This window comes from Labrus bergylta, chromosome 8, assembly GCF_963930695.1.
Source record: "Labrus bergylta chromosome 8, fLabBer1.1, whole genome shotgun sequence".
Lineage (NCBI taxonomy): Eukaryota > Metazoa > Chordata > Actinopteri > Labriformes > Labridae > Labrus > Labrus bergylta.
Window position 1 is genome coordinate 22,497,696 of NC_089202.1, and position 72,089 is coordinate 22,569,784.

The following is a 72,089-nucleotide window of genomic DNA, read 5'->3' on the forward strand; positions in this document are numbered from 1 at the left end:
GGCTGGGCCAATTGGTGCACTGACTTGGGCCTGAAGTTTGTGTGCACACAGCTGAATGAAGAGCATTCCTTTACCCCTCCTGTCTGCACTAAATGCATCAACTTTTAATTAACACAAGATAATATCAACATATACATCTTCTTACTTGAATTATTCAAGGACTCAAAACAATATGTATCTCCAAGTCACAATTTAAAGTATTGTAAATTGTTAACAAACATCTTCATACAGAAATGAGCTATGAATATGAGCCGCCTGTTGCAACACAGCCTGAAGAGAGGATCTCAACACCTCAGGAATGGCAAATAGACAATAATAGTAAAGGATTATTGTAGATACTGTAAAAACTCTCCACCTCATGTAAGTTAACCCATCTGTTACATAATGACATATTTTATCATCATGTTTATCCCTCAGCATCTTTGCACTATCCACCACTGTACTATTGTCTCATTTCACTAACAAAGACAACACCAAGAAAATATTGATTTAGAAGATTTTCTTATAATATGCATATCGGAGATCGAAACGATGAGCGAGGTTGGATGATCAGAAGATTGAGGGTGGATGAATGAAGGGGATGAAGGGATGAAGGTTAGGGTGGAGGGAAGGAGGGATGAAGGTATGTGGGGTAAGAGTTGAGGGATGAAGAGATGTGGGTAAGGGTCAAGGGATGTGGGATGTGGGATGAAGGTAAGGGTCGAGGGATGGAGGTAGGGGGGGTAAGAGTTGAGGGACAAAGAGATGGAGGTCAGGGTGAAGATATGTGGGATGAGGGATTAGGGTAAAGGTAGAGGGATGAATGGATAAATGTAAGAGGCGGGAAGTAAGTTGAAGGATAATGGACTTGTAGGTACAACGTGAGGAAGCCAGAGGGGTCGAGACTCTAGGTGGTGAAGCCTTCTCTTCGTTGCTGTCTGTATGGACACTGTGGTTCCTTTATTTAGATGAAGAGAGAAGTGAAAAATCACAGAGGGGTTTGGGGGGAGGGATGTGAAATCAGCGACATAGGAATGGAAGTAATTAAGGCGTGCTCAAATACATATGAAACAGAAATGGGTTGTGTTGGAGGCGTGGTCTTTGTTACTGAACCAAATTTAAAAAATCTATATTTAGTCTTGATCATATTAGTCTTTGCTTATGTTGTGTTTATTGTTTATATTTAATGTTGTACTTTTTGAAGATAGAGAGCACAGTTCACACAAGTCAAATTACTTGTGTGTGTGAGCATACCTGCCAATAAAGCTGATTCTGAATATAAGTTGTGACCTCATTGCTAACCCTGAGCAATGTTTCCTGATCTCTACTCACTGTCTGGTCAGTGGGTCAAGGATCTGTTGCAGGACACCTTCGTAAAGCTTGAGGAGAAACCCAGCATCTAAAATACAGAGTTTAACTTCTGAAACACTGCAGCGTGGTGTCTGTAACACCAAGATTGTCTGCAGACTTCTTTCTAAGCCAATTGTTCTACAAATTATTATAACCTTTATTTAAAACAGACAAAATATCTAATGATCATATATATGCTCTCTGTCATTATTTCCCAGGACTTTGCATTTCCTCAAGCAAAGTCCTTCATCAGTTCCATTACATCGATCTAAAGTTGAACTGGTTGGATGCTCAGCATTATTGCAGAGAGAAATACAACGACCTGGCTACCATCCAAAGCATGGAGGACATAATCCAGCTGAAAAACCAAGTTCAAGTTTCGGGATTCACATGGATCGGACTTAGAGATCACCCAAATTCTTGGTTCAAAGTCATGGGCATTGACGCCAATTCCTGGAGATGGTCGGTAACCGGTGAAACGAGCCAAAATGGTTACCAAAACTGGTTTTCCACAGCACCAGATAATGTGTATTTGGAGTACTGCATTGTGATAGATGGTGCCGCAACATGGAATGATGTGAACTGTGACACGTTGCTGAGTTTCGTATGTTATACTGGTAAGAAAATGTGTTTTGTTTTTTAGTTACTCTGACCCTCTGACCTTACCAATCAATTAATCAGGTAGTCCATTTACAAGGATATTAAATAGTGAGGCACTCTTAAAAAGCATCATCCAAATAATATCTGTAGAAATACTCGCTTGTTATTTTCAACGTTAAAGATCCCATATCTAATTTCAATTTCACCCTACATGTCATCAGTCTGTGAAACCTATAGAGAAGCTTTGCATGATTTGCAGCTCAAAATAAAGGCTTTATTTATCTAATACTGGTGCCAGTAAAAACCCTCATTTTAGCCTTTGCCTGAAACAGTTTGTTTCAGCCGATGTCTCTTTAAGACGCCCCTCCCATGCAACCTCCATACAGAAAAGACACGACGACCGTGCAGTACTGATTAAAGTTGATCCGCCTCAATTAATGCAACTTTCTGTCCAAATTAATGAAATATTGAACCTTATAATAGGCTAAGCCAGTGCAGGCATATCTTTGTTACCAGGGTGACAACTTTTGCTCTGTAAGCCCGTCACCTTGATGGCCCAATGGCCTTTTTGAAATTTCAGATATTTTGAACTGGGAGCACTTAAATGCTTTGTATCCTTAATAGTGTCAGAGTGGAGCTTTTCATTAAACATACCTGTCAAGAAGTGGATTGCATTCAATTAATTTATTATTTGTAACACTTGCTTCACTTTATTGCAGAGACGGGAGGATTGAAAACCTACGTGCACATCTCAACCCCGCTATCATGGCCCGATGCTCGTGACTACTGCAGAGAAAACTACAAGGACCTGGCTCTGATTGAGAGCGAAGATGAAAACACAAATGCTTACCAAGCAAAAAACTCCTCACCTACTGCTTGGATTGGTCTGTACAGAGTGCCATGGGCTTGGTCTGATAACAGCAGCAGCTCATTCACAAATTGGAATAATGGAGAACCAAATGGTAGATATGAATACTGTGTGGCTGAGATTCCTGGACATCTGTGGGCAGATGTTACCTGTGCAGCTAACCTCTCTTTCATCTGCCAAGAAGGTAATAGTTCAATACATCACAAATTAGGCAATATACTTCGACAGAGAGAGATGCAGAACTTGATATCAGCTTTGACTTAGTTGTATGCAAGACCACAGGTTGAGTGCCAAATATAATCAGAGCAAGCTTAAATTCAGGGCAACATTACAACTGGAGTAGGACATTGCTTTCAGAAGCATGAGTCTCGCTGGCTGTGTTGTCCGAGCTGTATAAACATGGACGGGACAGCCGGCTCCTCCCCTGGGGTATTAAAGCTGTTTTAGTCAAGGACTAAGGAGAAAAGAGAGGATAACAAAGCCTACTCACTGCTTATTTGTCACATGCGTGTAAGTGAGGGGCGTGGCTTTTGAGGGAGCACAGAGGGGAGGGGGGGGTGTGTAGACGGGGCACTGAGGGAATGCTACTTTCAAAATCATGCTAGTTTTTCGAAAATTGGCAACCCATCCTTTAATAGATGTTGTATAGCTCATTTTAATGGTTTTTATCTAAATGTGCTTCTCTTTGATTTGTCATTATATGTTTGTTGATTGTCCAGATCCAGAAGTTAAGTCTGTGATAAGGATGGAATTAAGGACTGGCGCTGACATGACGGATCCAGCTATCAACGCAAAGCTTCTGGCTCAGGTGAACCTCCCTTTTAGTTTCTCCAGTTTCTCTACAGTGGGTTCATCACCAGGGTTATGAAACTTCCAAATTGTCACGCTTCAATTCAATTCCTGGGTTCACGATTCAGTTCAAAATTGACTTTCACTTCAAACTGATTCCAGATTCACAATACAGTCCTTATTTGTTACAAAGGGGTTCTTATTTTAGGGTCGACTTCAGTCTGCTGTGCACTTTATTATTTGAGAGTCACATTATTATTTCAACATAAGAAGCTCAATAAAATGTGCTCAAGATATTTCAGCTATTATATCTGTTACGTTTTTATCGGCTGAACACACAGAGGAGAGCCTAAAACAAAGATAAAAAAAATGTATTTGTCACTTGCAGAATATGAATACAATCTGTGGGCTTTACACAGCTAATTAAATATCTTAAGCTTGCCAGTGACATAGTGATATTGTTGATGGCGCTACTCGAAGCTTGCTTTCAATGAAAACAGGATGGACCGAATGCCCTGCTGCTCCATACTAAGTAGAGGCACTATGTTAGTATGACAAACAAAGCCATACATTACAGACGCTGAGAACTAGTTAATGTCAACAGCTCAACTGTCTAGCCAGGACCGAAACACCTCCTGCTGCATCAGTGTACCAAGGAACGTGGAGAGGGTGCACGGAGGGAAATGCTAGCAGGCGCGTTTGTTGTGCTCAAACTGGCTTATGCTGAAAACATACTTGGGACAAGCATGTTTCTGAATTTTGTTTGTTCTTCCTCAGCTGGATGTGGAATTGAAAAGGTATGGACTGCCTCAGACCAAACTGAGATGGAAGATTCAGCCCAAAAAACAGAAAAACAACAACAACAAAAAAGAACTTCAGTGCATTGGGGGTTCTTAATTTCTTTTCCCAGCCAAACACAAAGTCAGACCAAGGCCGCCCATAAGGAGGGAAAGAGGGGAAAGTTTTCTGGGGCCCAGTTACAGACTGCATACTAAGTAAAGGCAGCAGGATTTTAAAAAGTGAATAGCAAAAGAGTTTCTAAATCAAGTCAAACTTCCAAAACCATAATAACTCATAAAGAGTGCTTACATTTGAATTCAAGACGTTTCCAACATCAAAAGGTTACCTCTTCTCGATACCACATTTTCATATGGAAATAGAAGCCTTAAAGAAACATCTAGATGTTGTGCTTAGTTGGTTGTTATTGTTGTTGGGTGTCTACATTTGGGCTTTGGTCTCTGTGTAGTAACGATGGTGTCTTGTAAGCCTGTTTGGGGCTGGACACATTGTTTATGAATGACACAATAATCAAATCAAATTAGAAGCTTTCCAAAAGTGAACCTGCAGATGTGATTTGTTTCCAGCATTGGGCAATGGCTGGTGATAACCATTAATAACAGAGAAATATGCAGTTTTGTTGTTTTGATTAACAATAAAATCAATCTGGTAGAGTTCACATTTACTCTTATTAAAGTTAGGAGCCCCAACTCAGAAATTTCTTCTTTTGTGGTACTTTAGATAAGTGTTTTGTCCCCTTACCCATTCCCCTGTTGGGTAGGTTTCCTTTGGATGATCAGTTAGATCCTAATACATCCCATTTTTTTCTGTACATATTCCTTGATGTAATTGTTTTTATTCCAATCAATGTTTTAATTCCTTCCTAAACTTGTCAAGATGTCAATGACCTATCACTTACAAATAGTTGTTTTTGAGAGTGATATCTACTATTAGCCTAAAGTAAGCACAAGCTTAGGTATTCATATATATTTAGGTTTTTTTGGGCCTTTTTGCCTGTATTGAATAGGACAGCTGAATAGAGACAGGAAATGTTGGGACGCGAGGGTACGGGATGATATGCAGCAACAGGCTGAGGCCAGATTCAAACCCATGGCGTCTGCGATAAGGACTACAGCCTCATAAGCGGCCGGCGTCAAAAGCTGCTAGGCTATCGGTGATTCAGATTGGGGACTTTGTAATGTATAATTATTTTGGTGTAGGATCTGGTGGTGGCAATATAATTAACAGGGATTTTAAGTTTTAATGTTATTATTATATTAGATTTGCATAGCTGAATGTATAGTTTGATTTGTCAAGACCGCCCTCCTTAGTTACTGTTACTAGGTTAGACAAAATCTCTTGTCACCGGGCTCCTTCCCCTTTAAAGCGATTGAAAATACCTCAAGATTTGACCGACTCTTAATTGTTTGAAATTGATTTGATTATTTTAATCATTATAAACTTGTCCTCAGCGAAAGAATAAGGACAGAGATACATTAGGGTGTATAAGGATAACTCAAATTCTCTAAACACTTAAAAAATTATTTAAAATGTGATCAATGTCTGATGCTAGTGATGCCAGCTAACGTTTGCTGCCCATGGCTGCTAGCTATATCTCACCTCTACTGACTTACCTCTGGACTCCATCAGGGACCATTTCTGGAGCAAGGGGTCTGAAATATCCTCTATATACAGCAGCATCACTTGGTGTTAAATGCTACAGATCCATGCAGAAAAAGACAAAAGCCTCATTTTGTGTCTCTGGAAGTGTCTGCCAATGGAGCTGTCACCAGGCAGAACTGCTCATGTACTGCAGGGTAGATAACTGAATAAAGCAAACAAAATTGTTCATTATTACAGATTGTAGCTGGACATACTTTATTTTTTTAAATATCTGTCATATAACCAATGACAAAAACAAAAATCCTTCAGGTCTAGGGGGAAAAATACTCTTGCAGACACACAGAGCACCTTTTAAAAATGTTTATTAACTGAATTAAGGTCACAATTTCACTGCATCGAAAAAGAAAAGACTCGGCCCAGTCAAAAGTTTGTCAAACCAGAAGTAGCCCAGCAACAGTTGCTATGAGAGGGAGCTCTCTGATTGGTGGTCAGCGGACCAATCAGAGAGCCGACAAAGGGTAAATTCTGTGATTGATGTTTTGCCGCAATTTGTGCTTTTGTTTGATTTCCTTTGTAGGAAGGATCTGGAGCAATCAGTACAATAAGATAATAGTTCTGTTTGCTATATATTTATCGTGTTACCTTGCTGTATTTAGTTAATGTTTTGCCAAAGTTGAATTTGTGTAGAAATAAAGCATTAAGTTGTTTTGATGTGTGTTAAACAAAATAAATAATGGTCATACAAGAAGACAATCACTTGTTTCTTTTTTTCATTAGGTGCAATAGTGTGACAAACTGGTGACATATAGATGACAAATGAATCAAAATAAAAAACAATTTAAAAAATACTAAGACATCAACGGGCACACATCTGACAACAACCAGCAGAGACATTACAAAACTATACGAAATACCTAAAAAAAAAAAAAAAAAAGGATACAAGAAGTGAAAGAAACAATAGAGAGAAAGGGGGACGGGGAAGGAGAGATGGTGCTTTGTAAGGGGGGCTTGAGAGGGAGAACAGAGTTGAGTAGAGTGTATGGTATGTGTTGAATATGTTGATGTTTGATCAATGTTGTGGTGTGAGAGGTGAGAGTTTGTGTAATGATTGTGTTTTAGGGGTAATTGACGGCAGCCAGAGTTTTGGGTTTGATTTGATTTGAGGGGAGGTTGGAGGGAGAGACAAAGTTATTATTTTTCTTTTCTTTGGTCGGGTCCTGCAGCAGCAGCACCCAGACCCTCAGGAGGGGACTTGTCACTGGCAGGACCCGACCTGTTCAAGAGGGTAGGGGAGGGAAGAGCCACCAATCACTTGTTTCAGCGTCTTTCTCTTCCATGACTGTCTCTAATGAGGGAGAAGCTCAAGTCATGCTGCCTCTTAAAGGCTGTTTTTTTTTTTGTTTTTTTTTTGCCACTGTAACTTTCCCAAATGTAGCTTAGTGTTCATCATGGATTAATGTTGGGTCTTAGATGATAATAATATCATAATGTTTAATATGATATAACAAAGACTACAGTCTAGATCTGCTCTTTTTGTCAAGTGTCACGAGATAACATGTTTTGAATTGGTGATTAAAACAGAAAAAAACATTTTGACTGAAAATTCTCAACGTACAAAACAAGTTAAAAAAAACCCAATTTGAATAGGAGTTTTCTATCTCAGGAATAAAACTGACACATTTTATTTATGAAGCTCAAGATCTATTCTGACAGATATGAGCTTGCTTCTTTGAGAGGGGTCTTGGGGGGAAAATCTAGCTATTCTAACATTCAAATAAGGCTTTTTGGAGCAATTTGAGATTAGATAATGATAAATGAGGACCTTGTTTTGATACTAAATAAGAAGCCTACTCTGTTGTTAACTTTTAGCAGCCTAAAGTATAAATAACACAGAATTACCCTCAAACAAGTTACAGAAGTTAGAGTACAAACATATCAGACTTTAGTCTGGAGTAACAAATGAAAAACAGTTACTTTGCAAAAATTTACCTTTTACAGAATATTATTATTATTATTTTTAATGAATTAATGTGTTCCTCATTTTGTTGTCATTGCTAGAGTTGGAGTTAATCCTACTTGAGTTATTTAGACACATATAAGTGGATACCTGGTGAATTCCCAGGGCATATAATAAAGATATTTTGACAAATAGTGTATTCATCCTATTTTGCATTATAAATCTGAATCTGAGAAGTAACTAGCAAACAAATTTAAGAATTTCTATAAATTCAGTGGATTAAGAAGTATATTTTTAAGGACAAGAAGGCTTTTTTATTTTTTTTACATTTGGACAGAACTTATGCAAGTATGTATTTTATAACTTTCACCCACTCAGTCGTTAAAAGTAAACTAGTGCCAGATTGTTAAGCTAATATAACATGTAAGAATTGTGTCATCAAACGGTCCAGTTAACAGGTGATTCATGTCGCGCGGTGCTCTGTGTTGGTAATGTGCTGTATCACCTGTTGTTTACGCGCGTTCCTAAAGGAGGTTGTCCGGTAGCGGAGCACTCGGCGGCTGTCTGCTCTGCCAGCACGTAATAAAACTTTAACGGTATACTCCGTCATGTTACGGATTGTTATTTCCCTGGTATTTTTTTCTTTGGTCGGGTAAATAAATTACACACCGGAGCCTAAAAAAAAGTGACTGGCAGTGCACGCTGATGCTCGCTACCAGAATAAAAGCCTCCTACACAGAGCGGACTTCACGTGTAAGCTTCAGTGTTTAGCCAGCTCTGCATCGGTCTGTAAACCTTTCTGCCTTCTAACCTCTCTCCATTTTTCAAAAACATCTCCAACATTGATCCTAGTTTGAGCACGTTTCTGCTCGTGGAGCTTATTAGAAACATGCAGAGGCTTTTTAGGTCGGGTACAATCACTTCTATCTGAACCAGTTCTCTTGTTCACTTCCATCGCTGCAACACCTGTTGGTTTGACTTTTTCCAACGACTCCTCCATTGTTGGGTGCATCACTGATGACGACGAGAAGGAGTACAGAGGACTGTTAGAGAGCTGTCTGCTCCCTATTCCTGTTCCCGCAGAGCGCTGTCTGCCACCAGTTCCGGCAGGGCGTCGTCTGCTCCCTATTCCTGTTCCAGCAGAGTGCTGTCTGCCCCCCGTTCCTGTTCCAGCAGAGCGCTGTCTGCCCCCCGTTCCAGCAGAGCGCTGTCTGCCCCCCGTTCTGGCCCAGCGCCGTCTGCCCCCTGTTGCGGCAGAGCACCGTCTGACTCCTGTGTCTGTGTGGGAGGTTCTGCCCACTCCCCTGTCTCTGTGGGAGGCCCTGCCCACTCCTGCTTCCTGGTTGGAGGTCCTGCCAGCCCCGCCCACTCCTGTGTCTCTGTGGGAGGCCCTGCCAACTCCTGCTTCCTTGTTGGAGGCCCTGCCAACTCCTGCTTCCTCGTTGGAGGTCCTGCCCACTTCTGTGTCTTCGTCAGAGGCCCTGGCCACTCCTGCACCCTCGTCAGAGGCCCTGGCCACTCCTGCAACCTCGTCAGAGGCCCTGCCGACTCCTGCCCCCTCGTCTGAGGCCCTGACGACTCCTGCGCTCTCATCTGAGGCCCTGGTGACTCCTGCGCCCTCGTCGCCGTCGTCTGAGGTCCAGCTGACTCCTGCGCCCACGTCAGAGGTTCTGCTGACTCCTGCGCCCTCGTCAGAGATCCTACTAACTCTGCCCACACCTGTGTCCTCATCCGAGGTCCCTGTGGCCTGTCGGAGTCCAGAATGAAACCTCCGGCCTCCCCCCTGAACTAGTCTGCCCGTTCGGTCGGCCTCCCGGCCGTCCACCAGAGCTGTTCTGAGTTTGGTCGGCCTCCTGGCCGTCCACCTGAACTTTCCAGGCTATGTGCCCTGCCTCCCGCCTGACGGTCCGGAGGCAGATGGTCCGGTTTTCCCTTGTGTGTTTCCTAGTTTAGTCTTCAGTGTTTCCTGTGTTATTTTGTAATTTCAAATCCTTGTGACCCTCTCTGTTCTAGTGTGTCTTGATGTTTAACAGTGTCTTCAGCGTTTCATGTATTTGTCACAGTTGTCCTCAGTGTTTCTTGTCCTGCCTCTGTGTTTCCCTCCAGTGTTGATTGCCCTCATTGTCTTCACCTGTGTCGTTAGTCTCACCTGTGTCTGATTACCCCATGTCTATTTAGTCTCTGTGTTTCTTGCCCTCTGTCAGCTCATTGTCGTTTGTCGGTGTTGTTTCGAGTTATGTCAGATGTTAGTTTTCCTTGTGCTCCCAGTGATTCCTCGTGGCTACCTTTTATTGCATTTCGTCTTTTCAAGAAAGTAAATTTTTGTTTAAATAAATATTTTTATTTATTCATTCTGCACTTGGGTCCATTTCCTGATTTTCCACACCCGTGACAGAACTAGTACTCTTGCCCGCTTCCATCGCTGCAACACCTGTTGGTTTGACTTGATAACTGGTCTCATATATGGCACACAGATCATTCAGGACCAGAATCTAAACTCAGAAGGAGGACATACTGGCTGCTGCATTGTTGTCAGAGAAGCCAGCACTTCAACATAGCATGTTTCTTTAACCCTCCTACAACCCTAGGATTTGTGTCACACCTTTCAACCTAACATCCCAGAGAAATGCTTGAATAAAGACTGCCATAGCAATATTATCTAGTGATGCATAATTCCAATTTTTATGGATACTATTATTAACTGCAGTCCTCATCATGCATAGCAAATATTCATTGTGTTTCTGAAAGTTAACCCCATAAATGCAAGTTTTTGATTTTAAAGTAAGACTTAAATGAGTCAGAAAACAGTGCGTAAGAATCACAGAGTGCAGAGGATCAAAAGGTCCGCTCCAGCAGAGGTTGAAGCAACACCAGCTGGTGATGAGAGGGGGGAAGATCTGGTCTGTCCAATGGGGAACAACCTGGGAGTGGAAGGCAACACGCCCAGTGCATTCTGGATGTTGAAGTATTTAAACTCTTTGGGCAGAAGGGAATTACATAACCCTTTTCTGGAATTTCTCCAGAAAAAGGCTATGCAAAACGGAAATCAACAACTTATAGTGTGAGCTGATAAAGAATGTAGCTGTTCCGAACAAAGTGCTTTTTGAACCAGACTGTAAACATGTTAACATGTTTGGCCAAAGAACTGCAGAGTTTTGCACTTCCACATTGGCTTCTTTCTTCAACACCGGAGGCTGCTTCTCAGCTTAGCTGCTTTGATAAAATGGGTAATTTGGTAATATGATTTGCATATGGAAAAAGCCTTTTGCCATTCTCCCGCTAACACACCCACACTCAATATCAGCAGTGTGAATCTGAACACATTAGCTCTCATCTATTTAGAGGATTTACAGCCAAGAGTTTAGACGTGATAATCAACAGCCTGGTTTTAAAGCTGTAAGTATCTTGACTTTATGACGGCCAGGGAAGACATGAGATGCAGTTTAATGATTCATGATTCATGATTTTTTATTTTTTGTCAAGACCAGGGAAAGAGGGCAAGCTTTAAATGCAAACTTTCAAAAATCCAGTCAAATGTTTTTTGTCCTAGATTGACTTAAGTGTTGACATCGAAATGTATTTTCTATTATAAAAAAAATACTCCCAGTTTGGATTCATTCATGGAATCATTTTACATTTCTAAAAACAAAAAAGACCATTTATATATGTTTTTCAGTATTTTATGTCTTACATTTACAAACTTCTATACAAGGGTGACATGTTTTATGTCTCTACCTGAAGAATACTGAGGATCATTCACTGTTTCTTTAACAGAAATCAGTGCAATCTTAACAATCAATACTAAACTGTAAAGGTAACTGACAAATGGTCTGCATGTTGAGTGCAAATTACAAATGTTAGAGCTGCATTTTGGACAAGAATGAGACATGGGGCAGTTCCTTGAATTAAGAGGTATATTGAGAGTTGCAGTTGACCAGAGGAAATGAAAGAAAGTCATGAATCACCTCCTAATCAGCAAGGCACAGAAGTATTTTGCAATTTTCAGAAAGATTCTTGTGCTGAAGAAAACAGGACCTCACAACTTTCTGCCCGTCAAAGGGAAAGGTCACTGTCGAATCCTAAATTTCTGTCTGTTGGCAAGACATTTGCTGATCTATTCTTGTTTTTTTTTACTGCCCAAAGATGACAAAAACAGTCTTGCTTCCCTTTATCAGAAGTGTGTTTTGGTTGTATCTACCAATTTTATAAACTTGAGGCAGTCTCTGAGAGAATCAAGGCGTTCAGGAGTATTGTGTGTTAGTGGAGGTTAAAACTGTGTTTTCCGCATAGCGAAGAAAAGAGACACACCCTGGACGGATTAAACTACCAAGTGGAAGCATTTGACGAGGGGTTCAAGAACTGCGTCTAGGGGTAACCCACAGGTAATGACAATGATTTTACCAATGGTGACTGATGTAGTTTAATTAGATAAATACATTTTTTTTTTACTTGCAAAAGAACAAGCCCATGATAACTCTGAACCATTGATAGTTCCCAGAGAACAAAAGCAAACCATCTTAAGTCTTTAGACACTGCTTGTTTTTAGTTTGATATGGTTTCTGTTGCCATTTCTATTCAGCACACGCAGCTTCAATTGTTCATGATTCATGATGTACCCACAGCTTGTGAAAAAACTAACTAAAAGTCAAAGGTACAGCTTTTCGGCAGCAATACTTAAATAACAATTTTCGCAGCATCTACCGCTTTCTGCTGCCAGTGATCATCAGCTGTTATTGAAATTGGGTATATGTTGCACTGGGCTCATCAGCATGGAAAAATGTTAATATTAAATGTAAATTGTTCTCGATTTAAATTCATGCAAACTGCACAAGATCCCTTAGACATAATTTGCTATGCAGAGCAGTTTAGGGGAGCAATAAACCATTTACATGTTCTCTGACGATGAGCAGGGCTTTTGTTATTTGTTTAGGTGTTATTTACTCACGTTGAGCAGCCATAAATGCTTTGTCATACCTGGCAACTTAGAATAACTAAAACCATTTTTTGATATACTGTACACATTGACCATACCAGTTATCTCCTTTTTCAGAAGTAAAGATGGATCGTTTCATGTCATTGATCTTCCTCTTCTTCGGTAAGTTCAGGGGCTTTATTTACCTAATCTAATTGTTCAGAGTAACTGATTGGTTTATTGATTTTAGATTGTCCACATATCAGCACCATGATGTCCTGTTACTTCTCAGCCAACAAGTACATCAGACTTTTGTTCAATATTACGATCAAATTTATCAATCAATTTTAATATAGCTCCAATCCATAACAAATGTTATCTCAAGACACTCAAGACATAAAAGAGCAGGTAAAAGATGCTACTCTACTCTTATATTATCTAAAAAGACCAACAACAGCCTGCTTTCGTTGGATGCTTTTAAGAGGATGTCACGTATATTGGGAAACAAGTAACTGGAACCCAATTGCAGAAAAGAAAAATACTTTTTAAAGAGGTTAATCTTTAAAATCATTAATAAAGGTTGAATAAATTAATAATTTAAAGTAGACTCCAAGTAAATTTGAGATTCTTTACATCAGGGGCGTGTCCAGACTTTTTGGACTGGGCTGGGCCAATTGGTGCACTGACTTGGGCCTGAAGTTTGTGCACACAGCTGAATGAAGAGCATTCCTTTACCCCTCCTGTCTGCACTAAATGCATCGACTTTTAAGTAACACAAGATAATATCAACATATACATCTTCTTACCTTAATTCTTCAAGGACTCAAAACAATATGTATCTCCAAGTCACAATTTAAAGTATTGTAAATTGTTAACAAACATCTGCATACAGAAATGAGCTATGAATATGAGCCGCCTGTTGCAACACAGCCTGAAGAGAGGATCTCAACACCTCAGGAATGGCAAATAGACAATAATAGTAAAGGATTATTGTAGATACTGTAAAAACTCTCCACCTCATGTAAGTTAACCCATCTGTTACATAATGACATATTTTATCATCATGTTTATCCCTCAGCATCTTTGCACTATCCACCACTGTACTATTGTTTCATTTCACTAACAAAGACCACACCAAGAAAATATTGATTTAGAAGATTTTCTTACAATATGCATGATCGAAACGATGAGCGAGGTTGGATGATCAGAAGATTGAGGGTGGATGAATGAAGGGGATGAAGGTTAGGGTGGAGGGAAGAAGGGATGAAGGTAATGGTCGAAGGGATGGAGGTAGGTGGGGTAAGAGTTGAGGGACAAAGAGATGGAGGTCAGGGTGAAGATATGTGGGATGAGGGATTAGGGTAAAGGTAGAGGGATGAATGGATAAATGTAAGAGGCGGGAAGTAAGTTGAAGGATAATGGACTTGTAGGTACGACGTGAGGAAGCCAGAGGGGTCGAGACTCTAGGTGGTGAAGCCTTCTCTTCATTGCTGTCTGTATGGACACTGTGGTTCCTTTATTTAGATGAAGAGAGAAGTGAAAAATCACAGAGGGGTTTGGGGGGAGGGATGTGAAATCAGCGACATAGGAATGGAAGTAATTAAGGCGTGCTCAAATACGTTTGAAACAGAAATGGGTTGTGTTGGAGGCGTGGTCTTTGTTGCTGAACCAAATTTAAAAAATCTATATTTAGTCTTGAACATATTACGGGCCATCCGTACCGTGCCAAAGCACACTTCAACCCTAAAGTCCAGTTCGTTTGGTCAATGTGACCGCTCCGTGTACATTTCCTTGGCTTTGACACACTTCAGAGAGGTGCGCTTCGGCACGGTACACTTCATGCACGAGCACAAGCACGCGGGTACACAACGCTGATAGCCTTCAGTATGGAGAAATCCGGAGTTTCATGGCTGTATCTGACTAAAATGACTTAACATAAGCTACAATGTAGCTGTCATGTTCTCTGAGTTGTTCTCCGATGTGCGTGCTTCCTCTCTCTCTCTCTCTCCCTCTCGTCTGCTCTCTCATCTGCCTGTTTGTTAACTGAGCACACTTCATAATAATATGAAGCATGCATGCGTTGTATAACAACATTATGTACAAGAGGTAATCGTGCTTAAGCACGGATAGTCCTGTGTAGTGAAACCGCAGGCTGTGCCGACCAGTGTGGAAAGGTACAGATGGACAGTATGACCGCGCCCTTAGTCTTTGCTTATTTTGTGTTTATTGTTGATATTTAATGTGTTACTTTTTGTAAAAAATGTTGTACAGAGCACAGTTCACACAAGTCAAATTACTTGTGTGTGTGAGCATACGTGCGAATAAAGCTGATTGTGAATATAAGTTGTGACCTCTTAGCAATGCTTCCTGATCTCTACTCACTGTCTGGTCAGTGGGTCAAGGATCTGTTGCAGGACACCTTCGTAAAGCTTGAGGAGAAACCCAGCATCTAAAATACATAGTTTAACTTCTGAAGCACTGCAGCGTGGTGTCTGGAACACCAAGACTGTATGCAGACTTGTTTCTAAGCCAATTGTTCTACAAATTATTATAACCTTTCTTTAAAATGGACAAAATATCTAATGATCATATATATGCTCTCTGTCATTATTTCCCAGGACTTTGCATTTCCTCAAGCAAAGTCCTTCGTCAGTTCCATTACATCGATCTAAAGTTGAACTGGTTGGATGCTCAGCATTATTGCAGAGAGAAATACGACGACCTGGCTACCATCCAAAGCATGGAGGACATAATCCAGCTGAAAAACCAAGTTCGAGTTTCGGGAAACGCATGGATCGGACTTAGAGATGACCCAAATTCTTGGTTCAAAGTCATGGGCATTGACGCCAATTCCTGGAGATGGTCGGTAACCGGTGAAACGAGCCAAAATGGTTACCAAAACTGGCATTCCAAAGAACCAAATAATGTGTATTTCGAGTACTGCATTGAGATAGATGGTGCCGCAACATGGAATGATGTGAACTGTGACACGTTGCTGAGTTTCGTATGTTATACTGGTAAGAAAATGTGTTTTGTTTTTTAGTTACTCTGACCCTCTGACCTTACCAATCAATTAATCAGGTAGTCCATTTACAAGGATATTAAATAGTGATGCACTCTTAAAAAGCTTCATCCAAATAATATCTGTAGAAATACTCACTTGTTATATTTAACGTTAAAGATCCCATATCTAATTTCAATTTCACCCTTCATGTCGTCAGTCTGTGAAACCTATAGAGAAGCTTTGCATGATTTGCAGCTCAAAATAAAGGCTTTATTTATCTAATACTGGTGCCAGTAAAAACCCTCATTTTAGCCTTTGCCTGAAACAGTTTGTTTCAGCCGATGTCTCTTTAAGACGCCCCTCCCATGCAACCTCCACACAGAAAAGACACGACGACCGTGCAGTACTGATTAAAGTTGATCCGCCTCAATTAATGCAACTTTCTGTCCAAATTAATGAATTATTGAACCTTATAATAGGCTAAGCCAGTGCAGGCATATCTTGGTTACCAGGGTGACAACTTTTGCTCTGTAAGCCCGTCACCTTGATGGCCCAATGGCCTTTTTGAAATTTCAGATATTTTGAACTGGGAGCACTTAAATGCTTTGTGTCCTTAATAGTATCACAGTGGAGCTTTTCATTAAACATACCTGTCAAGAAGTGGATTGCATTCAATTAAATTATTTTTATGTAACACTTGCTTCACTTTATTGCAGAGACGGGAGGATTGAAAACCTACGTGCACATCTCAACCCCGCTATCATGGCCCGATGCTCGTGACTACTGCAGAGAAAACTACAAGGACCTGGCTCTGATTGAGAGCGAAGATGAAAACACAAATGCTTACCAAGCAAAAAACTCCTCATCTACTGCTTGGATTGGTCTGTACAGAGTGCCATGGGCTTGGTCTGATAACAGCAGCAGCTCATTCACAAATTGGAGAAGTGGAGAACCAAATGGTCTAAATGAATACTGTGTGGTTGAGATTCCTGGACATCTGTGGGTAGATGTTACCTGTGCTTCTGAGCTCTCTTTCATCTGCCAAGAAGGTAATAGTTCAATATATCACAAATTAGGCAATATACCTCGACAGAGAGAGATGCAGAACTTGATATCAGCTTTGACTTAGTTGTATGCAAGACCACAGGTTGAGAGCCAAATATAATCAGAGCAAGCTTAAATTCAGGGCAACATTACAACTGGAGTAGGACATTGCTTTCAGAAGCATGAGTCTCGCTGGCTGTGTTGTCCGAGCTGTATAAACATGGACGGGACAGCCGGCTCCTCCCCTGGGGTATTAAAGCTGTTTTAGTCAAGGACTAAGGAGAAAAGAGAGGATAACAAAGCCTACTCACTGCTGATTTGTCACGTAAGAGTTTTTAGATCACAGTCATTCTGTGTAAATGTACAAGCAATGTGAAGCTACGAGCTAACAAAAATGTGCGAGCACAAGCCTGCTAACACAAACATGAAATTTTGTTCCAGCAGCTTGTGCTTGTGTGTTGCATTTGATATCAGTGTTTCCAACACAATAGACGATACCTGGGCGGGCCGCCAAAGTATATTTCTGGCCACCCAAGTATATTGGCGACCTTTTTTTATTTCATTTTTCATTTATTCATAAAATTGCTGCATGAATGATAGCGCGAGAACGGGGGAGAAATAGAGAGTGCAGGAGCTTGCAATTTGCCTCACGGCTCCGAGCAACAAAACTCCTGTTAAAAAGCAAAATCACAAGAGCAGAATCCCATCACCTTCAAAGAAAGAGAGAGAGAGAGAGAGAGAGAGAGAAGGCCGACTGTCCGTACACCCTTCTTGTAAATGCAGCGATTGCTTTGCTCTGATGAAACTGTTGCATCTCATGGCTTTGTTTTAAAAATGTTAATGTACTGCTACTTGCTGCTGATGCTTGTAAATTACGGAATATCGAGTGGAACTTTTCAAAACGCGAGGCGAACTCTGATATAAATACAAACCTAAAATTAAAATATACCCTAAGAGTAGAGTAAAAAAACTAAAATATGTTGATTATGTGAGGGATGGTAATTTCCTCCAGATACACTTTTTAAGATTTTGGTTGAAATTGTCTTTTGGTTCTGACAGAAATGAATAATTAAGCTGCCCTGAAAAAAACAAAGAAAATCTGTCATCTGTAGCAATTGGAAGTCTCTAAAAATTTCGACCATTGTCTGACAAGAGGTACCAATCTGATGAACCAATCACACGCCTTCCTGTCTCCCTGCTCGTTCTCTACCCATTGCGTGCACTATCCCACACTCAAAAGGTGTCACCGATGACGGCGTTTATACTGTGAGTTAACTTACCGCAGAATGATACATGAGATGATTTAGTTTCTGCACAATGCAAACAATAAGCTGAGGTCCACTTCTGGAGCAAGGTCGGCGCTCATGCGTGTAAGTGAGGGGCGTGGCTTTTGAGGGAGCACAGAGGGGAGGGGGTGTGTGTAGACGGAGCACTGAGGGAAATTAACAACCCTTCCTTTAATAGATTTTGTATAGCTCATTTTATTGGTTTTTATCTAAATGTGCTTCTCTTTGATTTGTCATTATATGTTTGTTGATTGTCCAGATCCAGAATTTAAGTCTGTGATAAGGATGGAATTAAGGACTGCCGCTGACTTGACGGATCCAGCTATCAACGCAAAGCTTCTGGCTCAGGTGAACCTCCCTTTTAGTTTCTCCAGTTTCTCTACAGTGGGTTCATCACCAGGGTTATGAAACTTCCAAATTGTCACGCTTCAATTCAATTCCTGGGTTCCCGATTCAGTTCAGAATTGACTTTCACTTCAAACTGATTCCAGATTCACAATACAGTCCCTATTTGTGACAAAGGGGTTCTTATTTTAGGGTCGACTTCAGTCTGCTGTGCACTTTATTATTTGAGAGTCACATTATTATTTCAACATAAGAAGCTCAATAAAATGTGCTCAAGATATTTCAGCTATTATATCTGTTACGTTTTTATCGGCTGAACACACAGATGAGAGCCTAAAAGAAAGATTAAAAAAATGTATTTGTCACTTGCAGAATATGAATACAATCTGTGGGCTTTACACAGCTAATTAAATATCTTAAGCTTGCCAGTGACATAGTGATATTGTTGATGGCGCTACTCGAAGCTTGCTTTCAATGAAAACAGGATGGACCGAATGCCCTGCTGCTCCATACTAAGTAGAGGCACTATGTTAGTATGACAAACAAAGCCATACATTACAGACGCTGAGAACTAGTTAATGTCAACAGCTCAACTGTCTAGCCAGGACCGAAACACCTCCTGCTGCATCAGTGTACCAAGGAACGTGGAGAGGGTGCACGGAGGGAAATGCTAGCAGGCGCGTTTGTTGTGCTCAAACTGGCTTATGCTGAAAACATACTTGGGACAAGCATGTTTCTGAATTTTGTTTGTTCTTCCTCAGCTGGATGTGGAATTGAAAAGGTATGGACTGCCTCAGACCAAACTGAGATGGAAGATTCAGGCCAAAAAACAGAAAAACAACAACAACAAAAAAGAACTTTAGAGCATTGGGGGTTCTTAATTTCTTTTCCCAGCCAAACACAAAGTCAGACCAAGGCCGCCCATAAGGAGGGAAAGAGGGGAAAGTTTTCTGGGGCCCAGTTACAGACTGCATACTAAGTAAAGGCAGCAGGATTTAAAAAAGTGAATAGCAAAAGAGTTTCTAAGTGAAGTCAAACTTCCAAAACCATAATAACTCATAAAGAGTGCTTACATTTGAATTCAAGACGTTTCCAACATCAAAAGGTTACCTCTTCTCGATACCACATTTTCATATGGAAATAGAAGCCTTAAAGAAACATCTAGATGTTGTGCTTAGTTGGTTGTTATTGTTGTTGGGTGTCTACATTTGGACTTTGGTATCTGTGTAGTAACGATGGTGTCTTGTAAGCCTGTTTGGGGCTGGACACATTGTTTATGAATGACACAATAATCAAATCAAATTAGAAGCTTTCCAAAAGTGAACCTGCAGATGTGATTTGTTTCCAGCATTGGGCAATGGCTGGTGATAACCATTAATAACAGAGAAATATGCAGTTTTGTTGTTTTGATTAACAATAAAATCAATCTGGTAGAGTTCACATTTACTCTTATTAAAGTTAGGAGCCCCAACTCAGAAATTTCTTCTTTTGTGGTACTTTAGATACGTTTTTGTCCCCTTACCCATTCCCCTGTCGGGTAGGTTTCCTTTGGATGATCAGTTAGATCCTAATACATCCCATTTTTTTCTGTACATATTCCTTGATGTAATTGTTTTTATTCCAATCAATGTTTTAATTCCTTCCTAAACTTGTCAAGATGTCAATGACCTATCACTTACAAATAGTTGTTTTTGAGAGTGATATCTACTATTAGCCTAAAGTAAGCACAAGCTTAGGTATTCATATATATTTAGTTTTTTTTGGGCCTTTTTGCCTGTATTGAATAGGACAGCTGAATAGAGACAGGAAATGTTGGGACGCGAGTGTACGGGATGATATGCAGCAACAGGCTGAGGCCAGATTCAAACCCATGGCGTCTGCGATAAGGACTACAGCCTCATAAGCGGCCGGCATCAAAAGCTGCTAGGCTATCGGTGATTCAGATTGGGGACTTTGTAATGTACAATTATTTTGGTGTAGGATCTGGTGGTGGCAATATAATTAACAGGGATTTTAAGTTTTAATGTTATTATTATATCAGATTTGCATAGCTGAATGTATAGTTTGATTTGTCAAGACCGCCCTCCTTAGTTACTGTTACTAGGTTAGACAAAATCTCTTGTCACCGGGCTCCTTCCCCTTTAAAGCGATTGAAAATACCTCAAGATTTGACCGACTCTTAATTGTTTGTAATTGATTTGATTATTTTAATCATTATAAACTTGTCCTCAGTGAAAGAATAAGGACAGAGATACATTAGGGTGTATAAGGATAACTCAAATTCTCTAAACACTTAAAAGATTATTTAAAATGTGATCAATGTCTGATGCTAGTGATGCCAGCTAACGTTTGCTGCCCATGGCTGCTAGCTATATCTCACCTCTACTGACTTACCTCTGGACTCCATCAGGGACCATTTCTGGAGCAAGGGGTCTGAAATATCCTCTATATACAGCAGCATCACTTGGTGTTAAATGCTACAGATCCATGCAGAAAAAGACAAAAGCCTCATTTTGTGTCTCTGGAAGTGTCTGCCAATGGAGCTGTCACCGGGCAGAACTGCTCATGTACTGCAGGGTAGATAACTGAATAAAGCAAACAAAATTGTTCATTATTACAGACTGTAGCTGGACATACTTTATTTTTTTAAATATCTGTCATATAACCAATGACAAAAACAAAAATCCTTCAGGTCTAGGGGGAAAAATACTCTTGCAGACACACAGAGCACCTTTTAAAAATGTTTATTAACTGAATTAAGGTCACAATTTCACTGCATCGAAAAAGAAAAGACTCGGCCCAGTCAAAAGTTTGTCAAACCAGAAGTAGCCCAGCAACAGTTGCTATGAGAGGGAGCTCTCTGATTGGTGGTCAGCGGACCAATCAGAGAGCCGACAAAGGGTAAATTCTGTGATTGATGTTTTGCCGCAGTTTGTGCTTTTGTTTGATTTCCTTTGTAGGAAGGATCTGGAGCAATCAGTACAATAAGATAATAGTTCTGTTTGCTATATATTTATCGTGTTACCTTGCTGTATTTAGTTAATGTTTTGCCAAAGTTGAATTTGTGTAGAAATAAAGCATTAAGTTGTTTTGATGTGTGTTAAACAAAATAAATAATGGTCATACAAGAAGACAATCACTTGTTTCTTTTTTTCATTAGGTGCAATAGTGTGACAAACTGGTGACATATAGATGACAAATGAATCAAAATAAAAAACAATTTAAAAAATACTAAGACATCAACGGGCACACATCTGACAACAACCAGCAGAGACATTACAAAACTATACGAAATACCTAAAAAAAAAAAAAAAAAGGATACAAGAAGTGAAAGAAACAATAGAGAGAAAGGGGGACGGGGAAGGAGAGATGGTGCTTTGTAAGGGGGGCTTGAGAGGGAGAACAGAGGGTTTGATTTGATTTGAGGGGAGGTTGGAGGGAGAGACAAAGTTATTATTTTTCTTTTCTTTGGTCGGGTCCTGCAGCAGCAGCACCCAGACCCTCAGGAGGGGACTTGTCACTGGCAGGACCCGACCTGTTCAAGAGGGTAGGGGAGGGAAGAGCCACCAATCACTTGTTTCAGCGTCTTTCTCTTCCATGACTGTCTCTAATGAGGGAGAAGCTCAAGTCATGCTGCCTCTTAAAGGCTGTTTTTTTTTTGTTTTGTTTTTTGCCACTGTAACTTTCCCAAATGTAGCTTAGTGTTCATCATGGATTAATGTTGGGTCTTAGATGATAATAATATCATAATGTTTAATAGGATATAACAAAGACTACGGTCTAGATCTGCTCTTTTTGTCAAGTGTCACGAGATAACATGTTTTGAATTGGTGATTAAAACAGAAAAAAACATTTTGACTGAAAATTCTCAACGTACAAAACAAGTTAAAAAAAACCCAATTTGAATAGGAGTTTTCTGTCTCAGGAATAAAACTGACACATTTTATTTATGAAGCTCAAGATCTATTCTGACAGATATGAGCTTGCTTCTTTGAGAGGGGTCTTGGGGGGAAAATCTAGCTATTCTAACATTCAAATAAGGCTTTTTGGAGCAATTTGAGATTAGATAATGATAAATGAGGACCTTGTTTTGATACTAAATAAGAAGCCTACTCTGTTGTTAACTTTTAGCAGCCTAAAGTATAAATAACACAGAATTACCCTCAAACAAGTTACAGAAGTTAGAGTACAAACATATCAGACTTTAGTCTGGAGTAACAAATGAAAAACAGTTACTTTGCAAAAATTTACCTTTTACAGAATATTATTATTATTATTTTTAATGAATTAATGTGTTCCTCATTTTGTTGTCATTGCTAGAGTTGGAGTTAATCCTACTTGAGTTATTTAGACACATATAAGTGGATACCTGGTGAATTCCCAGGGCATATAATAAAGATATTTTGACAAATAGTGTATTCATCCTATTTTGCATTATAAATCTGAATCTGAGAAGTAACTAGCAAATAAATTTAAGAATTTCTATAAATTCAGTGGATTAAGAAGTATATTTTTAAGGACAAGAAGGCTTTTTTTTTTTTTTACATTTGGACAGAACTTATGCAAGTATGTATTTTATAACTTTCACCCACTCAGTCGTTAAAAGTAAACTAGTGCCAGATTGTTAAGCTAATATAACATGTAAGAACTGTGTCATCAAACGGTCCAGTTAACAGGTGATTCATGTCGCGCGGTGCTCTGTGTTGGTAATGTGCTGTATCACCTGTTGTTTACGCGCGTTCCTAAAGGAGGTTGTCCGGTAGCGGAGCACTCGGCGGCTGTCTGCTCTGCCAGCACGTAATAAAACTTTAACGGTATACTCCGTCATGTTACGGATTGTTATTTCCCTGGTATTTTTTTCTTTGGTCGGGTAAATAAATTGCACACCGGAGCCTAAAAAAAAGTGACGGGCAGTGCACGCTGATGCTCGCTACCAGAATAAAAGCCTCCTACACAGAGCGGACTTCACGTAGCAGATAAAAGTTCTGACTACATTGAAATGCCACACAGACACAAAACTACACTTGTGTTACAGGGTTCAGATAAATGCCTGACATTTAAAACAACAGTTTGCATGTTTGTCACTAACCCACATTCTGCTCGACTTTTTTTGTTTGACTGACACTGACTGAAAATATTACAATTTTGAAATTGACGGAAATCCGTCGAAAACTTTAATCCCTGTATACAAATAAAATTAGATCAATTAATTTGTTGTTTTTTATTACGTTTTTGATCTGTGTTAAAGGAGCAATGTGTAACTCAGACACCTAGTATTTAAAATGGGTACTGCAGTCAAAATTCAAAACATTGGAGACCCCCCGGCCCCTCCTCTCTAGAGTCGATGTTCACACAGGTTGCCATGTCATGGACTTGTAAGCTTCAGTGTTTAGCCAGCTCTGCATTGGTCTGTAAACCTTTCTGCCTTCTAACCTCTCTCCATTTTTCAAAAACATCTCCAACATTGATCCTAGTTTGAGCACGTTTCTGCTCGTGGAGCTTATTAGAAACATGCAGAGGCTTTTTAGGTCGGGTACAATCACTTCTATCTGAACCAGTTCTCTTGTTCACTTCCATCGCTGCAACACCTGTTGGTTTGACTTTTTCCGACGACTCCTCCATTGTTGGGTGCATCACTGATGACGACGAGAAGGAGTACAGAGGACTGTTAGAGAGCTTCGTCACATGGTGTGAAAGCAACCACCTGAAGCTCAACATCAGCAAAACAAAGGAAGTGGTAGTGGACTACCGGAAGAAGAAGAGGCCCCCCGCCCCAGTCATCATCCAGGGGGAGGAAGTGGAGAGGGTGGACTCATACAAGTACCTTGGGGTCCACTTCAACAATAAACTGGACTGGTCTCACAACTCTGGCGCCCTCTTCAGGAAGGGACAGAGCAGGATGTTCTTCCTGAGGAGACTCAGATCGTTCAGTGTCTGCAACAGACTCCTGAAGACCTTCTACCAGTCTGTGGTGGCCAGTGCCCTCTTCTTTGCTGTGGCGTGCTGGTGGGGTGGCATCAAGACTGGTGAGGCAAACAGGCTGAACAAGCTGGTGAGGAAGGCCCGCTCTGTAGTGGCTCTGGATCTGGACAGTTTGGAGACAGTGGGTGAGAGGAGGATGAAGGACAACATCTAATCCATCCTGGATAACTCCTCTCACCCTCTACATGGTGAGCTGTGGCAGATGGGCAGCTCCTTCAGCCAACGCCTCATCCCCCCCAGGTGCAAAACAGAGCGCTTCAGGCGCTCCTTTGTGCCCACTGCCATCAGACTGTACAACAACAGCAGCCTATGACAACAATAACAGTCCATCCTTGACACTAAACTTCACCCCCATAAAACACTACCCACATGACCTGCTTCATTATTAGCATTGTATTGTTGTATTTGTATTATTACTTAGGTCAATATATATATATATATATATATATATATATACATATATACTGTACATTCTATATATTTATTATTATACTAGTCTATATTATATAACATTTCATTATATTACACTATATTGTTCATATTGCACTACATTATATCATATTATACTACATTATATTATATTATATTGTATTATACTACATTATATTATACTACATTATATTATATTATATTATACTACATTATATTATATTATACTACATTATATTATATTATATTATATTATACTACATTATATTATATTGTATTATACTACATTATATTATACTACATTATATTATATTATATTATACTACATTATATTATATTATACTACATTATATTATATTATATTATATTATACTACATTATATTATATTGTATTATACTACATTATATTATACTACATTATATTATATTATATTGCATTATACTACATTATATTATATAACTGCACTCTGCATTACTGTGGTACAACTCTCTTCTCTGCTGTTTACATTACTTGCTGCTATTTATTTATCATACCAAGTCACTTTAATCACTTGTCATTTTATCTTGTCATTCTCTTCAAATACTGTTTCAATTCTCAATTCCTCCCAGTTAACTTCATCATTCATTTTGTACTGTATATACCCCCTGTTTTTATTTTTATTTTTATTTATCTTATCTATTCTGTTTCATGTGTATTTGAGCTTTCTTGTCTGTGCTGCTGTAACGCCTGAATTTCCCCTCTGGGGATCAATAAAGTGTTATCCTATCCTATTATCCCATCCTATAACTGGTCTCATATCTGGCAAACCGAGGGGCGTCCAAAACGGCCGTGTGGGGGTCGCCTTAAATCCGCCTACCTTCTCTGGTCCGAACAAACACAGATCATTCAGGACCAGAATCTAAAGTCAGAAAGAGGACATACTGGCTGCTGCATTGTTGTCAGAGAAACCAGCTCTTCAGCATAGCATGTTTCCTTAACCCTCTTAAAGCCGTAGGAAAATATGTACAGTAAAACACAATAATACAGTGCGTAATAATACAGAATCACAGTGTGCAGAGGAGCAAGAGGGCCGCTCCAGCAGAGGTTGAAGCAACACCAGCTGGTGATGAGAGGGGGGAAGCTCTGCCTCAAGCGCTGGTCTGTCCAATAGAGGACAACCTGGGAGTAGTCGAGAAAGGCAACACGCCCAGTGCATTCTGGATGTTGAAGTATTTGAACTCTTTGGGCAGAATGGAATGACACGACCCTTTTCTGGAATTTCTCCAGAAAAAACCTATGCAAAACTGATTTGTAATGAAAACTGATGGTTTTTTTTAACCAGGCTGTAAACAAACGACATTGGGTGTGTATGTCACTTCCAGGGTGTTTGGTCAAAGAACTGCAGAGTTTTGCACTTCCACATTGGCTTCTTTCTTCAACACCGGAGGCTGCAGCTCAGCTTTGATAAAAAGGGTAATTTGGTCATGATTTGCATATGGAAAAAGCCTTTTGCCATTCACCCGCTTACACACCCAAACTTAATATCAGTAGTGCGTATCTGACCACATTAGCTCTCATCTGGTTAGAGGATTTAAAGCGAAGTTTAAACGTGAAAATCAACAGCCTGGTTTTACACCTGTAAGTATCTTGACTTTATAACAACCAGAGAAGATATGAGATGCAGTTCCGTGATTTATGAGATTTTTTTGATAAGACCAGGGAAGGGGGCAAGCTATAACTGCAAACTTTAAAAAAATTAAGTCAAAAGCTTTTTGTCCTTAATTGACTTAAGTGTTGACATTGAACGATAGCTGACACTATATATTTTTTATTACGAAAAAAGAATCCCTGTTTGGATTCATTTATGGAATCATTTTGTTTCTGAAAAGAAAACAACATTTATGTATGATCAGTGTTTTATGTCTTACATTTACAATCTTCTATACAAGGGTGACATGTTTTATGTCTCTACCTGAAGAATACTGAGGATCATTCACTGCTTCTGAAATCAGTGCAATCTTAACAATCAATACTAAACTGTAAAGGTAACTGACAAATGGTCTGCATGTTGAGTGCAAATTACAAATGTTAGAGCTGCATTTTGGACAATAATTAGACATGGGGCAGTTCCTTGAATTAAGAGGTATATTGAGAGTTGCAGTTGACTAGAGGAAATGAAAGAAAATCATGAATCACCTCCTAATCAGCAAAGCCCAAGAGTGTTTTACAATTTTCAGAAGATTCTTGTGCTGAAGAAGACAGGACCTCACAACGTTCTGCCTGTCAAAGGGAAAGGTCACTGTCAAATCCTAAATTTCTGTCTGATGGCAAGACATTTGCTGATCAATTGTCGAGTTTTTTTTACTGCCCAAAGATGACAAAAACAGTCTTGCTTCCCTTTATCAGAAGTGTGTTTTGGTTGTATCGACCAATTTTATAAACTTGAACGTTCAGGGGTATTGTGTGTTAGTGTAGGTTCTAACTGTGTTTTCCGCATTTCAAAGAAAAGAGACACACCCTGGACGGATTAAACTACCAGGAAGCATTTGTAGGGAGAAGAAGAGGGGTTCAAGAACTGTGCCTAGGGGTATCCCACAGGTAATGACAATGATTTTACCAATAGTGACTGATATAGTTTAATTAGATAAATACCATTTTATTTACTTGCCCATGATAACTCTGAACCATTGATAGTTCCCAGAGAACCAAAGTAAGTTTGATGTGGTTTCTGTTGCCATTTCTATTCAGCACACGCAGCTTCAACTGTTCATGATTCATGATGTACCCACAGCTTGTGAAAAAACGAACTAAAAATCAAAGGTACAGCTTGAAATGTCTGAATTAACTTATTTTACTACTTAAATAACAATTTTTGCAGCATCTACCGCTTTCTGCTGCCAGCGATCATCAGCTGTTTTTGAAATTGGGTATATGTTGCACTGGGCTCATTAGCATGGAAAATGCTAATATTAAATGTAAATTGTTCTCGATTTAAATTCATGCAAACTGCACAAGATTACTTAGACATAATTTGCTATGCAGAGCAGTTTAGGGGAGCAATAAACCATTTACATGTTCTCTGACGATGAGCAGGGCTTTTGTTATTTGTTTAGGTGTTATTTACTCACGTTGAGCAGCCATAAATGCTTTGTCATACCTGCCAACTTAAAATAACTAAAACCTTTTTTTGATATACTGTACACATTGACCATACTAGTTATCTCCTTTTTCAGAAGTAAAGATGGATCGTTTCATGTCATTGATCTTCCTCTTCTTCGGTAAGTTCAGGGGCTTTATTTACCTAATCTAATTGTTCAGAGAAACTGATTGGTTTATTGATTTTAGATTGTCCACATATCAGCACCATGATGTCCTGTTACTTCTCAGCCAACAAGTACATCAGACTTTTGTTCAATATTACGATCAAATTTATCAATCAATTTTAATATAGCTCCAATCCATAACAAATGTTATCTCAAGACACTCAAGACATAAAAGAGCAGGTAAAAGATGCTACTCTACTCTTATATTATCTAAAAAGACCAACAACAGCCTGCTTTCGTTGGATGCTTTTAAGAGGATGTCACGTATATTGGGAAACAAGTAACTGGAACCCAATTGCAGAAAAGAAAAATACTTTTTAAAGAGGTTAATCTTTAAAATCATTAATAAAGGTTGAATAAATTAATAATTTAAAGTAGACTCTAAGTAAATTTGAGATTCTTTACATCAGGGGCGTGTCCAGACTTTTTGGACTGGGCTGGGCCAATTGGTGCACTGACTTGGGCCTGAAGTTTGTGCACACAGCTGAATGAAGAGCATTCCTTTACCCCTCCTGTCTGCACTAAATGCATCAACTTTTAAGTAACACAAGATAATATCAACATATACATCTTCTTACCTTAATTCTTCAAGGACTCAAAACAATATGTATCTCCAAAGTCACAATTTAAAGTATTGTAAATTGTTAACAAACATCTTCATACAGAAATGAGCTATGAATATGAGCCGCCTGTTGCAACACAGCCTGAAGAGAGGATCTCAACACCTCAGGAATGGCAAATAGACAATAATAGTAAAGGATTATAGTAGATACTGTAAAAACTCTCCACCTCATGTAAGTTAACCCATCTGTTACATAATGACATATTTTATCATCATGTTTATCCCTCAGCATCTTTGCACTATCCACCACTGTACTATTGTCTCATTTCACTAACAAAGACAACACCAGGAAAGATATTGATTTAGAAGATTTTCTTATAATATGCATGATCGAAACGATGAGCGAGGTTGGATGATCAGAATATTGAGGGTGGATGAATGAAGGGGATGAAGGGATGAAGGTTAGGGTGGAGGGAAGGAGGGATGAAGGTATGTGGGGTAAGAGTTGAGGGATGAAGAGATGTGGGTAAGGGTCAAGGGATGTGGGATGAAGGTAAGGGTCGAGGGATGGAGGTAGGGGGGGTAAGAGTTGAGGGACAAAGAGATGGAGGTCAGGGTGAAGATATGTGGGATGAGGGATTAGGGTAAAGGTAGAGGGATGAATGGATAAATGTAAGAGGCGGGAAGTAAGTTGAAGGATAATGGACTTGTAGGTACGACGTGAGGAAGCCAGAGGGGTCGAGACTCTAGGTGGTGAAGCCTTCTCTTCGTTGCTGTCTCTATGGACACTGTGGTTCCTTTATTTAGATGAAGAGAGAAGTGAAAAATCACAGAGGGGTTTGGGGGGAGGGATGTGAAATCAGCGACATAGGAATGGAAGTAATTAAGGCGTGCTCAAATACGTTTGAAACAGAAATGGGTTGTGTAGGAGGCGTGGTCTTTGTTGCTGAACCAAATTTAAAAAATCTATATTTAGTCTTGATCATATTAGTCTTTGCTTATGTTGTGTTTATTGTTGATATTTAAGTCAAATTACTTGTGTGTGAGCATACCTGCCAATAAAGCTGATTCTGAATATAAGTTGTGACCTCATTGCTAACCCTGAGCAATGTTTCCTGATCCGTACTCACTGTCTGGTCAGTGGGTCAAGGATCTGTTGCAGGACACCTTCGTAAAGCTTGAGGAGAAACCCAGCATCTAAAATACAGAGTTTAACTTCTGAAACACTGCAGCGTGGTGTCTGTAACACCAAGACTGTCTGCAGACTTGTTTTTAAGCCAATTGATCTACAAATTATTATAACCTTTCTTTAAAACGGACAAAATATCTAATGATCATATATATGCTCTCTGTCATTATTTCCCAGGACTTTGCATTTCCTCAAGCAAAGTCCTTCGTCAGTTCCATTACATCGATCTAAAGTTGAACTGGTTGGATGCTCAGCATTATTGCAGAGAGAAATACGACGACCTGGCTACCATCCAAAGCATGGAGGACATAATCCAGCTGAAAAACAAAGTTCAAGTTTCTGCATGGATAGCTGCATGGATCGGACTTAGAGATGACCCAAATTCTTGGTTCAAAGTCATGGGCATTGACGCCAATTCCTGGAGATGGTCGGTAACCAGTGAAATGAGCCAAAATGGTTACCAAAACTGGTTTTCCATTGCACCAGATAATGTGTATTTCGAGTACTGCATTGGGTTAGATGGTGCCGCAACATGGAATGATCTGAACTGTGACGCGTTGCTGAGTTTCGTATGTTATACTGGTAAGAAAATGTGTTTTGTTTTTTAGTTACTCTGACCCTCTGACCTTACCAATCAATTAATCAGGTAGTCCATTTACAAGGATATTAAATAGTGATGCACTCTTAAAAAGCATCATCCAAATAATATCTGTAGAAAAACTTGCTTGTTATTTTCAACGTTAAAGATCCCATATCTAATTTCAATTTCACCCTTCATGTCGTCAGTCTGTGAAACCTATAGAGAAGCTTTGCATGATTTGCAGCTCAAAATAAAGGCTTTATTTATCTAATACTGGTGCCAGTAAAAACCCTCATTTTAGCCTCTGCCATAAACAGTTTGTTTCAGCCGATGTCTCTTTAAGACGCCCCTCCCATGCAACCTCCACACAGAAAAGACACGACGACCGTGCAGTACTGATTAAAGTTGATCCGCCTCAATTAATGCAACTTTCTGTCCAAATTAATGAATTATTGAACCTTATAATAGGCTAAGCCAGTGCAGGCATATCTTGGTTACCAGGGTGACAACTTTTGCTCTGTAAGCCCGTCACCTTGATGGCCCAATGGCCTTTTTGAAATTTCAGATATTTTGAACTGGGAGCACTTAAATGCTTTGTGTCCTTAATAGTATCAGAGTGGAGCTTTTCATTAAACATACCTGTCAAGAAGTGGATTGCATTCAATTAAATTATTTTTATGTAACACTTGCTTCACTTTATTGCAGAGACGGGAGGATTGAAAACCTACGTGCACATCTCAACCCCGCTATCATGGCCCGATGCTCGTGACTACTGCAGAGAAAACTACAAGGACCTGGCTCTGATTGAGAGCGAAGATGAAAACACAAATGCTTACCAAGCAAAAAACTCCTCATCTACTGCTTGGATTGGTCTGTACAGAGTGCCATGGGCTTGGTCTGATAACAGCAGCAGCTCATTCACAAATTGGAGAAGTGTAGAACCAAATGGTCTAAATGAATACTGTGTGGCTGAGATTCCTGGACATCTGTGGGCAGATATTACCTGTGCTACTGAGCTCTCTTTCATCTGCCAAGAAGGTAATAGTTCAATATATCACAAATTAGGCAATATACCTCAACAGGGAGAGATGCAGAACTTGATATCAGCTTTGACTTAGTTGTATGCAAGACCACAGGTTGAGAGCCAAATATAATCAGAGCAAGCTTAAATTCAGGGCAACATTACAACTGGAGTAGGACATTGCTTTCAGAAGCATGAGTCTCGCTGGCTGTGTTGTCCGAGCTGTATAAACATGGACGGGACAGCCGGCTCCTCCCCTGGGGTATTAAAGCTGTTTTAGTCAAGGACTAAGGAGAAAAGAGAGGATAACAAAGCCTACTCACTGCTTATTTGTCACGTAAGAGTTTTTAGATCACAGTCATTCTGTGTAAATGTACAAGCAATGTGAAGCTACGAGCTAACAAAAATGTGCGAGCACAAGCCTGCTAACACAAACATGAAATTTTGTTCCAGCAGCTTGTGCTTGTGTGTTGCATTTGATATCAGTGTTTCCAACACAATAGACGATACCTGGGCGGGCCGCCAAAGTATATTTCTGGCCACCCAAGTATATTGGCGACCTTTTTTTATTTCATTTTTCATTTATTCATAAAATTGCTGCATGAATGATAGCGCGAGAACGGGGGAGAAATAGAGCGTGCAAGAGCGTGCAGGAGCTTGCAATTTGCCTCACGGCTCCGAGCAACAAAACTCCTGTTAAAAAGCAAAATCACAAGAGCAGAATCCCATCACCTTCAAAGAAAGAGAGAGAGAGAGAGAGAGAGAGAGAGAGAGAAGGCCGACTGTCCGTACACCCTTCTTGTAAATGCAGCGATTGCTTTGCTCTGATGAAACTGTTGCATCTCATGGCTTTGTTTTAAAAATGTTCATGTACTGCTACTTGCTGCTGATGCTTGTAAATTACGGAATATCGAGTGGAACTTTTCAAAACGCGAGGCGAACTCTGATATAAATACAAACCTAAAATTAAAATATGCCTTAAGAGTAGAGTAAAAAACCTAAAATATGTTGATTATGTGAGGGATGGCAATTTCCTCCAGATACACTTTTTAAGATTTTGGTTGAAATTGTCTTTTGGTTCTGACAGAAATGAATAATTAAGCTGCCCTGAAAAAAACAAAGAAAATCTGTCATCTGTAGCAATTGTAAGTCTCTAAAAATTTCGACCATTGTCTGACAAGAGGTACCAATCTGATGAACCAATCACACGCCTTCCTGTCTCCCTGCTCGTTCTCTACCCATTGCGTGCACTATCCCACACTCAAAAGGTGTCACCGATGACGGCGTTTATACTGTGAGTTAACTTACCGCAGAATGATATATGAGATGATTTAGTTTCTGCACAATGCAAGCAATAAGCTGAGGTCCACTTCTGGAGCAAGGTCGGCGCTCATGCGTGTAAGTGAGGGGCGTGGCTTTTGAGGGAGCACAGAGGGGAGAGGGTGGGTGTAGACGGAGCACTGAGAGAAAATTACCAACCCTTCCTTTAATAGATGTTGTATAGCTCATTTTATTGTTTTTTATCTAAATGTGCTTCTCTTTGATTTGTCATTATATGTTTGTTGATTGTCCAGATCCAGAATTTAAGTCTGTGATAAGGATGGAATTAAGGACTGCCGCTGACTTGACGGATCCAGCTATCAACGCAAAGCTTCTGGCTCAGGTGAACCTCCCTTTTAGTTTCTCCAGTTTCTCTACAGTGGGTTCATCACCAGGGTTATGAAACTTCCAAATTGTCACGCTTCAATTCAATTCCTGGGTTCCCGATTCAGTTCAGAATTGACTTTCACTTCAAACTGATTCCAGATTCACAATACAGTCCCTATTTGTGACAAAGGGGTTCTTATTTTAGGGTCGACTTCAGTCTGCTGTGCACTTTATTATTTGAGAGTCACATTATTATTTCAACATAAGAAGCTCAATAAAATGTGCTCAAGATATTTCAGCTATTATATCTGTTACGTTTTTATCGGCTGAACACACAGATGAGAGCCTAAAAGAAAGATAAAAAAAATGTATTTGTCACTTGCAGAATATGAATACAATCTGTGGGCTTTACACAGCTAATTAAATATCTTAAGCTTGCCAGTGACATAGTGATATTGTTGATGGCGCTACTCGAAGCTTGCTTTCAATGAAAACAGGATGGACCGAATGCCCTGCTGCTCCATACTAAGTAGAGGCACTATGTTAGTATGACAAACAAAGCCATACATTACAGACGCTGAGAACTAGTTAATGTCAACAGCTCAACTGTCTAGCCAGGACCGAAACACCTCCTGCTGCATCAGTGTACCAAGGAACGTGGAGAGGGTGCACGGAGGGAAATGCTAGCAGGCGCGTTTGTTGTGCTCAAACTGGCTTATGCTGAAAACATACTTGGGACAAGCATGTTTCTGAATTTTATTTGTTCTTCCTCAGCTGGATGTGGAATTGAAAAGGTATGGACTGCCTCAGACCAAACTGAGATGGAAGATTCAGCCCAAAAAACAGAAAAACAACAACAACAAAAAAAGAACTTTAGAGCATTGGGGGTTCTTAATTTATTTTCCCAGCCAAACACAAAGTCAGACCAAGGCCGCCCATAAGGAGGGAAAGAGGGGAAAGTTTTCTGGGGCCCAGTTACAGACTGCATACTAAGTAAAGGCAGCAGGATTTAAAAAAGTGAATAGCAAAAGAGTTTCTAAGTGAAGTCAAACTTCCAAAACCATAATAACTCATAAAGAGTGCTTACATTTGAATTCAAGACGTTTCCAACATCAAAAGGTTACCTCTTCTCGATACCACATTTTTATATGGAAATAGAAGCCTTAAAGAAACATCTAGATGTTGTGCTTAGTTGGTTGTTATTGTTGTTGGGTGTCTACATTTGAGCTTTGGTCTCTGTGTAGTAACGATGGTGTCTTGTAAGCCTGTTTGGGGCTGGACACATTGTTTATGAATGACACAATAATCAAATCAAATTAGAAGCTTTCCAAAAGTGAACCTGCAGATGTGATTTGTTTCCAGCATTGGGCAATGGCTGGTGATAACCATTAATAACAGAGAAATATGCAGTTTTGTTGTTTTGATTAACAATAAAATCAATCTGGTAGAGTTCACATTTACTCTTATTAAAGTTAGGAGCCCCAACTCAGAAATTTCTTCTTTTGTGGTACTTTAGATACGTTTTTGTCCCCTTACCCATTCCCCTGTTGGGTAGGTTTCCTTTGGATGATCAGTTAGATCCTAATACATCCCATTTTTTTCTGTACATATTCCTTGATGTAATTGTTTTTATTCAATGTTTTAATTCCTTCCTAAACTTGTCAAGATGTCAATGACCTATCACTTACAAATAGTTGTTTTTGAGTGTGATATCTACTATTAGCCTAAAGTAAGCACAAGCTTAGGTATTCATATATATTTAGTTTTTTTTGGGCCTTTTTGCCTGTATTGAATAGGACAGCTGAATAGAGACAGGAAATGTTGGGACGCGAGGGTACGGGATGATATGCAGCAACAGGCTGAGGCCAGATTCAAACCCATGGCGTCTGCGATAAGGACTACAGCCTCATAAGCGGCCGGCGTCAAAAGCTGCTAGGCTATCGGTGATTCAGATTGGGGACTTTGTAATGTATAATTATTTTGGTGTAGGATCTGGTGGTGGCAAAATAATTAACAGGGATTTTAAGTTTTAATGTTATTATTATATTAGATTTGCATAGCTGAATGTATAGTTTGATTTGTCAAGACCGCCCTCCTTAGTTACTGTTACTAGGTTAGACAAACTCTCTTGTCACCGGGCTCCTTCCCCTTTAAAGCGATTGAAAATACCTCAAGATTTGACCGACTCTTAATTGTTTGAAATTGATTTGATTATTTTAATCATTATAAACTTGTCCTCAGCGAAAGAATAAGGACAGAGATACATTAGGGTGTATAAGGATAACTCAAATTCTCTAAACATTTATTTAAAATGTGATCAATGTCTGATGCTAGTGATGCCAGCTAACGTTTGCTGCCCATGGCTGCTAGCTATATCTCACCTCTACTGACTTACCTCTGGACTCCATCAGGGACCATTTCTGGAGCAAGGGGTCTGAAATATCCTCTATATACAGCAGCATCACTTGGTGTTAAATGCTACAGATCCATGCAGAAAAAGACAAAAGCCTCATTTTGTGTCTCTGGAAGTGTCTGCCAATGGAGCTGTCACCGGGCAGAACTGCTCATGTACTGCAGGGTAGATAACTGAATAAAGCAAACAAAATTGTTCATTATTACAGACTGTAGCTGGACGTACTTTATTTTTTTAAATATCTGTCATATAACCAATGACAAAAACAAAAATCCTTCAGGTCTAGGGGGAAAAATACTCTTGCAGACACACAGAGCACCTTTTAAAAATGTTTATTAACTGAATTAAGGTCACAATTTCACTGCATCGAAAAAGAAAAGACTCGGCCCAGTCAAAAGTTTGTCAAACCAGAAGTAGCCCAGCAACAGTTGCTATGAGAGGGAGCTCTCTGATTGGTGGTCAGCGGACCAATCAGAGAGCCGACAAAGGGTAAATTCTGTGATTGATGTTTTGCCGCAATTTGTGCTTTTGTTTGATTTCCTTTGTAGGAAGGATCTGGAGCAATCAGTACAATAAGATAATAGTTCTGTTTGCTATATATTTATCGTGTTACCTTGCTGTATTTAGTTAATGTTTTGCCAAAGTTGAATTTGTGTAGAAATAAAGCATTAAGTTGTTTTGATGTGTGTTAAACAAAATAAATAATGGTCATACAAGAAGACAATCACTTGTTTCTTTTTTTCATTAGGTGCAATAGTGTGACAAACTGGTGACATATAGATGACAAATGAATCAAAATAAAAAACAATTTAAAAAATACTAAGACATCAACGGGCACACATCTGACAACAACCAGCAGAGAAATTACAAAACTATACGAAATACCTAAAAAAAAAAAAAAAAGGATACAAGAAGTGAAAGAAACAATAGAGAGAAAGGGGGACGGGGAAGGAGAGATGGTGCTTTGTAAGGGGGGCTTGAGAGGGAGAACAGAGTTGAGTAGAGTGTATGGTATGTGTTGAATATGTTGATGTTTGATCAATGTTGTGGTGTGAGAGGTGAGAGTTTGTGTAATGATTGTGTTTTAGGGGTAATTGACGGCAGCCAGAGTTTTGGGTTTGATTTGATTTGAGGGGAGGTTGGAGGGAGAGACAAAGTTATTATTTTTCTTTTCTTTGGTCGGGTCCTGCAGCAGCAGCACCCAGACCCTCAGGAGGGGACTTGTCACTGGCATGACCCGACCTGTTCAACAGGGTAGGGGAGGGAAGAGCCACCAATCACTTGTTTCAGCGTCTTTCTCTTCCATGACTGTCTCTGATGAGGGAGAAGCTCAAGTCATGCTGCCTCTTAAAGGCTGTTTTTTTTTTTTTGTTTTTTTTTGCCACTGTAACTTTCCCAAATGTAGCTTAGTGTTCATCATGGATTAATGTTGGGTCTTAGATGATAATAATATCATAATGTTTAATATGATATAACAAAGACTACAGTCTAGATCTGCTCTTTTTGTCAAGTGTCACGAGATAACATGTTTTGAATTGGTGATTAAAACAGAAAAAAACATTTTGACTGAAAATTCTCAACGTACAAAACAAGTTAAAAAAAAACCAATTTGAATAGGAGTTTTCTATCTCAGGAATAAAACTGACACATTTTATTTATGAAGCTCAAGATCTATTCTGACAGATATGAGCTTGCTTCTTTGAGAGGGGTCTTGGGGGAAAATCTAGCTATTCTAACATTCAAATAAGGCTTTTTGGAGCAATTTGAGATTAGATAATGATAAATGAGGACCTTGTTTTGATACTAAATAAGAAGCCTACTCTGTTGTTAACTTTTAGCAGCCTAAAGTATAAATAACACAGAATTACCCTCAAACAAGTTACAGAAGTTAGAGTACAAACATATCAGACTTTAGTCTGGAGTAACAAATGAAAAACAGTTACTTTGCAAAAATTTACCTTTTACAGAATATTATTATTATTATTTTTAATGAATTAATGTGTTCCTCATTTTGTTGTCATTGCTAGAGTTGGAGTTAATCCTACTTGAGTTATTTAGACACATATAAGTGGATACCTGGTGAATTCCCAGGGCATATAATAAAGATATTTTGACAAATAGTGTATTCATCCTATTTTGCATTATAAATCTGAATCTGAGAAGTAACTAGCAAACAAATTTAAGAATTTCTATAAATTCAGTGGATTAAGAAGTATATTTTTAAGGACAAGAAGGCTTTTTTTTTTTTTTTTACATTTGGACAGAACTTATGCAAGTATGTATTTTATAACTTTCACCCACTCAGTCGTTAAAAGTAAACTAGTGCCAGATTGTTAAGCTAATATAACATGTAAGAATTGTGTCATCAAACGGTCCAGTTAACAGGTGATTCATGTCGCGCGGTGCTCTGTGTTGGTAATGTGCTGTATCACCTGTTGTTTACGCGCGTTCCTAAAGGAGGTTGTCCGGTAGCGGAGCACTCGGCGGCTGTCTGCTCTGCCAGCACGTAATAAAACTTTAACGGTATACTCCGTCATGTTACGGATTGTTATTTCCCTGGTATTTTTTTCTTTGGTCGGGTAAATAAATTGCACACCGGAGCCTAAAAAAAAGTGACGGGCAGTGCACGCTGATGCTCGCTACCAGAATAAAAGCCTCCTACACAGAGCGGACTTCACGTGTAAGCTTCAGTGTTTAGCCAGCTCTGCATCGGTCTGTAAACCTTTCTGCCTTCTAACCTCTCTCCATTTTTCAAAAACATCTCCAACATTGATCCTAGTTTGAGCACGTTTCTGCTCGTGGAGCTTATTAGAAACATGCAGAGGCTTTTTAGGTCGGGTACAATCACTTCTATCTGAACCAGTTCTCTTGTTCACTTCCATCGCTGCAACACCTGTTGGTTTGACTTTTTCCGACGACTCCTCCATTGTTGGGTGCATCACTGATGACGACGAGAAGGAGTACAGAGGACTGTTAGAGAGCTGTCTGCTCCCTATTCCTGTTCCCGCAGAGCGCTGTCTGCCACCAGTTCCGGCAGGGCGTCGTCTGCTCCCTATTCCTGTTCCAGCAGAGTGCTGTCTGCCCCCCGTTCCTGTTCCAGCAGAGCGCTGTCTGCCCCCCGTTCCAGCAGAGCGCTGTCTGCCCCCCGTTCTGGCCCAGCGCCGTCTGCCCCCTGTTGCGGCAGAGCACCGTCTGACTCCTGTGTCTGTGTGGGAGGTTCTGCCCACTCCCCTGTCTCTGTGGGAGGCCCTGCCCACTCCTGCTTCCTGGTTGGAGGTCCTGCCAGCCCCGCCCACTCCTGTGTCTCTGTGGGAGGCCCTGCCAACTCCTGCTTCCTTGTTGGAGGCCCTGCCAACTCCTGCTTCCTCGTTGGAGGTCCTGCCCACTTCTGTGTCTTCGTCAGAGGCCCTGGCCACTCCTGCACCCTCGTCAGAGGCCCTGGCCACTCCTGCAACCTCGTCAGAGGCCCTGCCGACTCCTGCCCCCTCGTCTGAGGCCCTGACGACTCCTGCGCTCTCATCTGAGGCCCTGGTGACTCCTGCGCCCTCGTCGCCGTCGTCTGAGGTCCAGCTGACTCCTGCGCCCACGTCAGAGGTTCTGCTGACTCCTGCGCCCTCGTCAGAGATCCTACTAACTCTGCCCACACCTGTGTCCTCATCCGAGGTCCCTGTGGCCTGTCGGAGTCCAGAATGAAACCTCCGGCCTCCCCCCTGAACTAGTCTGCCCGTTCGGTCGGCCTCCCGGCCGTCCACCAGAGCTGTTCTGAGTTTGGTCGGCCTCCTGGCCGTCCACCTGAACTTTCCAGGCTATGTGCCCTGCCTCCCGCCTGACGGTCCGGAGGCAGATGGTCCGGTTTTCCCTTGTGTGTTTCCTAGTTTAGTCTTCAGTGTTTCCTGTGTTATTTTGTAATTTCAAATCCTTGTGACCCTCTCTGTTCTAGTGTGTCTTGATGTTTAACAGTGTCTTCAGCGTTTCATGTATTTGTCACAGTTGTCCTCAGTGTTTCTTGTCCTGCCTCTGTGTTTCCCTCCAGTGTTGATTGCCCTCATTGTCTTCACCTGTGTCGTTAGTCTCACCTGTGTCTGATTACCCCATGTCTATTTAGTCTCTGTGTTTCTTGCCCTCTGTCAGCTCATTGTCGTTTGTCGGTGTTGTTTGGAGTTATGTCAGATGTTAGTTTTCCTTGTGCTCCCAGTGATTCCTCGTGGCTACCTTTTATTGCATTTCGTCTTTTCAAGAAAGTAAATTTTTGTTTAAATAAATATTTTTATTTATTCATTCTGCACTTGGGTCCATTTCCTGATTTTCCACACCCGTGACAGAACTAGTTCTCTTGCCCGCTTCCATCGCTGCAACACCTGTTGGTTTGACTTGATAACTGGTCTCATATATGGCACACAGATCATTCAGGACCAGAATCTAAACTCAGAAGGAGGACATACTGGCTGCTGCATTGTTGTCAGAGAAGCCAGCACTTCAACATAGCATGTTTCTTTAACCCTCCTACAACCCTAGGATTTGTGTCACACCTTTCAACCTAACATCCCAGAGAAATGCTTGAATAAAGACTGCCATAGCAATATTATCTAGTGATGCATAATTCCAATTTTTATGGATACTATTATTAACTGCAGCAAATATTCATTGTGTTTCTGAAAGTTAACCCCATAAATGCAAGTTTTTGATTTTAAAGTAAGACTTAAATGAGTCAGAAAACAGTGCGTAAGAATCACAGACTGCAGAGGATCAAAAGGTCCGCTCCAGCAGAGGTTGAAGCAACACCAGCTGGTGATGAGAGGGGGGAAGATCTGGTCTGTCCAATGGGGAACAACCTGGGAGTGGAAGGCAACACGCCCAGTGCATTCTGGATGTTGAAGTATTTAAACTCTTTGGGCAGAAGGGAATTACATAACCCTTTTCTGGAATTTCTCCAGAAAAAGGCTATGCAAAACGGAAATCAACAACTTATAGTGTGAGCTGATAAAGAATGTAGCTGTTCAGAACAAAGTGCTTTTTGAACCAGACTGTAAACATGTTAACATGTTTGGCCAAAGAACTGCAGAGTTTTGCACTTCCACATTGGCTTCTTTCTTCAACACCGGAGGCTGCTTCTCAGCTTAGCTGCTTTGATAAAATGGGTAATTTGGTAATATGATTTGCATATGGAAAAAGCCTTTTGCCATTCTCCCGCTAACACACCCACACTCAATATCAGCAGTGTGAATCTGAACACATTAGCTCTCATCTATTTAGAGGATTTACAGCCAAGAGTTTAGACGTGATAATCAACAGCCTGGTTTTAAAGCTGTAAGTATCTTGACTTTATGACGGCCAGGGAAGACATGAGATGCAGTTTAATGATTCATGATTCATGATTTTTTATTTTTTGTCAAGACCAGGGAAAGAGGGCAAGCTTTAAATGCAAACTTTTAAAAATCCAGTCAAATGTTTTTTGTCCTAGATTGACTTAAGTGTTGACATCGAAATGTATTTTCTATTATAAAAAAAATACTCCCAGTTTGGATTCATTCATGGAATCATTTTACATTTCTAAAAACAAAAAAGACCATTTATATATGTTTTTCAGTATTTTATGTCTTACATTTACAAACTTCTATACAAGGGTGACACATGTTTTATTTATCTGTCTGAAGAATGCCGTGTATCAATCACTGCTGCTTTAACAGAAATCAGTACAATCTTAACAATCGATACTAAACTGTAAAAGTAACTGACAAATGGTCTGCATGTTGAGTGCAAATTACAAATGTTAGAGCTGCATTTTGGACAATAATTAGACATGGGGCAGTTCCTTGAATTAAGAGGTACATTGAGAGTTGCAGTTGACCAGAGGAAATGAAAGAAAGTCATGAATCACCTCCTAATCAGCAAGGCACAGAAGTATTTTGCAATTTTCAGAAAGATTCTTGTGCTGAAGAAAACAGGACCTCACAACTTTCTGCCTGTCAAAGGGAAAGGTCAATGTCGAATCCTAAATTTCTGTCTGTTGGCAAGACATTTGCTGATCTATTCTTGGTTTTTTTTACTGCCCAAAGATGACAAAAACAGTCTTGCTTCCCTTTATCAGAAGTGTGTTTTGGTTGTATCTACCAATTTTATAAACTTGAGGCAGTCTCTGAGAGAATCAAGGCGTTCAGGAGTATTGTGTGTTAGTGGAGGTTATAACTGTGTTTTCCGCATAGCGAAGAAAAGAGACAAACCCTGGACGGATTAAACTACCAAGTGGAAGCATTGGACGAGGGGTTCAAGAACTGCGTCTAGGGGTAACCCACAGGTAATGACAATGATTTTACCAATGGTGACTGATGTAGTTTAATTAGATAAATACATTTTTTTTACTTGCAAAAGAACAAGCCCATGATAACTCTGAACCATTGATAGTTCCCAGAGAACAAAAGCAAACCATCTTAAGTCTTTAGACACTGCTTGTTTTTAGTTTGATATGGTTTCTGTTGCCATTTCTATTCAGCACACGCAGCTTCAATTGTTCATGATTCATGATGTACCCACAGCTTGGGAAAAAACTAACTAAAAGTCAAAGGTACAGCTTTTCGGCAGCAATACTTAAATAACAATTTTCGCAGCATCTACCGCTTTCTGCTGCCAGTGATCATCAGCTGTTATTGAAATTGGGTATATGTTGCACTGGGCTCATTAGCATGGAAAAATGCTAATATTAAATGTAAATTGTTCTCGATTTAAATTCATGCAAACTGCACAAGATCCCTTAGACATAATTTGCTATGCAGAGCAGTTTAGGGGAGCAATAAACCATTTACATGTTCTCTGACGATGAGCAGGGCTTTTGTTATTTGTTTAGTTGTTATTTACTCACGTTGAGCAGCCATAAATGCTTTGTCATACCTGGCAACTTAAAATAACTAAAACCTTTTTTTGATATACTGTACACATTGACCATACCAGTTATCTCCTTTTTCAGAAGTAAAGATGAATCGTTTCATGTCATTGATCTTCCTCTTCTTCGGTAAGTTCAGGGGCTTTATTTACCTAATCTAATTGTTCAGAGAAACTGATTGGTTTATTGATTTTAGATTGTCCACATATCAGCACCATGATGTCCTGTTACTTCTCAGCCAACAAGTACATCAGACTTTTGTTCAATATTACGATCAAATTTATCAATCAATTTTAATATAGCTCCAATCCATAACAAATGTTATCTCAAGACACTCAAGACATAAAAGAGCAGGTAAAAGATGCTACTCTACTCTTATATTATCTAAAAAGACCAACAACAGCCTGCTTTCGTTGGATGCTTTTAAGAGGATGTCACGTATATTGGGAAACAAGTAACTGGAACCCAATTGCAGAAAAGAAAAATACTTTTTAAAGAGGTTAATCTTTAAAATCATTAATAAAGGTTGAATAAATTAATAATTTAAAGTAGACTCTAAGTAAATTTGAGATTCTTTACATCAGGGGCGTGTCCAGACTTTTTGGACTGGGCTGGGCCAATTGGTGCACTGACTTGGGCCTGAAGTTTGTGTGCACACAGCTGAATGAAGAGCATTCCTTTACCCCTCCTGTCTGCACTAAATGCATCAACTTTTAAGTAACACAAGATAATATCAACATATACATCTTCTTACCTTAATTCTTCAAGGACTCAAAACAATATGTATCTCCAAAGTCACAATTTAAAGTATTGTAAATTGTTAACAAACATCTGCATACAGAAATGAGCTATGAATATGAGCCGCCTGTTGCAACACAGCCTGAAGAGAGGATCTCAACACCTCAGGAATGGCAAATAGACAATAATAGTAAAGGATTATTGTAGATACTGTAAAAACTCTCCACCTCATTAGGTAAGTTAACCCATCTGTTACATAATGACATATTTTATCATCATCCCTCAGCATCTTTGCACTATCCACCACTGTACTATTGTCTCATTTCACTAACAAAGACCACACCAAGAAAATATTGATTTAGAAGATTTTCTTACAATATGCATGATCGAAACGATGAGCGAGGTTGGATGATCAGAAGATTGAGGGTGGATGAATGAAGAGGATGAAGGTTAGGGTGGAGGGAAGGAGGGATGAAGGTATGTGGGGTAAGAGTTGAGGGATGAAGAGATGTGGGTAAGGGTCAAGGGATGTGGGATGAAGGTAAGGGTCGAAGGGATGGAGGTAGGGGGGGTAAGAGTTGAGGGACAAAGAGATGGAGGTCAGGGTGAAGATATGTGGAATGAGGGATTAGGGTAAAGGTAGAGGGATGAATGGATAAATGTAAGAGACGGGAAGTAAGTTGAAGGATAATGGACTGGTAGGTACGACGTGAGGAAGCCAGAGGGGTCGAGACTCTAGGTGGTGAAGCCTTCTCTTCGTTGCTGTCTGTATGGACACTGTGGTTCCTTTATTTAGATGAAGAGAGAAGTGAAAAATCACAGAGGGGTTTGGGGGGAGGGATGTGAAATCAGCGACATAGGAATGGAAGTAATTAAGGCGTGCTCAAATACGTTTGAAACAGAAATGGGTTGTGTTGGAGGCGTGGTCTTTGTTGCTGAACCAAATTTTAAAAATCTATATTTAGTCTTGAACATATTACGGGCCATCCGTACCGTGCCAAAGCATACTTCAACCCTAAAGTCCAGTTCGTTTGGTCAATGTGACCGCTCCGTGTACATTTCCTTGGCTTTGGCACACTTCAGAGAGGTGCGCTTCGGCACGGTACACTTCATGCACGAGCACAAGCACGCGGGTACACAACGCTGATAGCCTTCATTATGGAGAAATCCGGAGTTTCATGGCTGTATCTGACTAAAATGACTTAACATAAGCTACAAAGTAGCTGTCATGTTCTCTGAGTTGTTCTCCGATGTGCGTCCTTCCTCTCTCTCTCTCTCTCCCTCTCGTCTGCTCTCTCATCTGCCTGTTTGTTAACTGAGCACACTTCATAATAATATGAAGCATGCATGCGTTGTATTACAACATTATGTACAAGAGGTGGTGTCTGTAACACCAAGACTGTATGCAGACTTGTTTCTAAGCCAATTGTTCTACAAATTATTATAACCTTTATTTAAAACAGACAAAATATCTAATGATCATATATATGCTCTCTGTCATTATTTCCCAGGACTTTGCATTTCCTCAAGCAAAGTCCTTCGTCAGTTCCATTACATCGATCTAAAGTTGAACTGGTTGGATGCTCAGCATTATTGCAGAGAGAAATACGACGACCTGGCTACCATCCAAAGCATGGAGGACATAATCCAGCTGAAAAACCAAGTTCAAGTTTCTGCATGGATAGCTGCATGGATCGGACTTAGAGATGACCCAAATTCTTGGTTCAAAGTCATGGGCATTGACGCCAATTCCTGGAGATGGTCGGTAACCGGTGAAACGAGCCAAAATGGTTACCAAAACTGGTTTTCCACAGCACCAGATAATATGTATTTGGAGTACTGCGTTGAGATAGATGGTGCCGCAACATGGAATGATGTGAACTGTGACACGTTGCTGAGTTTCGTATGTTATACTGGTAAGAAAATGTGTTTTGTTTTTTAGTTACTCTGACCCTCTGACCTTACCAATCAATTAATCAGGTAGTCCATTTACAAGGATATTAAATAGTGATGCACTCTTAAAAAGCATCATCCAAATAATATCTGTAGAAATACTCACTTGTTATATTTAACGTTAAAGATCCCATATCTAATTTCAATTTCACCCTTCATGTCGTCAGTCTGTGAAACCTATAGAGAAGCTTTGCATGATTTGCAGCTCAAAATAAAGGCTTTATTTACCTAATACTGGTGCCAGTAAAAACCCTCATTTTAGCCTTTGCCTGAAACAGTTTGTTTCAGCCGATGTCTCTTTAAGACGCCCCTCCCATGCAACCTCCACACAGAAAAGACACGACGATCGTGCAGTACTGATTAAAGTTGATCCGCCTCAATTAATGCAACTTTCTGTCCAAATTAATGAATTATTGAACCTTATAATAGGCTAAGCCAGTGCAGGCATATCTTGGTTACCAGGGTGACAACTTTTGCTCTGTAAGCCCGTCACCTTGATGGCCCAATGGCCTTTTTGAAATTTCAGATATTTTGAACTGGGAGCACTTAAATGCTTTGTGTCCTTAATAGTATCACAGTGGAGCTTTTCATTAAACATACCTGTCAAGAAGTGGATTGCATTCAATTAAATTATTTTTATTTAACACTTGCTTCACTTTATTGCAGAGACGGGAGGATTGAAAACCTACGTGCACATCTCAACCCCGCTATCATGGCCCGATGCTCGTGACTACTGCAGAGAAAACTACAAGGACCTGGCTCTGATTGAGAGCGAAGATGAAAACACAAATGCTTACCAAGCAAAAAACTCCTCATCTACTGCTTGGATTGGTCTGTACAGAGTGCCATGGACTTGGTCGGATAACAGCAGCAGCTCATTCACAAATTGGCGTGGTGGAGAACCAAATGGTAGAAATGAATACTGTGTGGTTGAGACTCCTGAACATCTGTGGGTAGATGTTCCCTGTGCTACTGAGTTCTCTTTCATCTGCCAAGAAGGTAATAGTTCAATACATCACAAATTAGGCAATATACCTCGACAGGGAGAGATGCAGAACTTGATATCAGCTTTGACTTAGTTGTATGCACAAGACCACAGGTTGAGAGCCAAATATAATCAGAACAAGCTTAAATTCAGGGCAACATTACAACTGGAGTAGGACATTGCTTTCAGAAGCATGAGTCTCGCTGGCTGTGTTGTCCGAGGTGTATAAACATGGACGGGACAGCCGGCTCCTCCCCTGGGGTATTAAAGCTGTTTTAGTCAAGGACTAAGGAGAAAAGAGAGGATAACAAAGCCTACTCACTGCTTATTTGTCACGTAAGAGTTTTTAGATCACAGTCATTCTGTGTAAATGTACAAGCAATGTGAAGCTACGAGCTAACAAAAATGTGCGAGCACAAGCCTGCTAACACAAACATGAAATTTTGTGTGTTGCATTTGATATCAGTGTTTCCAACACAATAGACGATACCTGGGCGGGCCGCCAAAGTACATTTCTGGCCACCCAAGTATATTGCCGACCTTTTTTTATTTCATTTTTCATTTATTCATAAAATTGCTGCATGAATGATAGCGCGAGAACGGGGAAGAAATAGAGCGTGCAAGAGAGTGCAGGAGCTTGCAATTTGCCTCACGGCTCCGAGCAACAAAACTCTTGTTAAAAAGCAAAATCACAAGAGCAGAATCCCATCACCTTCAAAGAAAGAGAGAGAGATAGAGAGAAGGCCCACTGTCCGTACACCCTTCTTGTAAATGCAGCGATTGCCTTGCTCTGATGAAACTGTTGCATCTCATGGCTTTGTTTTAAAAATGTTAATGTACAGCTACTTGCTGCTGATGCTTGTAAATTACGGAATATCGAGTGGAACTTTTCAAAACGCGAGGTGAACTCTGATATAAATACAAACCTAAAATTAAAATATGCCCTAAGAGTAGAGTAAAAAACCTAAAATATGTTGATTATGTGAGGGATGGCAATTTCCTCCAGATACACTTTTTAAGATTTTGGTTGAAATTGTCTTTTGGTTCTGACAGAAATGAATAATTAAGCTGCCCTGAAAAAAACAAAGAGAATCTGTCATCTGTAGCAATTGTAAGTCTCTAAAAATTTTGACCATTGTCTGACAAGAGGTACCAATCTGATGAACCAATCACACGCCTTCCTGTCTCCCTGCTCGTTCTCTACCCATTGCGTGCACTATCCCACACTCAAAAGGTGTCACCGATGACGGCGTTTATACTGTGAGTTAACTTACCGCAGAATGATACATGAGATGATTTAGTTTCTGCACAATGCAAACAATAAGCTGAGGTCCACTTCTGGAGCAAGGTCGGCGCTCATGTGTGTAAGTGAGGGGCGTGGCTTTTGAGGGAGCACAGAGGGGAGAGGGTGGGTGTAGACGGAGCACTGAGGGAAAATTACCAACCCTTCCTTTAATAGATTTTGTATAGCTCATTTTATTGGTTTTTATCTAAATGTGCTTCTCTTTGATTTGTCATTATATGTTTGTTGATTGTCCAGATCCAGAATTTAAGTCTGTGATAAGGATGGAATTAAGGACTGCCGCTGACTTGACGGATCCAGCTATCAACGCAAAGCTTCTGGCTCAGGTGAACCTCCCTTTTAGTTTCTCCAGTTTCTCTACAGTGGGTTCATCACCAGGGTTATGAAACTTCCAAATTGTCACGCTTCAATTCAATTCCTGGGTTCCCGATTCAGTTCAGAATTGACTTTCACTTCAAACTGATTCCAGATTCACAATACAGTCCCTATTTGTTACAAAGAGGTTCTTATTTTAGGGTCGACTTCAGTCTGCTGTGCACTTTATTATTTGAGAGTCACATTATTATTTCAACATAAGAAGCTCAATAAAATGTGCTCAAGATATTTCAGCTATTATATCTGTTACGTTTTTATCGGCTGAACACACAGATGAGAGCCTAAAAGAAAGATTAGAAAAATGTATTTGTCACTTGCAGAATATGAATACAATCTGTGGGCTTTACACAGCTAATTAAATATCTTAAGCTTGCCAGTGACATAGTGATATTGTTGATGGTGCTACTCGAAGCTTGCTTTCAATGAAAACAGGATGGACCGAATGCCCTGCTGCTCCATACTAAGTAGAGGCACTATGTTAGTATGACAAACAAAGCCATACATTACAGACGCTGAGAACTAGTTAATGTCAACAGCTCAACTGTCTAGCCAGGACCGAAACACCTCCTGCTGCATCAGTGTACCAAGGAACGTGGAGAGGGTGCACGGAGGGAAATGCTAGCAGGCGCGTTTGTTGTGCTCAAACTGGCTTATGCTGAAAACATACTTGGGACAAGCATGTTTCTGAATTTTGTTTGTTCTTCCTCAGCTGGATGTGGAATTGAAAAGGTATGGACTGCCTCAGACCAAACTGAGATGGAAGATTCAGCCCAAAAAACAGAAAAACAACAACAACAAAAAAGAACTTTAGAGCATTGGGGGTTCTTAATTTCTTTTCCCAGCCAAACACAAAGTCAGACCAAGGCCGCCCATAAGGAGGGAAAGAGGAGAAAGTTTTCTGGGGCCCAGTTACAGACTGCATACTAAGTAAAGGCAGCAGGATTTAAAAAAGTGAATAGCAAAAGAGTTTCTAAGTGAAGTCAAACTTCCAAAACCGTAATAACTCATAAAGAGTGCTTACATTTGAATTCAAGACGTTTCCAACATCAAAAGGTTACCTCTTCTCGATACCACATTTTCATATGGAAATAGAAGCCTTAAAGAAACATCTAGATGTTGTGCTTAGTTGGTTGTTATTGTTGTTGGGTGTCTACATTTGGGCTTTGGTATCTGTGTAGTAACGATGGTGTCTTGTAAGCCTGTTTGGGGCTGGACACATTGTTTATGAATGACACAATAATCAAATCAAATTAGAAGCTTTCCAAAAGTGAACCTGCAGATGTGATTTGTTTCCAGCATTGGGCAATGGCTGGTGATAACCATTAATAACAGAGAAATATGCAGTTTTGTTGTTTTGATTAACAATAAAATCAATCTGGTAGAGTTCACATTTACTCTTATTAAAGTTAGGAGCCCCAACTCAGAAATTTCTTCTTTTGTGGTACTTTAGATAAGTTTTTTGTCCCCTAACCCATTCCCCTGTTGGGTAGGTTTCCTTTGGATGATCAGTTAGATCCTAATACATCCCATTTTTTTCTGTACATATTCCTTGATGTAATTGTTTTTATTCCAATCAATGTTTTAATTCCTTCCTAAACTTGTCAAGATGTCAATGACCTATCACTTACAAATAGTTGTTTTTGAGAGTGATATCTACTATTAGCCTAAAGTAAGCACAAGCTTAGGTATTCATATATATTTAGGTTTTTTTGGGCCTTTTTGCCTGTATTGAATAGGACAGCTGAATAGAGACAGGAAATGTTGGGACGAGAGGGTACGGGATGATATGCAGCAACAGGCTGAGGCCAGATTCAAACCCATGGCGTCTGCGATAAGGACTACAGCCTCATAAACGGCCGGCGTCAAAAGCTGCTAGGCTATCGGTGATTCAGATTGGGGACTTTGTAATGTATAATTATTTTGGTGTAGGATCTGGTGGTGGCAATATAATTAACAGGGATTTTAAGTTTTAATGTTATTATTATATTAGATTTGCATAGCTGAATGTATAGTTTGATTTGTCAAGACCGCCCTCCTTAGTTACTGTTACTAGGTTAGACAAAATCTCTTGTCACCGGGCTCCTTCCCCTTTAAAGCGATTGAAAATACCTCAAGATTTGACCGACTCTTAATTGTTTGTAATTGATTTGATTATTTTAATAATTATAAACTTGTCCTCAGCGAAAGAATAAGGACAGAGATACATTAGGGTGTATAAGGATAACTCAAATTCTCTAAACACTTAAAAAATTATTTAAAATGTGATCAATGTCTGATGCTAGTGATGCCAGCTAACGTTTGCTGCCCATGGCTGCTAGCTATATCTCACCTCTACTGACTTACCTCTGGACTCCATCAGGGACCATTTCTGGAGCAAGGGGTCTGAAATATCCTCTATATACAGCAGCATCACTTGGTGTTAAATGCTACAGATCCATGCAGAAAAAGACAAAAGCCTCATTTTGTGTCTCTGGAAGTGTCTGCCAATGGAGCTGTCACCAGGCAGAACTGCTCATGTACTGCAGGGTAGATAACTGAATAAAGCAAACAAAATTGTTCATTATTACAGACTGTAGCTGGACGTACTTTATTTTTTTAAATATCTGTCATATAACCAATGACAAAAACAAAAATCCTTCAGGTCTAGGGGGAAAAATACTCTTGCAGACACACAGAGCACCTTTTAAAAATGTTTATTAACTGAATTAAGGTCACAATTTCACTGCATCGAAAAAGAAAAGACTCGGCCCAGTCAAAAGTTTGTCAAACCAGAAGTAGCCCAGCAACAGTTGCTATGAGAGGGAGCTCTCTGATGGGTGGTCAGCGGACCAATCAGAGAGCCGACAAAGGGTAAATTCTGTGATTGATGTTTTGCCGCAGTTTGTGCTTTTGTTTGATTTCCTTTGTAGGAAGGATCTGGAGCAATCAGTACAATAAGATAATAGTTCTGTTTGCTATATATTTATCGTGTTACCTTGCTGTATTTAGTTAATGTTTTGCCAAAGTTGAATTTGTGTAGAAATAAAGCATTAAGTTGTTTTGATGTGTGTTAAACAAAATAAATAATGGTCATACAAGAAGACAATCACTTGTTTCTTTTTTTCATTAGGTGCAATAGTGTGACAAACTGGTGACATATAGATGACAAATGAATCAAAATAAAAAACAATTTAAAAAATACTAAGACATCAACGGGCACACATCTGACAACAACCAGCAGAGACATTACAAAACTATACGAAATACCTAAAAAAAAAAAAAAAAAAAAGGATACAAGAAGTGAAAGAAACAATAGAGAGAAAGGGAGACGGGGAAGGAGAGATGGTGCTTTGTAAGGGGGGCTTGAGAGGGAGAACAGAGTTGAGTAGAGTGTATGGTATGTGTTGAATATGTTGATGTTTGATCAATGTTGTGGTGTGAGAGGTGAGAGTTTGTGTAATGATTGTGTTTTAGGGGTAATTGACGGCAGCCAGAGTTTTGGGTTTGATTTGATTTGAGGGGAGGTTGGAGGGAGAGACAAAGTTATTATTTTTCTTTTCTTTGGTCGGGTCCTGCAGCAGCAGCACCCAGACCCTCAGGAGGGGACTTGTCACTGGCAGGACCCGACCTGTTCAAGAGGGTAGGGGAGGGAAGAGCCACCAATCACTTGTTTCAGCGTCTTTCTCTTCCATGACTGTCTCTAATGAGGGAGAAGCTCAAGTCATGCTGCCTCTTAAAGGCTGTTTTTTTTTTTTTTTTTTGCCACTGTAACTTTCCCAAATGTAGCTTAGTGTTCATCATGGATTAATGTTGGGTCTTAGATGATAATAATATCATGATGTTTAATATGATATAACAAAGACTACGGTCTAGATCTGCTCTTTTTGTCAAGTGTCACGAGACAACATGTTTTGAATTGGTGATTAAAACAGAAAAAAACATTTTGACTGAAAATTCTCAACGTACAAAACAAGTTAAAAAAAACCCAATTTGAATAGGAGTTTTCTATCTCAATAAAACTGACACATTTTTTTTATGAAGCTCAAGATCTATTCTGACAGATATGAGCTTGCTTCTTTGAGAGGGGTCTTGGGGGGAAAATCTAGCTATTCTAACATTCAAATAAGGCTTTTTGGAGCAATTTGAGATTAGATAATGATAAATGAGGACCTTGTTTTGATACTAAATAAGAAGCCTACTCTGTTGTTAACTTTTAGCAGCCTAAAGTATAAATAACACAGAATTACCCTCAAACAAGTTACAGAAGTTAGAGTACAAACATATCAGACTTTAGTCTGGAGTAACAAATGAAAAACAGTTACTTTGCAAAAATTTACCTTTTACAGAATATTTTTTTTTTTTTTTTAATGAATTAATGTGTTTCTCATTTTGTTGTCATTGCTAGAGTTGGAGTTAATCCTACTTGAGTTATTTAGACACATATAAGTGGATACCTAGTGAATTCCCAGGGCATATAATAAAGATATTTTGACAAATAGTGTATTCATCCTATTTTGCATTATAAATCTGAATCTGAGAAGTAACTAGCAAACAAATTTAAGAATTTCTATAAATTCAGTGGATTAAGAAGTATATTTTTAAGGACAAGAAGGCTTTTTTTTTTTTTTACATTTGGACAGAACTTACGCAAGTATGTATTTTATAACTTTCACCCACTCAGTCGTTAAAAGTAAACTAGTGCCAGATTGTTAAGCTAATATAACATGTAAGAATTGTGTCATCAAACGGTCCAGTTTACAGGTGATTCATGTCGCGCGGTGCTCTGTGTTGGTAATGTGCTGTATCACCTGTTGTTTACGCGCGTTCCTAAAGGAGGTTGTCCGGTAGCGGAGCACTCGGCGGCTGTCTGCTCTGCCAGCACGTAATAAAACTTTAACGGTATACTCCGTCATGTTACGGATTGTTATTTCCCTGGTATTTTTTTCTTTGGTCGGGTAAATAAATTGCACACCGGAGCCTAAAAAAAAGTGACGGGCAGTGCACGCTGATGCTCGCTACCAGAATAAAAGCCTCCTACACAGAGCGGACTTCACGTAGCAGATAAAAGTTCTGACTACATTGAAATGCCACACAGACACAAAACTACACTTGTGTTACAGGGTTCAGATAAATGCCTGACATTTAAAACAGCAGTTTGCACGTTTGTCACTAACCCACATTCTGCTCCACTTTTTTTGTTTGATTGACACTGACTGAAAATATTACAATTTTGAAATTGACGGAAATCCGTTGTAGCGACGGAGAACTTTAATCCCTGTATACAAATAAAATTAGATCAATTGATTTGTTGTTTGTTATTACGTTTTTGATCTGTGTTAAAGGAGCAATGTGTAACTCAGACACCTAGTATTTAAAATGGGTACTGCAGTCAAAATTCAAAACATTGGAGACCCCCCGGCCCCTCCTCTCTAGAGTCGATGTTCACACAGGTTGCCATGTCATGGACTTGTAAGCTTCAGTGTTTAGCCAGCTCTGCATCGGTCTGTAAACCTTTCTGCCTTCTAACCTCTCTCCATTTTTCAAAAACATCTCCAACATTGATCCTAGTTTGAGCACGTTTCTGCTCGTGGAGCTTATTAGAAAAATGCAGAGGCTTTTTAGGTCGGGTACAATCACTTCTAGCTGAACCACTTCTCTTGTTCACTTCCATCGCTGCAACACCTGTTGGTTTGACTTTTTCCGACGACTCCTCCATTGTTGGGTGCATCACTGATGACGACGAGAAGGAGTACAGAGGACTGTTAGAGAGCTTCGTCACATGGTGTGAAAGCAACCACCTGAAGCTCAACATCAGCAAAACAAAGGAAGTGGTAGTGGACTACCGGAAGAAGAAGAGGCCCCCCGCCCCAGTCATCATCCAGGGGGAGGAAGTGGAGAGGGTGGACTCATACAAGTACCTTGGGGTCCACTTCAACAATAAACTGGACTGGTCTCACAACTCTGGCGCCCTCTTCAGGAAGGGACAGAGCAGGATGTTCTTCCTGAGGAGACTCAGATCGTTCAGTGTCTGCAACACACTCCTGAAGACCTTCTACCAGTCTGTGGTGGCCAGTGCCCTCTTCTTTGCTGTGGCGTGCTGGTGGGGTGGCATCAAGACTGGTGAGGCAAACAGGCTGAACAAGCTGGTGAGGAAGGCCCGCTCTGTAGTGGCTCTGGATCTGAACAGTTTGGAGACAGTGGGTGAGAGGAGGATGAAGGACAACATCTTATCCATCCTGGATAACTCCTCTCACCCTCTACATCAGGGGTGTCAAACGTACGGCCCGCGGGCCGAACGGGTTTAATCCGGCCCGCGAGATGATTTTGTGAAGTACAGTATTGTAAAAAAAAAAATATATATATATATTTTTTTTTTTTGTAAAAATCCTTCCTAGCATTACATGGATTGCATTGACTGGCACTGATTAATTTGTCGTACATTGAACTACTGGACAATTGTGTGTAACTGGAAGTCGCTTTGGAATGTAATGTAAAATGAGCTGCTATTTTTCAATGAAAGAAACTGCTGTTCTAAATGTGTCCACTAGATGTCGCAATAGCAATTATGTTAAGCAAGCAAACTTTATACCGGGGCTGAGCAGGGAGCAAGTATAAACAGGTAGTACAGCTTGCCTGGAGCTACCTTGTCGTTCTGCCTTATACTTTCAACATTATGCGCTTTGGCACTCTCATTGCCCCAAAATGTCTCTGTCAAAAAGACGAAAAGTGGACACAGAGTGCAGAGTTTTCCAGGAAAAATGGTCATCGTCCTTTTTATTCACGGAAGTAAATGGGAAACCTGTGTGTTTGGTGTGCTCACAGCATGTTTCAGTGCTGAAAGAATACAACCTTCGGCGCCACTATGAGACCCTTCATGCTGACAAATACCACCACTTGCAAGGACAACAGAGAATAAATAAAGTTAATGAACTGTTGGCCTGTCTGAAGAAACAGCAGTCTGTGTTTAGTCACAGCAGAGACATCAATGATGCTGCAGTGAAAGCCAGCTACCTTATTGCTTATGAAAATTGCAACGACTTCAAAACCATTTTGTGATGGTGAATTTGTGAAGACATGCATGCTGAAGGCTGCAGAGCTCGTGTGCCCTGAAAAGCGGCAGGCTTTTGCAAATATCAGCCTGACAAGAAACACAATTGCAGACAGGATTTCTGATCTTTCGGCGGATTTGGACAGCCAATTGAAGCACAAAGTAAAATCATTTATTGCGTTTTCAGTTGCAATTGATGAAAGCACGGACATTACAGATGTTGCGCAACTGGCCATATTCATTCGCGGAGTTGATGACACTTTGACCGTCACAGAGGAGTTTGTGGAGTTGGTGCCAATGATGGATACCACAACAGCGGCTGATATTTTCACCGCCCTCATCGGAGCATTGGACAGGGTCGGAGTGGACTGGTCCCGCGCTCTCAGCCTGGCTACAGATGGTGCGCCGTCAATGATTGGGAAAAAAGCGGGTGTTGTGACAAAATTCAAAGAGAAAGTGCAGACTGCAAATGGAGGACGTGATTTTTGGACTATTCACTGTATTTTGCATCAGGAGGCATTGTGTTGCAAGTCATTAAAGATGGATAACGTCATGAAGGTGGTCGTCCAAACTGTTAATTTCATCCGATCAAGAGGCCTGAATCACCGTCAGTTTGACAGCCTTCTCAGAGAGAACGACCACAACCATGGCCTGCCATACCACACCGAGGTAAAATGGTTAAGCCGAGGTGCTGTGCTGAGGCGTTTCTTTGATTTACGATATGCGCGACCCAACATGCTGCACAACCCAACATGCTGCACACATGAAGCGGTTCAAAGACAAAATAACAGGACTATTGCGGGAGTTTGAACAACGCTTTCAGATTTTTGGTGAACTGGAAAAAGACTTCAAAGTTTTTTGCTCACCATTCACCGCGAATGCCGCAGATCTGCCCGTCAACATTCAACTTGAAATAATAGACTTGCAGTGTGATTCAGATTTGAAGGGCAAATTTGCCGCAGCTGGCTTGGACACATTTTATCAGAATCTCTTGCAAGGTTACCCCAACTTGACAGCCCTTGCTGCAAAGGTGTTGTGCATGTTTGGAACCACATATCTTTGTGAGCAAGTGTTCTCTGTAATGAGCATCAATAAAACAAAGCTGCGCTCAAAGCTCACGCACAAGCACTTGAATGAAATTCTGAAATTGGCTGCCACTCAGGATGTGACGCCTGATATTGATGCACTTGTGAAAGCTAAAAGATGCCAGGTTTCAGGAGTAAAATAAACAGTGAGTAACCCCACTTAAAAATGCTGCATGAGACACTGCACCCTGATATAGATGTGAACATGAATGTCTTCTGTGGAGATTTAATGAAAGTGAATCGTGTGGGATTTACTATAATAATGTCAGTCACTTCAGTTCATTAGTTTGGTTGATTGACATTTTTCATGCATTGCACAGCTTTTATTTTTCTATCAATAAATAGTGTAGCCTACAAGGCAAGGAGTAACTCAACCTTATTGAATAGTTTCTACCTCAGTTTGTATGGTTTGGTTAGCCCAGGATTAATATGTGGAAATGACAAAATTAAGTATTTGATACCTAGAAGAGATGTTTGTATTTTGTTCAATCTCAGATAGGCTGAGACTCAAAGTTGTGTGCCTTTGTAGATACACTGAGACGAAGTTTAAGTTCCAATCGCTGAGGTATTGTTCTTGAAATTGCACACTTTGCACAATTTTCAACTTATTTGAAGTGTTTTTGCAATAGGATTATTTGTGATGTATACATTTTCTGAATGTGCTTGTACTATTTTGTACCAAATTAAAACAAAGAAAACAATCTGAAATTGTCGTTATTTTTAATTATGCCATATTTTTACCGGTCCGGCCCACTTGGGAATAGATTATCCTCCATGTGGCCCCTGAGCTAAAATGAGTTTGACACCCCTGCTCTACATGGTGAGCTGTGGCAGATGGGCAGCTCCTTCAGCCAACGCCTCATCCCCCCCAGGTGCAAAACAGAGCGCTTCAGGCGCTCCTTTGTGCCCACTGCCATAAGACTGTACAACAGCAGCAGCCTATGACAACAATAACAGTCCATCCTTGACACTAAACTTCACCCCCATAAAACACTACCCACATGACCTGCTTCATTATTAGCATTGTATTGTTGTATTTTTATTATTACTTAGGTCAATATATATATATATACATATATACTGTACATTCTATATATTTATTATTATACTAGTCTATATTATATGACATTTCATTATATTACACTATATTGTTCATATTGCACTACATTATATCATATTATACTACATTATATTATATTATATTGCATTATACTACATTATATTATACTACATTATATTATATTATATTGCATTATACTACATTATATTATACTACATTATATTATATAACTGCACTCTGCATTACTGTGGTACAACTCTCTTCTCTGCTGTTTACATTACTTGCTGCTATTTATTTATCATACCAAGTCACTTTAATCACTTGTCATTTTATCTTGTCATTCTCTTCAAATACTGTTTCAATTCTCAATTCCCCCCAGTTAACTTCATCATTCATTTTGTACTGTATATACCCCCTGTTTTTATTTTTATTTTTATTTATCTTATCTATTCTGTTTCATGTGTATTTGAGCTTTCTTGTCTGTGCTGCTGTAACACCCGAATTTCCCCTCTGGAGATCAATAAAGTATTATCCTATCCTATAACTGGTCTCATATCTGGCAAACCGAGGGGCGTCCAAAACGGCCGTGTGGGGGTCGCCTTAAATCCGCCTACCTTCTCTGGTCCAAACAAACACAGATCATTCAGGACCAGAATCTAAAGTCAGAAGGCATTGTTGTCAGAGAAACCAGCTCTACAGCATAGCATGTTACCTTAACCCTCTTAAAGCCATAGGATTTGTGTCACACCTTTCACCCTAATGACCCAGAGAAATGCTCGAATAAAGACTGCCATAGCAATATTATCTAGTAATGCATAATTCCAATTTAAATGGATAAGATTATTAACTTCAGTCCTCACCATACATAGCAAATATTCATTGTGTTTCTGAAATATAAACCTGTAAATGAAAGTTTTGAAATTGAGTCAAAATATGTACAGTAAAACACAATAATACAGTGCGTAAGAATCACAGTGTGCAGAGGAGCAAGAGGGCCGCTCCAGCAGAGGTTGATGCAACACCAGCTGGTGATGAGAGGGGGGAAGCTCTGCCTCAAGCGCTGGTCTGTCCAATAGGGGACAACCTGGGAGTAGTCGAGAAAGGCAACACGCCCAGTGCATTCTGGATGTTGAAGTATTTGAACTCTTTGGGCAGAATGGAATGACACGACCCTTTTCTGGAATTTCTCCAGAAAAAACCTATGCAAAACTGATTTGTAATGAAAACTGATGGTTTTTTTTAACCAGGCTGTAAACAAACGACATTGGGTGTGTATGTCACTTCCAGGGTGTTTGGTCAAAGAACTGCAGAGTTTTGCACTTCCACATTGGCTTCTTTCTTCAACACCGGAGGCTGCAGCTCAGCTTTGATAAAAAGGGTAATTTGGTCATGATTTGCATATGGAAAAAGCCTTTTGCCATTCACCCGCTTACACACCCAAACTCAATATCAGTAGTGCGTATCTGACCACATTAGCTCTCATCTGGTTAGAGGATTTAAAGCGAAGTTTAGACGTGAAAATCAACAGCCTGGTTTTACACCTGTAAGTATCTTGACTTTATAACAACCAGAGAAGATATGAAATGCAGTTCCGTGATTTATGAGATTTTTTTGATAAGACCAGGGAAGGGGGCAAGCTATAACTGCAAACTTTAAAAAAATTAAGTCAAATGCTTTTTGTCCTTAATTGACTTAAGTGTTAACATTGAACGATAGCTGACACTATATATTTTTTATTACAAAAAAAGAATCCCTGTTTGGGTTCATTTATGGAATCATTTTGTTTCTGAAAAGAAAACAACATTTATGTATGATCAGTATTTTATGTCTTACATAATTATTATCTCACATTATCATTATGACGTGATAATCAACAGCCTGGTTTTAAAGCTGTAAGTATCTTGACTTTATGACGGCCAGGGAAGACATGAGATGCAGTTTAATGATTCATGATTCATGATTTTTTATTTTTTGTCAAGACCAGGGAAAGAGGGCAAGCTTTAAATGCAAACTTTTAAAAATCCAGTCAAATGTTTTTTGTCCTAGATTGACTTAAGTGTTGACATCGAAATGTATTTTCTATTATAAAAAAAATACTCCCAGTTTGGATTCATTCATGGAATCATTTTACATTTCTAAAAACAAAAAAGACCATTTATATATGTTTTTCAGTATTTTATGTCTTACATTTACAAACTTCTGTACAAGGGTGACATGTTTTATGTCTCTACCTGAAGAATACTGAGGATCATTCATTGCTCCTTTAACAGAAATCAGTGCAATCTTAACAATCGATACTAAACTGTAAAGGTAACTGACAAATGGTCTGCATGTTGAGTGCAAATTACAAATGTTAGAGCTGCATTTTGGACAATAATTAGACATGGGGCAGTTCCTTGAATTAAGAGGTACATTGAGAGTTGCAGTTGACAAGAGGAAATGAAAGAAAATCATGAATCACCTCCTAATCAGCAAGGCACAGAAGTATTTTGCAATTTTCAGAAAGATTCTTGTGCTGAAGAAAACAGGACCTCACAACTTTCTGCCTGTCAAAGGGAAAGGTCACTGTCGAATCCTAAATTTCTGTCTGTTGGCAAGACATTTGCTGATCAATTGTCGAGTTTTTTTTACTGCCCAAAGATGACAAAAACAGTCTTGCTTCCCTTTATCAGAAGTGTGTTTTGGTTGTATCTACCAATTTTATAAACTTGAGGCAGTCTCTGAGAGAATCAAGGCGTTCAGGAGTATTGTGTGTTAGTGGAGGTTATAACTGTGTTTTCCGCATAGCGAAGAAAAGAGACACACCCTGGACGGATTAAACTACCAAGTGGAAGCATTGGACGAGGGGTTCAAGAACTGCGTCTAGGGGTAACCCACAGGTAATGACAATGATTTTACCAATGGTGACTGATGTAGTTTAATTAGATAAATACATTTTTTTTACTTGCAAAAGAACAAGCCCATGATAACTCTGAACCATTGATAGTTCCCAGAGAACAAAAGCAAACCATCTTAAGTCTTTAGACACTGCTTGTTTTTAGTTTGATATGGTTTCTGTTGCCATTTCTATTCAGCACACGCAGCTTCAATTGTTCATGATTCATGATGTACCCACAGCTTGGGAAAAAACTAACTAAAAGTCAAAGGTACAGCTTTTCGGCAGCAATACTTAAATAACAATTTTCGCAGCATCTACCGCTTTCTGCTGCCAGCGATCATCAGCTGTTTTTGAAATTGGGTATATGTTGCACTGGGCTCATTAGCATGGAAAATGCTAATATTAAATGTAAATTGTTCTCGATTTAAATTCATGCAAACTGCACAAGATCCCTTAGACATAATTTGCTATGCAGAGCAGTTTAGGGCAACAATAAACCATTTACATGAGCAGGGCTTTTGTTATTTGTTTAGGTGTTATTTACTCACGTTGAGCAGCCATAAATGCTTTGTCATACCTGGCAACTTAGAATAACTAAAACCATTTTTTGATATACTGTACACATTGACCATACTAGTTATCTCCTTTTTCAGAAGTAAAGATGGATCGTTTCATGTCATTGATCTTCCTCTTCTTCGGTAAGTTCAGGGGCTTTATTTACCTAATCTAATTGTTCAGAGTAACTGATTGGTTTATTGATTTTAGATTGTCCACATATCAGCACCATGATGTCCTGTTACTTCTCAGCCAACAAGTACATCAGACTTTTGTTCAATATTACGATCAAATTTATCAATCAATTTTAATATAGCTCCAATCCATAACAAATGTTATCTTAAGACACTCAAGACATAAAAGAGTAGGTAAAAGATGCTACTCTACTCTTATATTACCTAAAAAGACCAACAACAGCCTGCTTTCGTTGGATGCTTTTAAGAGGATGTCACGTATATTGGGAAACAAGTAACTGGAACCCAATTGCAGAAAAGAAAAATACTTTTTAAAGAGGTTAATCTTTAAAATCATTAATAAAGGTTGAATAAATTAATAATTTAAAGTAGACTCCAAGTAAATTTGAGATTCTTTACATCAGGGGCGTGTCCAGACTTTTTGGACTGGGCTGGGCCAATTGGTGCACTGACTTGGGCCTGAAGTTTGTGCACACAGCTGAATGAAGAGCATTCCTTTACCCCTCCTGTCTGCACTAAATGCATCAACTTTTAAGTAACACAAGATAATATCAACATATACATCTTCTTACCTTAATTCTTCAAGGACTCAAAACAATATGTATCTCCAAAGTCACAATTTAAAGTATTGTAAATTGTTAACAAACATCTGCATACAGAAATGAGCTATGAATATGAGCCGCCTGTTGCAACACAGCCTGAAGAGAGGATCTCAACACCTCAGGAATGGCAAATAGACAATAATAGTAAAGGATTATTGTAGATACTGTAAAAACTCTCCACCTCATTAGGTAAGTTAACCCATCTGTTACATAATGACATATTTTATCATCATGTTTATCCCTCAGCATCTTTGCACTATCCACCACTGTACTATTGTCTCATTTCACTAACAAAGACAACACCAAGAAAATATTGATTTAGAAGATTTTCTTATAATATGCATGTCGGAGATCGAAACGATGAGCGAGGTTGGATGATCAGAAGATTGAGGGTGGATGAATGAAGGGGATGAAGGGATGAAGGTTAGGGTGGAGGGAAGGAGGGATGAAGGTATGTGGGGTAAGAGTTGAGGGATGAAGAGATGTGGGTAAGGGTCAAGGGATGTGGGATGTGGGATGAAGGTAATGGTCGAAGGGATGGAGGTAGGTGGGGTAAGAGTTGAGGGACAAAGAGATGGAGGTCAGGGTGAAGATATGTGGGATGAGGGATTAGGGTAAAGGTAGAGGGATGAATGGATAAATGTAAGAGGCGGGAAGTAAGTTGAAGGATAATGGACTTGTAGGTACAACGTGAGGAAGCCAGAGGGGTCGAGACTCTAGGTGGTGAAGCCTTCTCTTCGTTGCTGTCTGTATGGACACTGTGGTTCCTTTATTTAGATGAAGAGAGAAGTGAAAAATCACAGAGGGGTTTGGGGGGAGGGATGTGAAATCAGCGACATAGGAATGGAAGTAATTAAGGCGTGCTCAAATACGTTTGAAACAGAAATGGGTTGTGTTGGAGGCGTGGTCTTTGTTACTGGACCAAATTTAAAAAATCTATATTTAGTCTTGATCATATTAGTCTTTGCTTATGTTGTGTTTATTGTTGATATTTAAGTCAAATTACTTGTGTGTGTGAGCATACCTGCCAATAAAGCTGATTCTGAATATAAGTTGTGACCTCATTGCTAACCCTGAGCAATGTTTCCTGATCCGTACTCATTGTCTGGTCAGTGGGTCAAGGATCTGTTGCAGGACACCTTCGTAAAGCTTGAGGAGAAACCCAGCATCTAAAATACAGAGTTTAACTTCTGAAACACTGCAGCGTGGTGTCTGTAACACCAAGATTGTCTGCAGACTTGTTTTTAAGGCAGTTGTTCTACAAATTATTATAACCTTTCTTTAAAACGGACAAAATATCTAATGATCATATATATGCTCTCTGTCATTATTTCCCAGGACTTTGCATTTCCTCAAACAAAGGCCTTCGTCAGTTCCATTACATCGATCTAAAGTTGAACTGGTTGGATGCTCAGCATTATTGCAGAGAGAAATACGACGACCTGGCTACCATCCAAAGCATGGAGGACATAATCCAGCTGAAAAACCAAGTTCGAGTTTCTGCATGGATAGCTGCATGGATCGGACTTAGAGATCACCCAAATTCTTGGTTCAAAGTCATGGGCATTGACGCCAATTCCTGGAGATGGTCGGTAACCGGTGAAACGAGCCAAAATGGTTACCAAAACTGGTTTTCCACAGCACCAGATAATATGTATTTGGAGTACTGCATTGTGATAGATGGTGCCGCAACATGGAATGATGTGAACTGTGACACGTTGCTGAGTTTTGTATGTTATACTGGTAAGAAAATGTGTTTTGTTTTTTAGTTACTCTGACCCTCTGACCTTACCAATCAATTAATCAGGTAGTCCATTTACAAGGATATTAAATAGTGATGCACTCTTAAAAAGCATCATCCAAATAATATCTGTAGAAATACTCACTTGTTATTTTCAACGTTAAAGATCCCATATCTAATTTCAATTTCACCCTTCATGTCATCAGTCTGTGAAACCTATAGAGAAGCTTTGCATGATTTGCAGCTCAAAATAAAGGCTTTATTTATCTAATACTGGTGCCAGCAAAAACCCTCATTTTAGCCTTTGCCATAAACAGTTTGTTTCAGCCGATGTCTCTTTAAGACGCCCCTCCCATGCAACCTCCACACAGAAAAGACACGACGACCGTGCAGTACTGATTAAAGTTGATCCGCCTCAATTAATGCAACTTTCTGTCCAAATTAATGAATTATTGAACCTTATAATAGGCTAAGCCAGTGCAGGCATATCTTGGTTACCAGGGTGACAACTTTTGCTCTGTATGCCCGTCACCTTGATGGCCCAATGGCCTTTTTGAAATTTCAGATATTTTGAACTGGGAGCACTTAAATGCTTTGTGTCCTTAATAGTATCAGAGTGGAGCTTTTCATTAAACATACCTGTCAAGAAGTGGATTGCATTCAATTAAATTATTTTTATTTAACACTTGCTTCACTTTATTGCAGAGACGGGAGGATTGAAAACCTACGTGTACATCTCAACCCCGCTATCATGGCCCGATGCTCGTGACTACTGCAGAGAAAACTACAAGGACCTGGCTCTGATTGAGAGCGAAGATGAAAACACAAATGCTTACCAAGCAAAAAAATCCTCACCTACTGCTTGGATTGGTCTGTACAGAGTGCCATGGGCTTGGTCTGATAACAGCAGCAGCTCATTCACAAATTGGAAAAATGGAGAACCAAATGGTAGATATGAATACTGCGTGGTTGAGACTCCTGAACATCTGTGGGCAGATTATACCTGTGCAGCTAACTTCTCTTTCATCTGCCAAGAAGGTAATAGTTCAATACATCACAAATTAGGCAATATACCTCGACAGAGAGAGATGCAGAACTTGATATCAGCTTTGACTTAGTTGTATGCAAGACCACAGGTTGAGAGCCAAATATAATCAGAGCAAGCTTAAATTCAGGGCAACATTACAACTGGAGTAGGATATTGCTTTCAGAAGCATGAGTCTCGCTGGCTGTGTTGTCCGAGCTGTATAAACATGGACGGGACAGCCGGCTCCTCCCCTGGGGTATTAAAGCTGTTTTAGTCAAGGACTAAGGAGAAAAGAGAGGATAACAAAGCCTACTCACTGCTTATTTGTCACATGCGTGTAAGTGAGGGGCGTGGCTTTTGAGGGAGCACAGAGGGGAGGGGGGGGTGTGTAGACGGAGCACTGAGGGAATGCTACTTTCAAAATCATGCTAGTTTTTTGAAAATTGCCAACCCATCCTTTAATAGATGTTGTATAGCTCATTTTAATGGTTTTTATCTAAATGTGCTTCTCTTTGATTTGTCATTATATGTTTGTTGATTGTCCAGATCTAGAATTTAAGTCTGTGATAGGGATGGAATTAAGGACTGGCGCTGACATGACGGATCCAGCTATCAACGCACAGCTTCTGGCTCAGGTGAACCTCCCTTTTAGTTTCTCCAGTTTCTCTACAGTGGGTACATCACCAGGGTTATGAAACTTCCAAATTGTCACGCTTCAATTCAATTCCTGGGTTTACGATTCAGTTCAAAATTGACTTTCACTTCAAACTGATTCCAGATTCACAATACAGTCCCTATTTGTTACAAAGGGGTTCTTATTTTAGGGTCGACTTCAGTCTGCTGTGCACTTTATTATTTGAGAGTCACATTATTATTTCAACATAAGAAGCTCAATAAAATGTGCTCAAGATATTTCAGCTATTATATCTGTTACGTTTTTATCGGCTGAACACACAGAGGAGAGCCTAAAACAAAGATAAAAAAATGTATTTGTCACTTGCAGAATATGAATACAATCTGTGGGCTTTACACAGCTAATTAAATATCTTAAGCTTGCCAGTGACATAGTGATATTGTTGATATGACTCGAAGCTTGCTTTCAATGAAAACAGGATGGACCGAATGCCCTGCTGCTCCATACTAAGTAGAGGCACTATGTTAGTATGACAAACAAAGCCATACATTGCAGACGCTGAGAACTAGTTAATGTCAACAGCTCAACTGTCTAGCCAGGACCGAAACACCTCCTGCTGCATCAGTGTACCAAGGAACGTGGAGAGGGTGCACGGAGGGAAATGCTAGCAGGCGCGTTTGTTGTGCTCAAACTGGCTTATGCTGAAAACATACTTGGGACAAGCATGTTTCTGAATTTTGTTTGTTCTTCCTCAGCTGGATGTGGAATTGAAAAGGTATGGACTGCCTCAGACCAAACTGAGATGGAAGATTCAGCCCAAAAAACAGAAAAACAACAACAACAAAAAAGAACTTCAGAGCATTGGGGGTTCTTAATTTCTTTTCCCAGCCAAACACAAAGTCAGACCAAGGCCGCCCATAAGGAGGGAAAGAGGGGAAAGTTTTCTGGGGCCCAGTTACAGACTGCATACTAAGTAAAGGCAGCAGGATTTTAAAAAGTGAATAGCAAAAGAGTTTCTAAATCAAGTCAAACTTCCAAAACCATAATGACTCATAAAGAGTGCTTACATTTGAATTCAAGACGTTTCCAACATCAAAAGGTTACCTCTTCTCGATACCACATTTTCATATGGAAATAGAAGCCTTAAAGAAACATCTAGATGTTGTGCTTAGTTGGTTGTTATTGTTGTTGGGTGTCTACATTTGGGCTTTGGTCTCTGTGTAGTAACGATGGTGTCTTGTAAGCCTGTTTGGGGCTGGACACATTGTTTATGAATGACACAATAATCAAATCAAATTAGAAGCTTTCCAAAAGTGAACCTGCAGATGTGATTTGTTTCCAGCATTGGGCAATGGCTGGTGATAACCATTAATAACAGAGAAATATGCAGTTTTGTTGTTTTGATTAACAATAAAATCAATCTGGTAGAGTTCACATTTACTCTTATTAAAGTTAGGAGCCCCAACTCAGAAATTTCTTCTTTTGTGGTACTTTAGATACGTTTTTGTCCCCTTACCCATTCCCCTGTTGGGTAGGTTTCCTTTGGATGATCAGTTAGATCCTAATACATCCCATTTTTTTCTGTACATATTCCTTGATGTAATTGTTTTTATTCAATGTTTTAATTCCTTCCTAAACTTGTCAAGATGTCAATGACCTATCACTTACAAATAGTTGTTTTTGAGAGTGATATCTACTATTAGCCTAAAGTAAGCACAAGCTTAGGTATTCATATATATTTAGTTTTTTTTGGGCCTTTTTGCCTGTATTGAATAGGACAGCTGAATAGAGACAGGAAATGTTGGGATGCGAGGGTACGGGATGATATGCAGCAACAGGCTGAGGCCAGATTCAAACCCATGGCGTCTGCGATAAGGACTACAGCCTCATAAGCGGCCGGCGTCAAAAGCTGCTAGGCTATCGGTGATTCAGATTGGGGACTTTGTAATGTATAATTATTTTGGTGTAGGATCTGGTGGTGGCAAAATAATTAACAGGGATTTTAAGTTTTAATGTTATTATTATATCAGATTTGCATAGCTGAATGTATAGTTTGATTTGTCAAGACCGCCCTCCTTAGTTACTGTTACTAGGTTAGACAAACTCTCTTGTCACCGGGCTCCTTCCCCTTTAAAGCGATTGAAAATACCTCAAGATTTGACCGACTCTTAATTGTTTGAAATTGATTTGATTATTTTAATCATTATAAACTTGTCCTCAGCGAAAGAATAAGGACAGAGATACATTAGGGTGTATAAGGATAACTCAAATTCTCTAAACACTTAAAAAATTATTTAAAATGTGATCAATGTCTGATGCTAGTGATGCCAGCTAACGTTTGCTGCCCATGGCTGCTAGCTATATCTCACCTCTACTGACTTACCTCTGGACTCCATCAGGGACCATTTCTGGAGCAAGGGGTCTGAAATATCCTCTATATACAGCAGCATCACTTGGTGTTAAATGCTACAGATCCATGCAGAAAAAGACAAAAGCCTCATTTTGTGTCTCTGGAAGTGTCTGCCAATGGAGCTGTCACCGGGCAGAACTGCTCATGTACTGCAGGGTAGATAACTGAATAAAGCAAACAAAATTGTTCATTATTACAGACTGTAGCTGGACGTACTTTATTTTTTAAAATATCTGTCATATAACCAATGACAAAAACAAAAATCCTTCAGGTCTAGGGGGAAAAATACTCTTGCAGACACACAGAGCACCTTTTAAAAATGTTTATTAACTGAATTAAGGTCACAATTTCACTGCATCGAAAAAGAAAAGACTCGGCCCAGTCAAAAGTTTGTCAAACCAGAGGTAGCCCAGCAACAGTTGCTATGAGAGGGAGCTCTCTGATTGGTGGTCAGCGGACCAATCAGAGAGCCGACAAAGGGTAAATTCTGTGATTGATGTTTTGCCGCAATTTGTGCTTTTGTTTGATTTCCTTTGTAGGAAGGATCTGGAGCAATCAGTACAATAAGATAATAGTTCTGTTTGCTATATATTTATCGTGTTACCTTGCTGTATTTAGTTAATGTTTTGCCAAAGTTGAATTTGTGTAGAAATAAAGCATTAAGTTGTTTTGATGTGTGTTAAACAAAATAAATAATGGTCATACAAGAAGACAATCACTTGTTTCTTTTTTTCATTAGGTGCAATAGTGTGACAAACTGGTGACATATAGATGACAAATGAATCAAAATAAAAAACAATTTAAAAAATACTAAGACATCAACGGGCACACATCTGACAACAACCAGCAGAGACATTACAAAACTATACGAAATACCTAAAAAAAGGATACAAGAAGTGAAAGAAACAATAGAGAGAAAGGGAGACGGGGAAGGAGAGATGGTGCTTTGTAAGGGGGGCTTGAGAGGGAGAACAGAGTTGAGTAGAGTGTATGGTATGTGTTGAATATGTTGATGTTTGATCAATGTTGTGGTGTGAGAGGTGAGAGTTTGTGTAATGATTGTGTTTTAGGGGTAATTGACGGCAGCCAGAGTTTTGGGTTTGATTTGATTTGAGGGGAGGTTGGAGGGAGAGACAAAGTTATTATTTTTCTTTTCTTTGGTCGGGTCCTGCAGCAGCAGCACCCAGACCCTCAGGAGGGGACTTGTCACTGGCAGGACCCGACCTGTTCAAGAGGGTAGGGGAGGGAAGAGCCACCAATCACTTGTTTCAGCGTCTTTCTCTTCCATGACTGTCTCTAATGAGGGAGAAGCTCAAGTCATGCTGCCTCTTAAAGGCTGTTTTTTTTTTGTTTTGTTTTTTGCCACTGTAACTTTCCCAAATGTAGCTTAGTGTTCATCATGGATTAATGTTGGGTCTTAGATGATAATAATATCATAATGTTTAATATGATATAACAAAGACTACGGTCTAGATCTGCTCTTTTTGTCAAGTGTCACGAGATAACATGTTTTGAATTGGTGATTAAAACAGAAAAAAACATTTTGACTGAAAATTCTCAACGTACAAAACAAGTTAAAAAAAACCCAATTTGAATAGGAGTTTTCTATCTCAGGAATAAAACTGACACATTTTTTTTATGAAGCTCAAGCTCTATTCTGACAGATATGAGCTTGCTTCTTTGAGAGGGGTCTTGGGGGGGAAATCTAGCTATTCTAACATTCAAATAAGGCTTTTTGGAGCAATTTGAGATTAGATAATGATAAATGAGGACCTTGTTTTGTTACTAAATAAGAAGCCTACTCTGTTGTTAACTTTTAGCAGCCTAAAGTATAAATAACACAGAATTACCCTCAAACAAGTTACAGAAGTTAGAGTACAAACATATCAGACTTTAGTCTGGAGTAACAAATGAAAAACAGTTATTTTGCAAAAATTTACCTTTTACAGAATATTATTATTATTATTTTTAATGAATTAATGTGTTCCTCATTTTGTTGTCATTGCTAGAGTTGGAGTTAATCCTACTTGAGTTATTTAGACACATATAAGTGGATACCTGGTGAATTCCCAGGGCATATAATAAAGATATTTTGACAAATAGTGTATTCATCCTATTTTGCATTATAAATCTGAATCTGAGAAGTAACTAGCAAATAAATTTAAGAATTTCTATAAATTCAGTGGATTAAGAAGTATATTTTTAAGGACAAGAAGGCTTTTTTATTTTTTTTACATTTGGACAGAACTTATGCAAGTATGTATTTTATAACTTTCACCCACTCAGTCGTTAAAAGTAAACTAGTGCCAGATTGTTAAGCTAATATAACATGTAAGAATTGTGTCATCAAACGGTCCAGTTAACAGGTGATTCATGTCGCGCGGTGCTCTGTGTTGGTAATGTGCTGTATCACCTGTTGTTTACGCGCGTTCCTAAAGGAGGTTGTCCAGTAGCGGAGCACTCGGCGGCTGTCTGCTCTGCCAGCACGTAATAAAACTTTAACGGTATACTCCGTCATGTTACGGATTGTTATTTCCCTGGTATTTTTTTCTTTGGTCGGGTAAATAAATTGCACACCGGAGCCTAAAAAAAAGTGACGGGCAGTGCACGCTGATGCTCGCTACCAGAATAAAAGCCTCCTACACAGAGCGGACTTCACGTGTAAGCTTCAGTGTTTAGCCAGCTCTGCATCGGCCTGTAAACCTTTCTGCCTTCTAACCTCTCTCCATTTTTCAAAAACATCTCCAACATTGATCCTAGTTTGAGCACGTTTCTGCTCGTGGAGCTTATTAGAAACATGCAGAGGCTTTTTAGGTCGGGTACAATCACTTCTATCTGAACCAGTTCTCTTGTTCACTTCCATCGCTGCAACACCTGTTGGTTTGACTTTTTCCGACGACTCCTCCATTGTTGGGTGCATCACTGATGACGACGAGAAGGAGTACAGAGGACTGTTAGAGAGCTGTCTGCTCCCTATTCCTGTTCCCGCAGAGCGCTGTCTGCCACCAGTTCCGGCAGGGCGTCGTCTGCTCCCTATTCCTGTTCCAGCAGAGTGCTGTCTGCCCCCCGTTCCTGTTCCAGCAGAGCGCTGTCTGCCCCCCGTTCCAGCAGAGCGCTGTCTGCCCCCCGTTCTGGCCCAGCGCCGTCTGCCCCCTGTTGCGGCAGAGCACCGTCTGACTCCTGTGTCTGTGTGGGAGGTTCTGCCCACTCCCCTTTCTCTGTGGGAGGCCCTGCCCACTCCTGCTTCCTGGTTGGAGGTCCTGCCAGCCCCGCCCACTCCTGTGTCTCTGTGGGAGGCCCTGCCAACTCCTGCTTCCTTGTTGGAGGCCCTGCCAACTCCTGCTTCCTCGTTGGAGGTCCTGCCCACTTCTGTGTCTTCGTCAGAGGCCCTGGCCACTCCTGTACCCTCGTCAGAGGCCCTGGCCACTCCTGCAACCTCGTCAGAGGCCCTGCCGACTCCTGTGCCCTCGTCTGAGGCCCTGGCGACTCCTGCGCTCTCATCTGAGGCCCTGGTGACTCCTGCGCCCTCGTCGCCGTCGTCTGAGGTCCAGCTGACTCCTGCGCCCACGTCAGAGGTTCTGCTGACTCCTGCGCCCTCGTCAGAGATCCTACTAACTCTGCCCACACCTGTGTCCTCATCCGAGGTCCCTGTGGCCTGTCGGAGTCCAGAATGAAACCTCCGGCCTCCCCCCTGAACTAGTCTGCCCGTTCGGTCGGCCTCCCGGCCGTCCACCAGAGCTGTTCTGAGTTTGGTCGGCCTCCTGGCCGTCCACCTGAACTTTCCAGGCTATGTGCCCTGCCTCCCGCCTGACGGTCCGGAGGCAGATGGTCCGGTTTTCCCTTGTGTGTTTCCTAGTTTAGTCTTCAGTGTTTCCTGTGTTATTTTGTAATTTCAAATCCTTGTGACCCTCTCTGTTCTAGTGTGTCTTGATGTTTAACAGTGTCTTCAGCGTTTCATGTATTTGTCACAGTTGTCCTCAGTGTTTCTTGTCCTGCCTCTGTGTTTCCCTCCAGTGTTGATTGCCCTCATTGTCTTCACCTGTGTCGTTAGTCTCACCTGTGTCTGATTACCCCATGTCTATTTAGTCTCTGTGTTTCTTGCCCTCTGTCAGCTCATTGTCGTTTGTCGGTGTTGTTTGGAGTTATGTCAGATGTTAGTTTTCCTTGTGCTCCCAGTGATTCCTCGTGGCTACCTTTTATTGCATTTCGTCTTTTCAAGAAAGTAAATTTTTGTTTAAATAAATATTTTTATTTATTCATTCTGCACTTGGGTCCATTTCCTGATTTTCCACACCCGTGACAGAACTAGTTCTCTTGCCCGCTTCCATCGCTGCAACACCTGTTGGTTTGACTTGATAACTGGTCTCATATATGGCACACAGATCATTCAGGACCAGAATCTAAACTCAGAAGGAGGACATACTGGCTGCTGCATTGTTGTCAGAGAAGCCAGCACTTCAACATAGCATGTTTCTTTAACCCTCCTACAACCCTAGGATTTGTGTCACACCTTTCAACCTAACATCCCAGAGAAATGCTTGAATAAAGACTGCCATAGCAATATTATCTAGTGATGCATAATTCCAATTTTTATGGATACTATTATTAACTGCAGCAAATATTCATTGTGTTTCTGAAAGTTAACCCCATAAATGCAAGTTTTTGATTTTAAAGTAAGACTTAAATGAGTCAGAAAACAGTGCGTAAGAATCACAGAGTGCAGAGGATCAAAAGGTCCGCTCCAGCAGAGGTTGAAGCAACACCAGCTGGTGATGAGAGGGGGGAAGATCTGGTCTGTCCAATGGGGAACAACCTGGGAGTGGAAGGCAACACGCCCAGTGCATTCTGGATGTTGAAGTATTTAAACTCTTTGGGCAGAAGGGAATTACATAACCCTTTTCTGGAATTTCTCCAGAAAAAGGCTATGCAAAACGGAAATCAACAACTTATAGTGTGAGCTGATAAAGAATGTAGCTGTTCAGAAC